General features: G+C 39.1%; 1 protein-coding gene across 1 annotated transcript; it reads left to right on the forward strand.

Moving 5' to 3' along the window:
• The first annotated feature begins 2,008 nt into the window (after positions 1 to 2,008).
• On the forward strand, positions 2,009 to 34,954 carry kitlga (kit ligand a). The gene is made up of 10 exons (XM_078256514.1): positions 2,009 to 2,317; positions 23,768 to 23,878; positions 24,384 to 24,440; positions 24,913 to 25,065; positions 25,670 to 25,850; positions 27,787 to 27,837; positions 28,669 to 28,766; positions 29,010 to 29,119; positions 31,211 to 31,275; positions 31,418 to 34,954. The coding sequence occupies exons 1-9, from the start codon at positions 2,303 to 2,305 to the stop codon at positions 31,239 to 31,241; spliced, it is 807 nt and encodes a 268-aa protein (XP_078112640.1). The 5' UTR covers positions 2,009 to 2,302; the 3' UTR covers positions 31,242 to 31,275; positions 31,418 to 34,954.
• The last annotated feature ends 37,135 nt before the right edge of the window (positions 34,955 to 72,089 follow it).

Consider the following 72,089-nt stretch of genomic DNA (forward strand, 5'->3'; position numbering starts at 1 on the left):
ATTTTGTTTGTTTGTATGTTGTATTTATATATGATTGCATTTGTAATCTGGGAGGAAGTAGGATACAGGAATATAGACTCACTTTACACCTTTTTACCTGCGGAACAGACATCTGTCAATAAGGACATGGTCTCTAAATCGTGTAGAAGCCAAAATGTATCCACTTTTCCAGGCTGGCACCAATCATTAGATAAGATGATACTCTGTTATAATGTGTGGTCAGGGTGTCATTCTATGCTTTTCTGAATATATCTCTGTTTGTATTTGTTTTTGTACACTTGGCTAAGATTTTTGAAACATTAGGTACATTTTCATCTACCTGTTATGGACAATTTCTGTTAAAATAAATAAAAAACAAGTGAAGTTGGCAGATTAACACGTTTTTCTTAAATCCTGCCTATGAATTGAAATGAAAAGTTCAACAAATACAACATTCATTGTTCTTGTAAAAATGTAATTTGTAGGAGACAGTATAGATAAAACAAAAACATGTATAATAAGGACGGATTTTCTTTTTTAAAAGAAGAATCTGAGGGTAAACATGTAGACATTGGACATTGGACCTTTGACAACCATCAAATGGCCCCAGGAAGGGAGATGCTTTTGATGACAAATCATTCAGGTCTCATGGAACTTAAAGTTCCCTTTGTCCTTTTAATTGTCCCAAGGCGCAATATAAAAAAAGAAGATAGCATGCTCATTGTAACACTGCTAAAATGTTATAAATTCTCAATGGTTTGACTCCGAAAGAGGCCAATGTCACATGCTACACAAGAATGTTACCTCGGGTTAAAATGTTTGAACAAATAACAACTTGAGACACCCAACAGGAAATACCATTAGATACAATGAGGTCACTGTACAATCAGCATTAAGGAATCATAAATAACAAAAACCTATACAAATCCCACCATTATATCATTATAGTGAGCACCACAGACACAGTGGTTTCTTTTCTCTTTTTTTTTTTTTAAATATGCAACAAGATAAACTATCCTGAAATTTCCACTTAGTAGCTTTCAGAGCTTTCAACTCTCATAGTCTCCATTCATGTGTTAAGAAAAAAAAGCATGATATTTTGGAGAATAATCCAAAAAAGGTTTTGACGTTTTCATTTTTCACTATTTTAGATTTACAGTTCAGTTACACACACACACACACACACACACACACACACACACACACGGGGGGGAGGGCACAATTTCACAGAGCAGAGGTTATTCATGTTAAACCATTTTGCAGTTTGCTATATTGCAACTTTGCAAGGAAAACTTCTTAAAATATTTGAGTTCCATTTTACACTTTGAAATCTAACAATCATAAATACAGAATATACTAAAAACGATGAAATTATGTTTCATAATTGTGTATAAATATTCTCCATGCATCTCTGTGTGTGTGTGTTCTTGTTTTACTATATTCGTGGGGTCCAAAAACCGGGGAATACAGTATACTTGTGCGTCCCGACAGCCTTGTGGGATCCAAAATGCTGGACCCCACAAGGTTAAAGGGCTGTTTGAGGGTTAAGACCTGGTTTTAGGATTAGGGTTAGAATTAGGTTATGATTAGGGTGAGGGTAAGGGTTAAGGTTAGGCATTTAGTTGTGATGGTTAAGATTAGGATAAAAGGCTAGGGAATGCATTATGTCAATGACGGGTCCCCACAAAGATAGTGAAACAAACGTGTGTGTGTGTGTGTGTGTGTGTGTGTGTGTGTGTTTCTGCGTGCCTGCGAGAGACAAAGAAGACTAAAAGAGATCATTTCAAGTTAAAAACAAAAACGGAAGTAAATGTCAAACTTTAAGGATTTTTTTCTGGATTAAATTAGTCGTAAAACCACTACTTAGCAACCACATTCACTACTGATCAGCCAGCACAGAGGAGTTACACTGCTTTCCATGTCTGATCTGAATCTGTTTATATTGGCAGTAGTCGTTTTGGAGTGAACCCTTTCACATTGCGGCTCGTCAGAGGGCGGCTCTTCATTATAAAGGCTTTAATTCCCTCCCTCTGCGCGCTGTCCCGCTCCGCCGCTGCGAGCCCTCAGTGCTGGATGTTGTAGGCTAGATGTCACACGTCTTTAGCCTACCGGTTGTAACAGCTGAAAGTTTGATTTCACATTTGTATCGCCGTGTTTCTTCTTTTTCTTCTTCTCCCTTTCTTCTTCTTCTTCTCCTCTGCTTGGATACTGCTGACTTAGGCATTGGATATGTGCACACAGGATGATGACAACCCCTTTCCTCCCCGTAGAAGTAAAATAAAATAGGCTTTCGCACACACTGGATTTACTCTTGTCGTTCCATATGAAGAAGCCAAAAGTAAGTGATTGTTTCTGTTTGCTTTTTTTTACTTGGGGAAATAAAACGCTTGGCGCTGCGGCGTGACGGGCAGACACGTTGCTGCTGTTTTCGAGTCGTCCAACTTAACCGAACGAACAATCACAATCAACCTTTTAGATTGATATTTTAAAATTATTATCAGGCGTTGAATGTAGGCTACTTTAATAAAGAGCCACTAACTGTGTTGTAATAATTAACAGGATATAAGTGCCGGCAGGATAAAAGATGAGCCACTTGTGGGGGCAAGGTGTAAAACCCGTTTTCCTCGTTTTCCTAAATGCTCCATCTGTCCACAGTTTACACAGCGTGTCCACGTCTTTCCTTATTTTGTTGGAGGAGTGGCGCTCCTAATCTCCCCGATCAATAAGTTTATATTAAAAGTATCCACTTCTGAGAACGATTTGCACCTTGCGTAACTGACACTTATTTCGTTTTCATTCTTAAAATAATTGCATTTGTAATCTGGGAGATATTGCAGGAAGATAGACTCACTAAACACACCTGCTCTCCAACTCGACTAGAAGCCGTTCACATTTCAAGGCAGGCTGGCAATCATTACTGGTTAAAGTAATATGATAATCGGGTGTACTGTGAGGTCAGGGTGTCAGTCTGTGCTTTTCTAATTATACATCTCTATTTGTATTGGGGAAACTGATAATCATCCATCCAGAGATTTGAACTACGTTTTCAACCACCGGTTCAGGCAGCTTACTATGCAGCAAGAGCAGCCGCTGTCTGTCTGTCTGTCTGTCTGTCTGCCTGTTTCAAGTAGTGTTGACGAACTGACCGAAAAGCCGGTTAATTACCCCCGAGTCGTATCACTGAACCGGGAGAATCGAGTGCCATACGTCAATGAATTGACTCACTCCTGTTTTTTTTACCTCATTTGTGCCGTTGTGTGTAGCTGGTATTCTTCTGCTACTGTGTGTGTAGTAATCTAGCTCATTAGCACCTCCACTGGAGTGGTGGTTGAATCAATCAGGAAATGGGCTTCTGAACGAGACCGAATGTAACCGTGCAACCGCTCGAGTCTAATGTAATCAAGCGGTGTCTTGGTTCTCGGCAAGTTTGAGTTATTAACCAAGCCTTGTTCATGGTACATCTTAGATGATTGTGTTCATGGCAATTCACACATTATTGATGGGGAAGTACATCACATACAAATACACGTCATGTTATCTTGGTAGTTATGTTAAGTTAAATGTTAGAGAAGTGAATGTTGCTACAGTAGGTAGGCTGTCACGAGGAGACCGCGCACCAGGCTACTGAACGAGACTGTAACCGTGCCTAATGCATGAGTCTATGTAATCAAACGGGTGTCTAGGTTCTCGGCAAGTTTGAGTTATAAAGGCTTCTGGGATCGGTTAATGTTTCGTGTAAGTAGTAAACGCACGATCACCAAGATTGCGCCTTAAGGCAACCAACTACTATTAAACAGAAACACCTTTTTGAATGTATGTCTTTTAAGTGAAAAAACCCCTGTGAACATGTCCATTTGGAGAGCTCTGCAAAATTGGGTTACGTGTGTGTGTGTGTGTGTCAGTTGGGTGCATTAGAAGGTGTGCAAACTAAATTCTGGCAGGTTTAACCTGCTTTACATCCTCCAGGCTGTTCGAGGTGTTTGACTAATCTCTGCCTCACTTTGAATGAAAATTTAAGCCAGCCACTTAATAAATAATATAACAACATAACATTAATACTGATTTAACAGGGTGTGTATATGTGTGCATGCATTTGGGAACAAAAGTCTTCGAAGTTTCCTAGAGGAAGGGTGGGCATTTCTGCATCCCTGCCGCTGTTAATCATATTCCGAGCAGAGTTTCCTTTATGCTTTTTTAATGAAGTTACGTAGTAAGTTGTGCCTGGCAGCATCAACTGACAACTTTTATCTTTTATTTATGGTCCTTGCAACTGCTCCTGGTGCTTTCCACTGTCATGCAATCACATTTGGAACATATGTAGAGAATCATCTCTCTATTCAGTTCTCTCTTATCTGTAGAGTGTAACATTTCTGATGACGGTACTATCTATCTGTGTGTGTGTGTGTGTGTGTGTGTGTGGGGAACTTTACACCTTAAGAGAACATTATCACATGTCTGCCCTAGATCTGTGAAAGTCATTAAGCTTTAGTTATTTACTGCTCATCTCTGTGATGATCTACAGCTCGTGGGTTGTTGACTGGCTGTGCTGTTTTCTTAGGAGAAGTGAAACATGGCAGGTGAAGACAAGCTGAAGGGTTTGAGTACCAGACTAATTTACACACATGCATGGTCAAGCCGCGGGAGCTTGCCTTTAAAACAGGCTGTAAATCCACAGGCAAACTGTTCACATAATGTAGTCTCAGTTTCCTTCTGCTTTATCATTGAGGCCTTATACCTGCTTTGTATCAGCGTGCAACATGAATCCCCTGAGTGAACTAGATCATTTTTTATTATAGGAAATCTTCACTCTTTCAGATTTTGAAAGGTGCAGGTATGTGCAGACCGGCAGGCAAAGCATGGAAGGAGCGCTCTGCATTAGAGCTGCAATGATTATTCTATTAGTTGTCAACTATCAAATTAATCGCCAAGTATTTTTTATGATGGATTAATCGGTTTGAGTCAGTTTTTTTATGAACTAAAAGTAAAAATTCTCTGATTCCAGCTTCTTAAATGTGAATATTTTCTGGTTTCTTCGCTTCTCTGTGACAGTAAACTGAATATCTTCGAGTTGTGGACAAAAGGAGACATTTGAGGACGTCATCTTGGGCTTTGGGAAACGCTGATTACAATTTTTTTATTACCATTTTCTGACATTTTATAGACCATACAACTAATCGATTAAACATGAAAATAATCCACAGTGAAAATAATGGTTAGTTGCAGCCCTGCTCTGCATCATTAGATTGATGATGCCACATAGAGAAGCATACAGGACGTAGGCGTTGTGGCAACGAGGGTGTTAATGTGTAAGAATTACACTCTCTAGTAATCACAGCCAAATGAATCGGTTAAGCCAAATTAGCTTATATAAAGCATGTAATAGACTTAAGGACTGTTGGTTATTTATTTAAGGGGCCACCGGAGGAGTTTTGGGACCTTTTAGCCAAAAAACACATGACCCTCCTCTTGCCAGTAAAACAATTTCTATGACCCTCCAAAATGATTTGGAAAAAAGGCATGACCCTCCCCCAACAAGTTATCAATACGTTCTGTATTGGTTTGCATTTGGCAAATATATACAGATTTCCATAGTTTTTTTTTGACAGCCATAACATATGTTACTAAACCTCTGCATTCTGATCTGACACATCCCACTCCTCTGTTATGGTGTGGTGGTCATTTCAGTAGATTTACTCACTAACATTGTTGTGGAAACAAAATAAGCATGGAAACTAAATGCAGAATTCCTGCATTACTGCATTACTTCAAATACTAAGTTACTCCTCTAGTAAACTAGTATTCACATGAAATAAAACAATAAAATATTGAGACCATTCAGCAAGGCACTCTGGGTAATATTCAACACACAAACTGGTTGCTATGGACTCGTCACTAGGCTTTCTCCACTTCGCCATTTAAACAAAGTGGAATAAACGTATAAAAGTCCAAATCTACACAAAACCCGCAATTAATTAATAAGCTGACATCAAATGTGGCATTTAGGAAACCTTTATTGCAACCTTGGCACGGTAAGATGTCCAGACATAGTACAACAGTCATTTTCGTTTTTTGCGTCCTGCTGCTCCCATCGTCAGCCAAGTAATATTTTTTTTTTTTTTAATAAAGCAGTATATGAAATCTGATGTATTACCTACCACCATTTAGTTGTTTTGTGTTATTTAAGATATTTATAAAATATCTGATCACGCCAGAATTATTCCACTCATTTTTTAAACAATGCAATTATCCGTTTCAGCCACCAGGGGGGCAGCTCCTCCTGCCATATATGTCTATGCCCCGCCCCACAGCAAACTCATGGGTCAGACCCATCTGGTAGCAAAGGAGGGCAGAGACTGAGAGAGCTACATGGAGCTACATGGAAAAATATGCACCAAACAAGCCACTTTGAAATTTTGCTGTTTCATGAATACAAAAGTTGGGTAACCCCCCCCCCCCACTCTGGACTGAAAAATGTTGGATGACCCTCCCCTCAGCAAAGAATAAAAAGACACGACCCTCCCCTATTTTCCTCCGGTGGTCCATCCCATAAATACCGAACGGTCCCTTAAAACTGATAATCAAGTCTCAGGTTAATGATTTGTTTTAATAGATTAATAAAGACATCCCGTCAACAGCAGGAAATGAAAGACAAAATGTTAACCACGCTATGTGGAATGTGGTAATGTAAGCTCAGCGGCAGGGCGAGCGTGCTTTCCCTGCATCTGAATGAAATACTGACTTACTCTAGTTTCTCTTCTCATTTAAAAGCCACATTATACATTGTTTGCTACATTTTGCATTCCATGGTTAACCATTTCTGTCGCATCTGTGAACCTTAGCTGTCAGAGTTGAACTGCGACACCTTATTGGAGCCAGTAAATTTCCCTGTGATGCCGACAGTTACTAACGCTCTGTCTTTGTCAACATCAGATGCTCACATAAGTGATTCATGCTCAATAGTCAATGCTGCATATCAAAGAGACTAGTTTTAATTACAGATCATGCGTGGCTGCATATCTGTATTGTTGTCTGCTTTGTTAAATGAGAGTTAGACCCATCACTGCCACATTATTGTGTATCAGCTTAACTGCTTGAATTGTAATGGATACATTGTAACTTTTGGTTCTCTGAGTGAAGAGACTTTCTCTCCGCCTCGATACGATAGAGAACTGATGTTTGGTCACAGAAGCAGGACTCTGGCATCATTTACACCATCCAGGTTCAAACAGGAGTAACTCAATACTTGGAATAAACAGAGCCATTTCTTTTGAACACCGCAAATTACCAGAGCGACATCTGTGCAGCAGTGTGTTTTATGCAATTAAAAAGAAAAAAGATTATATATAAGAATGCACTTTTCAAAGCCTCAGATACTGAAGAAAGAGAGCATTTGTCAGGGATGTTCACAGGGTTGCAAGTGTGGTTAAGCAGATGCAAAAAAACACTTTGGTAGGTGGTCTCTGGTGATGTAAACATTGTTTCTCAGAACCCACTTAATTTAATTTTTGAAATCATAGAAAATACATTCTAGGAAACTCATGTTTTCCCAATGTGTATTGTGTTAAGTGCCCTTATTTTTGCACTAAAGTTTTGTGCAGTCGCAGACATTGGCTTTTTTTCCTCAAGAAATGAGAAGCATGCTAAATCCATGAAAAGTTACCTAGTGAACATGGTTTGAGTTACAGGATTGTCTTCTGTCACGGAGCCCCCGCATTTGATGTCTTATTTATGCAGCAGCTAGATGCTCAATGTGCTGTCGCAGACCAGAGAAAGTCTGCTGCCATTCGACTACGTGCCCAGTCTAAACTTAACCCTCCTTAAAGGAGGTCTTTCAGTGAATGTATTTAGCATTACCATATAGCCAGCCAGGAGACAGAAAACACACTTGAGGAACTCTGAGAATTTTAAATAAATGTTTTTAGATCTCCGTTCCATCTGTCATTTTGAAATCCTTACATGGCTTTTCAACCTGACGTGCAAACTTCAAATGACCGGTTGGATCAGTTCAAGGATTTATTAGACCTTGGTTCGGGCTTGTCTCTGTACAAAAGGCGCAGTGAGTGGGTGTCATGTGAATGCAAACATTAGTCCAGTGTTTTCACATTACACCACTGATTTAAAGGCATGACCAACATTAATTTGTTCAAACAAAAACTTAGAGCCATTTGCCGGTTCCAGCTTCTTCAAATGCAATTTTCTGGTTTTTCTCTGTTTTGTTTCATTGTAAATGAAATAGCCTTGGGTTTTTAGAGCTTTGGTCTGATGGTCACTGTGAATTCTGGGAAATTTTAATGGCCATCTTCCACTATTTTCTGACATTTTATAGACACACTCATGAATCAATTAGTTGTAATAATATTAATAAAATAATTCTTGTTCGTTGCCGCCCCAGCCACAGTCTCTCTGTAATTCTGAGTTAAAATGATGAACCCTGTGAACAGCTGCAATGGCATACAGGTGGAATAAATACAGCAGCTACTTCAAAAACAACGCGTTCATGGAGCTTTTTTTTTTTTTTTTAACTCTTGCTTGATCTATGTATGTTGCATTTTTCTTTTATTTTAATAAACAGCAAGTGAATCCCTTAAAGGGAATGTAATTTACTCACAAAGAATACAGCCACTAATCTTAGAAACCTGGCAACCACTTCAGCGGGTGCATCAAGGGTTCATTTCAGTATTCTCCTCTGCAGTATTCTCGTGTGGCACGAAACAGAATATGAAAATGTTGTACTTTGTGGTTTCTGGTTTGGAAACGTGAGATAAGGACATAGTGCAAACCAGTTTTGGACCCACAGCTCTACCTTAAATAAACCTTTCTTTCACCTCTCTGTCATATAATCATTCTTGACAATATTTTCGAAACATCAAGCCACATTTCGAGCGGTTTTAAAAGTTGTTAAAGGGTTCATAGCTCTGCTATGGTTTGGGGAAATTCCTGTGAATCCACTGGATAAACTGAAAACATCATGGCAGTCAAGCAAAGTCAACCAAGTCTGTTTTTATTGGTTCATGAAAAGTTGACTTTTAGGGGTTTTAAAGGATTCACTTAGTAATAAGAGTATTTTCAGGGAGCTGTGGATTTAACCCTCAGACCCTTTCTGTTGTAAGTTACTAGAAATGGTGATTAAGTAGGAATGTAAACTGTAAGGTCATTTTGGCTACAGTGGATTGCAACGTCTGGATGTAATGTTGCATTACAACCTAAGACTGGACAAATCTGAATGTAATGTTTACTTACAATAGGATTTATCATGTTTATAATATAAATATATAATAGGGTGATTTTCAGTTGATTTGGTTTCACTTCTGAGCAGCAGCCTGCTGTCACAGAATAAATGAAGACGCATCGTCCGGTGGAGTTGATGACGTCTGAAGCAAATTGTGAATGGTTGATTACTCTAGCCTTTCTGAAAAGAAACATCAGATTTAATAAGCACATTCATCATGTTGTTGCTTTCCGTGTGTTCTAGCTCTTTTGAATGCCAGGTCTGTGTGATTGGCATGCTGTCTTGAACTCACATAATTAACGGAAGCTCAACGTCCAGTGCATTCGAGATCTCTGGATATTTATACAAGCACAAAGTCCTCTTCAGCACTGAGCTGTCCCAGTGTACATCTGACTCAGAGCAGTTGCTGCTGGAGGGCATTTAGATGGGTTTGATTTGTGTTATGTTCATACAAATCTTCATCTGTTTGCTAAGAAATTACAGTTTCCACATGATTAGTTCTTCCTCGAGCTAGGATGAAAGGCCATCAAGGACAATTGATACAGAAGTTAGAAACTGTGTTAGTCATCTCTGCTGTTCACATGGTTGCACGTGGCTTTTGTCATAACCACATTTTTGACAGTTTTAGCAGGACTGATCCTGTGAATTTGACATGTTATTTCCTTAACAATGGCAATCTTCAGCTCATCTTGTTTTCTTATAAGACTGGACTTAAACCTTGATGCTAACATTAAGAGGAACTTGGGATTTCAATCAGAAACTGTCAGATGAAAGTAAAAAAAGAGTTTAAAGTTGAGGGAAAATTTAATGCCAGCTCTCTGAACTTAAGTTTTCAATCCTCTACTTTGCTATGGACACTATCTTGTCTGTACAAAATGGTATTTTGTAAGTGCATCTTACAGTCTGAAGGAAGATATGTTTTGTTATTTTTTATGTGGGTGCAGGGTTCTCAGCCTTTTGCCGAAGCTCCGACTGCTGTCTGTCTGCGCGGCGGGCTGCGCTGCCCTCTATCAGTATTAAATTGAGACAGTTTCATAACCTCTGTAACCCATCTTAGTCACGTTAAATAGTAGTCCAATTTGGTGTTTTGGTACAGATGGTTCTAACACCTGATGTGAGCCATACAGTAGGATGCATGAAAACCACATGCAGCAGCTATATCGGCATTGCCCTGACTCCCTGAAGAAGCTGTAGAGGCGGCGGCGTCCCGCTCTGTCGCTCTGCTGATCCCCGTTCACGTAACAGTGGCAGTTAAACTGTATTTCACGCTATCATAGCTATGATGGTTAAATTTGCAATTAATCCACGGTTCACATGCATTCCGTTACACTACTACTGTATATTCAACATCAATAGAATGTATTTCAAAATAGAAACCACTACAATTCATAACATTTTGTATTCATAAAACTATTGCGTATTATTGTTGTACAAATTAGCTACAACAATTATAGCAGATACCTTATGTACGTGGTGGCAGTGGTGGACTAAAGGTTCAATCCCCAGACCGACAGGATAAAATCTGGGTGGGGAATGTGAAAGAGCAGTGCTTGTCCCTCCCTCATTACCACTACTGAGATGCCCTTGAGCAAGGCCCCTAACCCAACCGCTCCAGTGGAGCTGCTCAGTGGCCAGCAGATCAGACTGTGGTTGTACTGGGCAGCTTCCAGGTATGAATGTGTAACTGTGTGAATGTGACAGGTCGTCGTTGCAAGTGAGAATTTGTTAAGGTGAAATAAAAAAAAAAGAAATAAAAAAATTGTAAGTCACTCCTAAATTTAGGAGCAAAATGTGCTCCTTGGGAAAAAAGTGACTGTTATGTCCTGTTCATACTGATGAATGATGAAATGAATGAACTGAACTTTGTGGTCAAGTGTAGTCGGATGCGAAAGCCCCCTTACTGCATTATATTCCATTATATTTTTAATCACCACCGGACTCCCAAATTTTGTGTTTTCCTTGACATAAATAAAAGATGTTTTCACAATAAATGTGTGCCCAAAAATGTATCAGAATGTTGGAAATGAAGTCTTTGACCCCCAGACCCCCCACTTAATGTGTCCCCCCAAAGACCCATTCTGACCCAGGAAAAACCCTGGGCTGGTACATTCTTTTCCTTCTTCCTTAACCCCCATCACAGTCATAGTTGCATTAATTAACAATCCTCGATACCTGTACTTCCTGACAGCTAACAGTGTCAAGCACCGTTGCAGCACCAATGTTTTTCGCCCTGTGTGATAAAAGCAGACAGCATAATACACTTTTCTTTTTGAATAACTGGTCCACAATGAGCTGGTTAACATCGGCCATTACTTACCACAGTCATAAATATCTGGGGATGAATCACAAGACATTGATTCATAAGTAAAACAAATTAGGGATTTAGCTGAGCTGTGGGTGAGAAGATGAAGGTAAAAAGTTGGCAGGAAATCAGTGTTTTTTGTTTTTAAACCACCGTTGCACAACTTTCTTCCTTGTTGTCCAAGCCAAATTCCCCTCCTGTAGTTACTGCATATCAACAAGTTCCATCCTCGCGGTTATTTGTTGACATAGTAAGTGATGTGGCTATATAAATGGAACTGTAAGGGGATCGGAAAATACTGCATTTCCTTTCCAAAGAAAACAACAGAGAGCATACAGTCATCAAATGCATTTTATCTTCATCCTCCCCCTTTCAAATTTGCTCTCAGCAGCGAAATCCGATTTTGGGAACACTAAACTGCAATCAAAGCATCATTAGTTCAGGTCAACACGTCCTCTAAAACGATAATTTATTTGGGTAATTTGTAGCTGGGATCACTCATGAGTTTCATACTAATGAAAGACAGCGAATTTCACAGTGAAAGAGAGATTGCCCGACCAGTAAGTTGACAATATACCAATGGCCATAATTCTTCAATCACACATTGGGTCTCTCGGGAAAAATGTCTCAGACACAGCAATCTGATTAAGCCACTGCGCCATCTCAAAAACAAATGTCAGAAGAAATTCCTTTCAGTTAATGTGAAGGAACAAGATCCTACCAAGCCAAAGGACACTTACTGGTTCCAAGTTTGAAATAGGAATCTCGTGTATGTCCCTGCAAATAGATTGTTCTCATTGTTCCCACAGCCACCTTTTTATTTGTGTTTTCCTCTAACCATGTAAAGCTCACTGACATTTGTCACATGTTATTTGGTTACACACTAATCTCAGAAACCCATTGTTTAACACAACGGGTGTCCTCTCTAACTTCCACGAAAGCCATGGTAGTGAAAAGGTTTGTTTGTTCCTTGTTTTTCTCTGCAACATATGCTGAGCCACAAAAGCAGCAAAACAAACTGTTTTTCATCTTGTGAGCGCCACCATTAAAATTAGCAATAGCTATGTGTAGCAGTTTGCTGGTTATCTTAAGCCCCAGTCCCATTATGTGGCTTAATTGATCTCAGCCCACAGGGTCTCTACCTCCGTCCGTCCAGCGGTAAGTAACACGTCTCCAGACCTGCATAGCTTTACTCATAGGTCAGAGACACCACTGGAGGCCATCTTTCGGTGTGACGTTGTTTTATGTTTTCATAAGTTGCCAATAAACAGGCCCGTCTCATCGCTTCGGAAATTAATATCTTTGTTTTAATATTGTCATTCAGGGTGGCATTCATTAATGTCTTACTCTCTGTTTTATTATATTTGTGGTTTGTCATATTTGTTCACGTTTTGCTCATCTGTCCTTCAAGCATTTAAAGCCCAGTTCAGACCAAAGACAAAACGAGTTGAAACTCGCAACTACTTGCAATGCGCCTGTCTGCAACGTTCTAAAACCAGCCAGTCTACACCAATTCCATGAGACGGTGTATCATTTCCAAAGACCCTCTGTTCTAACTTCTGACTTTTTAGATGGATAAATCATTAGTTGAGTCTAAATATGAATGTAGACATTGAAATATGCTACAGTTGCATTTCTAGTAGTGATGAAACCGCGAAAACAATTTCTCCGATTGACTGCTTTTTTTCTAACGCCGCTTTCTCTCTTCAGTCACTCTCCAGCTCGCTTGACCACATGCTAGCCGGCTGTCGTTGAGCATCCGTCTAAAACTGTGCCATTTCGAACAGTTGACAGTTTGCAACATAGGAATAAAATAGATTATGGATCATTGTATTACTATAGTTTGTAGTTGACTTTACAAGCTGATTTCGCTATTGGCTGTTGAAACAAATAACATCCCTTACGTTCTAAAACCAGCCTCTGAGTCGCAGGCCACGCCATCAGCTGGCTTGAGTCGAGCTGAGACGGGTCGGTTCAGACCGCTGCAACTTTACCATGCAACATTCTAAAACGGTTTTGTCTTGTCGCAAATCTTTGGTCTGAACTGGGCTTTAACTCTTTAACTCTGCAAGTTAAATGTGATGCTGATGCACCAATCAGGTTTAGCAACATACTAACCTTATTAAGTGGATCAGGTATTAACCAGAGCCACATTAAATGTGACTGAGGACCTCCCTGATGGCCTGTGACAGTGTGGTGTGGAAGATGAACAGGTTTTTTCTCATGTCAGAAAATAGCATGAACCAATAGAAAATGTTGGCACTGTGTACAAAGATATAAACAATGTCATAAACATTGTAAACATTTCAATGATCAAGGGGGAAGCGTGTGGCTGGGAATAAAGTGGGAATGTGAAACACTGAATGTTCATCTTCCCATTGGCTGCACAATGTAAAGTAATATTGTAAACTATACTGAATTAAAATTATTTTGTCTAGGCGCCTGGGTAGCTCACCTGGTAGAGCACACGGCCATATGCAGAGGCTTAGTCCTCGGCGCAGTGGCCGCGGGTTTGGTTGCGACCTTTGCTGCATGTCATTCTCCTACTCTCTACCCTTTTAAATCTAAGCTGTCCTATCAACAATAAAGGCCTAAAAATGGCACACAAAAACATGAATTTTGAAAAAAAAAAAAATGATGTTGTCCCCACAAAAACAATAAAACCTGAAAACAAACCTTTTAAATGGAGCATGATTTTAAGAAAAAACAAGGTTGAACTGAACATGGATCAACTCTGGAACATCTGGACAACAGCAACAGCTGCTTGGTATTTTCTTTGCACAGCCTTCATCATCTGCCATGTTTTAATCGTCATTATGAAACATGGGAACTAAAATTGCATGTCAAAATTCTAAACAATGATCAAGACAAAAGATTGGGATAAAATAACCATCTCTGACAAAACAGGCTGCATGTTGCTATGGTGGACTAATGTCATGCAAGGCCCTGTGTTCCGCTTTTATGAGATTATGTGGTTAAGAGGGCCACAAGGCCGGCGGTCTGGAGAGCCTGTTCAGCTAATGACACCTCAGGTTCAAAGTGGTGGTGGAAAATGAGGGGAGGTAATCATCCTCCGCATCAAGGGTGAGCAGGCTTCGAAAACCATAATGCATCTGACAATAACGGACAAGAGGGCTTTAGTTTCAAGGGTTGCCCTTGACTATTCAACTCTTTTAGTTTGATATCAGCTGGTTCTGCTGTTGGCTAAAAAATAAATGGTAGATTTGCTTCACCAAAGACGCAGCAACAGCATTGTTTTCTGTGTTCCAGATAGCATGGGAAATCATTTATTTCCCTGTCAGAGACTTCAGTCTTGTAAAGGTTACTCAGAGAGTGTCAGGTAAACAGTGTGTTGATGTTATCTTGCTTTTCTCACTGAAGCGGTGGTGGTGTTTATTGATATGTTTGGCCCAAGCTCTGTTGGGAGGCCATGAGCATATTTGGAACTTGTAGAAACCAGATCTGTTTGTTTTTGCACTGGTATTATTTTACTGAGATTTTCTCCATCTATTTCCTTGTTAAAAATAAGGCAGCTCAAAATAAGACCAGAATTTTGTCTCCATTTTGTGTCTTGGTTTTTATCAAATTACTGCATCACAAGACATTGTAAGCATGTTGTAAGCATCATGTAAATATGGTTAAACCGGAAGAAATGCATTTATTGCAATAATAACTTTTAGTTACAGGCTACATTTGTATGTGTGACAAACAACGTAAATATTTTTGTAAGAATATCTCCACTTTTATATACTGCAAGAATTAAGAGATCAGATAAATCCAAATAAAGAAGTTGAAGTAGAAGAATACATTTCAGACTAAAAAGATTTCTCTGAGTACATATTTTAGTAAAACCAACCGGAAGTGGCTGCACCTCCAATTAAATATCTTAGTCTACAGTAGTCTTATCTAAGTAATGTGCAGCCAATAATCTATACATGCAGTTTTAGGAATGTCCACATCATGGTTGTCAACATTTTCTTGAATGTCAAGATTGAACACCCAAATGCATACACCATCATTTTTAAATGAAAATTATCAAGGCCGGAAAAAAATTCATTTTATTTATTGTTTTTGATTGTGTTTGGTTTTTATTCCAGTGCATTTTTTGTTAACAGAGACTGAGAGTCCATTTTATTTATTGTTTTTGGTTGTTTTGTTCATTTATTGTGGATATTTAAAATGTCTTCCAGTTCCAGTGTTAAATATTCTTTAGAAATAAAAGTTTATTGATCTTTTAAAAGGTGTACCTGCATTATTATGCCATTATCATTATATTAGATGAAAATGGTCTCAGAACGACAATATTATCGTTTATCGCAATAATTTCTGGGACAATTTATCGTCCAGCAAAATTTGTTATTATGACAGGCCTACCTGCAGGTCTTCATAACTCTAATCATAAAAGCTCACTGTGCTTCTGTTGTTTACTCCCTCTATAGCTTGATTTTTGTCTGTTTTTCAATTGCACACTGATTTAGCACAGGCGCTAGCCTCTGCGAATACGCCTGCACCATGGACTGTACATTTAGAAAATGTGGAAAGGCCTTAAACCTGCATTCTATCTCATTTCCACCAGGGGGCGACTCCCCCGGTTGCAAAAAATAAGCCTGTGAAGTCTATGGAAAAATAACCCTACTTCTCGCTTGATTTTCTACCTCAGTAAACATTTTCATAAGGACTTTATTGTCTCAATCGCTAGTTTAAAGTCTTCTTGCTCAAGTGTTAAGGTGTGTTCAGACTGAATCTGAAGTACAATTTTGCCCCTTGTCATTTAACAAAGTTTTTTTTGTAGTCCCTGTTTAGTGGCAACAAACAGCCAGTGCACCAATAGTACATACTTTGTGGCTAGCTGAACCACTGACAATACAATGTGTGCATGGAGTCTATGTGCATGCTTGTGACAGCTTTAAGACAGATTTCAAAACCTACCAGCAAGTCCACCTTTGTCGGCTTTTCCTCCAGTCTTCTCTCATTTTCACTCATTCACAAGGCTTTGGAATGCATGCACATTTTTCACAAGCATGTTGTTACAGTTTCTGGGGCAGTTACATCTTTGTCTTAGTTCTATTTGCCATGAGTGTACTTCACGTTCCCTTGTGCATTTCCATTGACCAATGAATCACACTGCCTCTAGAATTTGCTTCACTTACGGTCTGACCACACCTTTAACAGCAGCAAAGTTCTAACCAATCAATGACAGCATGATGGTATCGGAGCATCAGAACATGGTGTTTTTCATGGAAGTTATACAAAGTCCAACAGGAGCTGTCTAGACAGATCAATACTGAGATAAGCAAAGGTTTGCAAGGAAGTGCTGAGACGCTAGAAGGGTTTTGTGTGAAATCCTTAGTGGTAGATCTTCTCTTAAGTGAGTATAATGAATGAAAATGCATACTGTTAAATCCACTTAACAGGTTATATAGTTTTATGGATTTCCATGAATTTTTATGGATCAGAATTTCTGATTAGATTGCCGTGTTTGAAATCCAGATCTGTAAGTAAAAGAAAATGTTGGCTGGTTTTGATATTTGAAATAAACAATATAATAAAACATAAAATTATACCCGCAAAAGTACTGTTCATAATATTTCCTTTCATCATTTATTTTTTTATTTTTATGTCAGACTTTTTGATAATATTATATGATTGAAAACTAGAGAGCCCTTGCCAAGTGCAAAACTTGTGCAAGTAGAGACTGGTCAAAAGGCAGAAATGTCAGATCTCGACCAGCATCAAAATCTAATCAGTTGCATCGTTCCCCAAGGTACATTTGCACACCAAAGTTTATGAAAATCTGTTCCTGTTTCATTTCAGAAAGCCACTTCACAACTTGTCAGCACCAAAAGCTCTGGTGAAATCTGAACTTCCGACTTTCCGTCAGAACTTACAGTTCATTAGTAGCTTTCAGCTGTCTTGTTTCATGGGCTGTGAATGTGTCTCATAAAGACCTAGAGAATGTCAGCCGATATCGCTGTCATCACTCACGTATCACATCCTGCTGTGTATACTGCTGTGCTTACTTGTGCTTACTTGGCCCTACTTGCTCTCACAAAAAAAATGCCACAGGGATGACCATAAGTTTTGAAAGAATAATAACAGCAAATGACAAGGAATACCAACTTTGAGCTCTGCTGCCATTCACAGCTGTTCTGCTCTCAGCATGACTTACACATGTTGCGCAAAAGATGTTATCCATTTACTAGTTTTACTCTTCATATTCTCAACACATTTTGAGAGAAACATATTTGTTTTTCTGTAAGTGTCTGAGTGTGGTTTTGTTTAACATTTTTTTTGAAACTGAAAGAAAACAACGATGTGGGACCAACATGTGTGATGTTATAGCAAGCACACACTGTAAGTGAATCTAGTTTGGGAGTGGCAGTGCTCATAACATACACCAGGCTTTCTGAGCGAAAGCTCTTCCCTTTTTATTTTTGGCTGTGTTTCAAGAATTCAGCCTTTCTGCACTGGATTATTATATTTATTTATTTATTTATTTATTTTGACACTGATTTAATTGATCGATATAGTTTTTTCAGCCCATCTGCAAAGAATATCATTTAATTTGCTGTGTGATGTTCGTTTGACATGAAAGCATTAGTTTGCCACCGCCTACCTACTGAATTATTCTTTAAACAAACTTTGCAGGAGTAAAACAGGGTAGTGCCGGAGAAAGTGTTGAGTGTAATTCCCATTCATTGAAACCTGTTAGTCTACGGTGAAAGTGTCATAAAGAGCTCTAGCGCTTTGGTGCAACTTGAAGTGAAATTTTAAAAGACTATCTGGGGCTCTTTACTAAAATATAAACCTGCACCTTCCCCTGAAAACTGTGTATTTCTTTTTTCTTGCTGAACTGAGAAAAAAAATTCTAGGGCTGACTTCGATAGAGATATCTTGCCCGGTATCAAATTTAGCTCGCCCTGCATTTCTTGGGTATGTATGAATAATTAATTTGTATTTAACTATTTTACCATCTTATTAACCTGTGCTATATTAACGCATCCCTCACGAGTGATGTAGCCTATTTCATCTTTTCATTATTGCTTGTTACTGCTTTGCATGGTTGAACGGGGCTAGAAGATGGCTTAGGTCTATGTTGCTTGGCTGTGTTCTGATGCTTGCATGGCTTTTTATACTGAATGTGGATACTGTTTGATGTGTAGCTATGCTAATGTCTTGCTGCTTCCTGTAGCTCTGCATGGCTAACTGAGAAAGCTTATCTGTTGTTTAAGCGGTCTGTATGGTGTCTTGTTGACTTCAATCTGTATAGTTTAACCTGTACTAATGTCTTGCTGCTTCCTGCTGCTTAGGTCTAAAATCATCTGGCCAATGGACTACAGTTGAAAATTTGCCGGCTGGCTAACACTGGCACATTTACAGAAATGTTGATTAATGTGTGTTGTCCTAGAATAGGACAACACACATAACAAACATTAAGGGACATAACAAACTTTAATTATACTGTAAAGTTGGGGCTTTTAGTGACAGGTGGGCTGCCATCACAGGAGGCGAGCATAGACTGTATATATTCAGCCTGCCTCAGTTCCATCCATAACGTGGATTAGTGGACGTCAGGCACTGCCAAGATGGCGACGACCGGGGCTACCAGTACATGCCCACTTCAAGCTTAACTTGGCTCTTCAGAAACCTATGGGTGACATCATAGAGGCTATGTATTAGTTTAATACAGTCTATGGTAAACACACTTGTTTTTTCATATAGTCAGTGAAACACTTTAAGGTATGTGTTTACCAGGAAATTACCCAGGAAATGTCAGTAAGGTGGGATATCACTTGAGATTTCTTGTGACTGGTCATCTTCAAATTCAAAATTCCTCTCATGTGTTTCAGAGAAGACAAATATCCTGTTGTTGATTTTTGTCTGATTTTAAGAAAGTAGTGGAATCTATTAAGATTTGTTTAACAATTTGGAGGTTAAGTTTTGCTTTGCTGAGCAACTTGAAACATGACTACTTGCAAAATCCTTGACCTTATGTACTGAAGTTGTATCTCGGGCATCTCTGATTTCATTCACTGTATCCTGTACAAATGTGGTTCATGACATGCAGAGGTTAAGGCATAACTGATGAATTAGAAGATGTCCCACATATGTCTTTTGCTTATCTGTCCTAAAGCATTTCTTCCTTATCGTCCCTGTCTGCCATTGAAAGATGATTAGTTTTGGTGAGCAGTAGAAGCTTGGTGAAATAGAATTACATCCCATCTGTGCTTTACATGCTGCTTTTCCTTCTTCGGCCTTTCCTGCTGTTGATGGATCATTGTTCCATTCTCTTCCTGTTGTGGCTCCATTTGACAAATATATACTAACAGGAGGAACGTGGGTGGTGGACTCTGCCTTGAAGATTTCAAAATGACCAATCTGAATGGCCAAACTGGCAGGGAACATGTAGACGGCAAAAGAATGAATGTAACTGTGAATGAGAAACAACGAGCTGCTGCAAAAAAGCAAGTATTGTTATCAAACCCTTGCTTAAATAAACAACAGAACAACATCCTTTTGTACAAGTTGAAGTGCCTGAAGATTAGACATGGCTCAGTCACTATTATATTTTTATCCCTCTCACTGAGTCCCATTTGTGCAACACTCTAAAGCTTTTCACCAAAGGGGAGGTTTGCTTTCAAGGTTGCTGAATTGCTTTTGGGTTAGGCTGTGGCTGGCCCTAATCTCTATTTAAGAGACATGCCATTGCATAATATGATTGGCACAGAGAAGAGGTCAGCCAAAGGAATGGCAAGTGTTAATGTAAGCCGATGCACCTCCATTAGGCAGTAAAATACCTCATCTTAAAGTTGCAATATACTTGTTTACGTTTAGTGTAAGGTATGCTAATGTAGATATTTTATCTTTTTCTGACCGATAGCAAACCCTTGTTAAATGATCATTAAACAGTAACCGACAAGCAGGCAATTTCCGTCCCAGTTCCCCTGTCCGGGATGCTCGGACGTACCCTCTGCACTCAGTGTTTGTGGACAGCTGCGGACTTGTACCGATCAAGCAGCCATGTTTGCGCATTGACGTTGACTTGTGCAGCTACTTTCCTCGAACTGCTTTTGCGAACGGCACAAGTCTGCATCTGTACGAGCCCAACCTTACCGCATCCACCTGGGAGATTGTCAGCTGTGTCTGCCTGGCATACTTTGTGTAGGACAGCAGATTTAACCTGCCAGTCCTCAGCGATAAAGCGGCATGTGTCACATAGCTCTCCACTGTGAGGACCGTCCAGCAGAGAGCAACAAACTCAGCAGAAAAAAGAATGGAAAAGAATAATTCTTATTGTCAGTTAGTGGTTAAACCGTTAATCATCAACATTTATTTTCAGTGTTCCTTACTAAAATACATTGTTTGTATCCTTTCCATCTACCAAAAGTTTCTTTTCTTTCCCATACAACATTTGCAAAGCTGATTTTTAAAACTATTTTTTTTTTTTTTTTACATCTATATTTGTCGCTAGCAATTCTTTCACTCTTTTTTGTTGGCGCATTACTACGTTTGCATTATCATCACCAATTGTCAATCAGCCACCCACGAGCTTGTGCAATTTTGTCTTACTCGTAAAAACATTGTCCGCTAGTGCTAGGGGGCAAAAATTCTACAGGATAACATTAAGACTCCATTCATAACTGCAAAACCCATCTTGCACATCTTTTTACATTTCAAAAAAGGATTGTTACCAAAAATACCCTAAGGAACTATCATAGATTATATGATATTACCTACCTGGCTGTTAGTTCTGATTAAAAATTTGGTAGTTCAAACTTTAATAGTCACTTATGACTGCATAGACTTTAATTTATGTGTAAATACGCCAACTGAAATCCACTGTTCCTATCAATACCCATTTGCTTATTGACCACTTTAAGACCTGGCAACTAGCAATATGACAAAAAAGGTATACTGCTTTTTTCAGACACCGATACCTATACCGCCTTTACTCAAGACATCAATTTGAGTTGGAGACAAATCACTTCATCTTCTGTCCCTGGGCAATGCTTGTGAGGGAACAAAATGTATCAGATTACTAAACCCTGCACATCCAGACCATGATTTTATCTGAAATCTGCCTATCTGGAACGGCTGCATCTGAACTTCACTCAATGTAAATATGTATGATGAGGAAATGGATGCGGAAATGCGGAAATGTCTGCGGACAGGCTCCGCTGCAGAACGGCTGCGTGCTCCGCCGTCCGTCAATACCCACTACGTCCGGATTTGTTGCGGCACGGCTGCGGCCATGACTGACAGCTGTAGTCACGAGGACCCACAATATCTCGCGAATTCACGTAGAATATAACCACAAAACTAACAACAGTTTCCATCCAGAGGAGTAGAGGGGAAACAACTATGTGCTGTGTTTTCAAGGTGTAGTGCAGGGAAATATGATCCGCCGTGAGCACGGTGTATTTTATTTTGAAAATTAACCGGATTTTTATTTTGTTTCTGTGCTTGACTTCCTGTCAATCTGCCCAGAGTGATAGAGAAAGACATGGCTCTGTATCTGCCGTGTGCTGAATTGCTGCGGAGCTCTCTGGCGTCTGGCAAAAATAGAAGGTCTGCGTATCTGCTCCGGAGGGCTGCGGACCGCTGGAGCTGGGACGCAGTCGGAACGCAGCCGTTCCGCAGTCAGTGGAAATGCACACATTGACTTTAATGGAAACCTAATGACTCCGCCGACGTTCCGGAGCGGATCCGCAGCCGTTATTCATCCAGTGGAAAGGTTGACTGAGTTGGCTGAGAGCCAGCTGCACTGCAGCAACTGAAGACCAGCTCACTGGTGGTCTGAAAAGCGCTGGTCAGACCAATTAAAACAGAATGAATGTTTGTAAGTTTAAAACTATTTCTGTCATGTGTATAAAAGGAGCCTCTATTTACATTGAGAGAATGTTGCCTGGTGGAAGACTATCACATTACTTAACATAAATTAAAAGTTACCCAGCTCAGACTTATTGTTTGAATTATGGATGTTAATGCTTAACCAACAACTGTTTACCGTGAAGTATTATGCAGTTTAAGAGACCATAAGCATGTATTTAAAAACCAGAAGAATTTTCATGGCCATCTTGGGTAAAATCAGTATTGGTTTTGCATTGTGTTCGAGCAAGTAATGATTGTGCATATGTGGCTGATGCTATCAGACCCAGGTCTAATCAGACTACACACAGGAGGGTTGGTCCAAAACAAAGACAATACTGATAATTCACTCACCTTCGTTTGCAATACTGGTGTAATATGGCACTGTGTGTCCTTGGTAAATACTGTGATGTGTCGTTATCGGAACATTTTGTATTGCCAGCTGCACAAGTTGCTCTAAAATCACTGTAAATCACAGTGTATCATTGATTATTGCTGACTTGCGGAACAGAAAAGGCTGTTTGTGCATATAATATCAGCCTGTAAATGTGGTTATTGGTTCTGGGAAGGGGAAGGGTTGTAGCTGTTAGGTGTGGCCTGTTGGTGAGTTGCACTGTCACCTGCAAAATCTGAAAATGTTTGGAAGCGCTTAGTAATATTTTGCTCTTATTCCAAAAAATATGATATTCTGATTAAGCTGTTTACATGGCTAATGAAAATGAATATTCCACTAATTTTCCCGTTTACAAGCAGCTGTGCAAAGTAGGTTTTGTTTTTTCCACCGATGGTGGACTTCTTCGACAAACACAGCCATCCCTTCAAACACCTTCTTGAAAAGGTTGGCGTTGTGATGTTTACATACTTCCAAAAACATATTGATATCCAAGTATTTCATGATGTTTAAACGTGTTTCTCTTTCCAACCAGATGTGGGATTTTCTTTTGGGCACGCATCTCTACCCCAGCCTTGCAAACTGTTGGCTAGTTGATTTGTGTACAACAACCATAGCAACGAACAGAGCTGACCATAAGCCGTAAAAAGCAAAACTGCGGTAAAAACCCTGATTGAGACACATATTCCGAATGCGTTGTATACATGTCCAAAACATGCTTCTAAAACCCGAATAACACCGACATATGCCACATGTCTTAATCCAAAAATGCCTCTTTTCGGAATATCCAAATGGAATATGCTGTTTACATGACCCGTATGAAATTTGGAATATTGTCATATTCAGAAAATATGGAATATTAGTGTGCATGTAAACATACTCATTGATGTGTGCAGAGAAACCAGTGTATCATAGGTTGTTTTTGTTATAATGTATTACATGTAGAAGATGTGACTAATTGTTAAAACATCTTGTGTTTGTCTATTTTGATCTGCAGATTTGGATACTGGTCTGTGTCCATTTACTGCTGTTCATCACGTTTGGGGTACATTCAAGTAAATTTGACGTCAACCCAGTGACAGATGACATCTCTAGACTGTCCATTCTGGTAAGAACAAACTGTCATTCAAACATTTCAAGCTTTAGCGCCACTCTAATTATGGATATCACATTCATTTATAATGAGTAACTATCATATCTTAAAATCAGGTCAGAATCATGGCTGCCACTACTGAAACAATTCTGTATCTGGAAGGATATATAATGTTATAACTCATAATTGTTCTACTAGCATGGTGCCACCTGCTTTATGAGCAAAGGTTATATGAACAAAGGTTTAAAAAAGTGAGGAAGCAAAAAACCCCATCTTAAAACAAAACAAAATCATCTTAATGACAGGACAAAAAAACATGATACACCAAGAGAGTGGGAAGCAAACTTCCTAAGCGTTTATCCCACCAAATGAAAGTGTTTGTCCTGTATTGGTGAAGAATTAAGTGACTTTTTGTCAACATGCTACACAATCAACTTGCAGGTATATGATCTAACTTTATTAACTAGTGCTGTATTGATCAAATTTGAATGTCTTTGTACTTTTTCTTTTCTTTTCACAGAGACAAAATATTCCTAAAGATTACAAAATTCCTGTACACTACATTCCAAAAGAAGAGGTAAGATATTGTGTTATCCGCCCACAGTACCTCTTGGGGAATAATAAATTGGGAAGATAATTACCAAAATGTAATTACTAGATTTATGTAAAATTCTGCATATTTACACCAAAGTAAAAACCTTTGCTTTGAAAGAATTTGCAAATGAGCAGATGTCCTGACCATTACTCTGACAAACTTTACATGTGTATACACTCGTGCTCCCAAGAGCAAGAAATCTTTTTTTAGCTATACACCTTCACGCTAAACTTTGGCTGACCTTAGAACCATTGTACAGTGTAAATATTGTGTCATCTCCCAAATGCAACTGTGAAAGTAACATCTGACTAGGGAAGATTATTATACTTTGGTGGATATGCAGTCTATTGAGAGCTTTCTTGTTGGCGTTTCAGTAAATCTGATTAGCACACTATGTATTAAGTGATCATACAGTACTTGCTATTGCACCTTATATGCCTTCTTTTTCTTCTAGGGAGGGATGTGTTGGGTAAAATTAAACGCCTTCTACTTGGAGGAGAGTTTGAAAGATTTAGCGCATAAGTTTGGAAACATTTCATCCAACAGAAAAGATATTAGCATATTCAACCAAATGCTCGAAGAACTGCGGCTCAACATGGGGTCTGTGGTAAGTTCATATTGTGGTCGTACCATAGACCTACTGTACTAAATGTGTCCATTAACAGATGGAAAACAGAAATAACATGTCCATTGTTGCTGCTTAGTATAGGTTTGAAATCTTTGAAACTACAGTTTTGCAATGATTTAAATATTTAAAGCTGAAATCCATAAATTGTTGTCCTTTTTAAAGTAGCAAGAGGTAATTTAAATTATGTTCAAACTACAAAAAAGATGGCTATCCAGATTTGTACTTGTAACTTCTTCATGTATGATAATGTTACAGTTTAGGGGACACATGCTGCCATGTGGCTAACAAACCATGTACAAAGAATCACCTACAGACTATGGTGTTATGAGGCTAAGCATGGCTGACCAACACTGACATCCAAACCTTTATTAGCAAGTTTCTTTTGCAAGACGAGGTTCATTTATCCAACTAGCTGCCCATTACTTCCATTATTTACTTAATTAAAGAAATGCCATTGCTTTTCTTTTTTATGGATTTAAGTTTTAAAGGCAAGGTAATCCTCTCAACTAGACCCTTGAAATGAACCGCTTAAAGACATACAAACTTAAATCTCTCTGAACTGTGTGTCCTTTTGTCTTTGCAGGAGCCGATCATGTATGATTTTGAGTGCCACTACAGGAAAGACAGGTGGCAGACAGCGCGGTATTTTGACTTTGTCAAAGACTTCCTTATAGCTGCACAGAATAAAGAAGATTCAGATGAATGTGATCCTCCTCCCTGTCCTACAACACCACACACAGTAACTACAGAAGAGTATTTAACAGGTGAGTGTTTATAGTTATGTGTATTCTGCTTGTTAACAGAGATAGTACTTTTGCAACTTAAGATGTCGCTGGTACTTACATGACAACGATGAAAACCTACATTTTGAGGTGTGACATCAATGAAATACAGCAGCTTTGTGTTTCTTTTGGTATGCATCTGGTTATGAAGTCAATGATGAGAATAATTAATTTCATTAGAAAAACCACTTTCATGTCTTTCAACCATTTGGCCATTTGATGCATCATAACAAATATTTAGGCACAAACCAATCCAGTTACATTGTTTAATGACAAGATCCTTTTGGGAATCTTCATTGTTGAAAGTAATACATAATGGAAATAGTGTTAAGTTGCAGCCCTACTGTGCCTTGCTGCTATGTTTATGGATTGATGGATTTTGGTGCAGAGTTGTTGGTGACTGCAGCCCGGGAGAGCAAGTTTACTGCTGCCCCCATTATTAACTCCAGGGTTCAAAGTAAGAAAGTGGGGGATTGATTGATTCCTACTGCCTAAAGATTTTCACTGAGGGCATTACTTTGCATATTGCAGTACAAGTTTTCCAACTTTAATATAAAACCTGCCAGTTGCCATTCAATGATGTTGGGTCCTCTGTACATTTGGTCACTATTGGTTAACATTCTCATCAAATCAGGTCAGGTAAGTTGATTATATGACTCATATTTGACCGTGGGTTTCAGTAAAAATGTCTTAGTTTCAGTTTCACAGTTCAAATGGTTTTGGAATGAAGCTGGCCCATGAATCTGTCGGGAGAAAGTCAAAATCACCTGAATGGCTGACAACAAGACATTCTACGTGTGATTTGTGATGTTTTTAAAAAATTTTTAAACCTTAGATAATCTGTCCTAATTTGCTCAACATTTTGTCACATCAATACCAGCAGAAGCTCAAGATTTACTGTGGAGCTGCAAGAGCTTTGAGTCAAGCTTTTAAAGGGTCACAAAGTCACACATTGTCACATTCTTGTAGTTGTGTCTACCCATGCAGACCGTAATGTATCAGTTACCTCACTGTCAACAGGTTTCTCCAGAAAACAAAAGTAGTTCGAATGAAATGTGTTTACATCAATGTCTGGGGATTATCCAGATTAACCAGAGCATTGTTCCTGGTGAGATACATGACAGATGTGGATATCTGAAAAACCTCAACACATGAATCCAAACAATCCCATACCGCCAGTGATAAGTGAGAAAATGTGTTTTTTTATGATTTGGGTTAACCAACTCTTTTATGTATGTTTAAGTGTTTTATTGTTGAAAACATTAGTGGCAGTTTACGATGTAGGTCACACTTCCCACAGGCATTTTCTGAGCCTGTCGACAGATTCGAACCAGCAACATTCCATTTACAAGTTCTGCTTGTAAAACCACCGCCACCCTCTTTGGACTATTGTGAACATCCTCTTTTTTTTTTTTTTAGGACAGATCTCCTGTGGCCATTTCGAGAAGCTTTTAATCCACAAACCTTTATTTCTTCACAGGAACTTTGCGAGATAAAAACTCAACAGTCTCAGTGCTTAGACGGCCTATTGAGACATGTCTGAGTCACAGGACTGAGGGAAGGTGTCCCCAGGTAGTGCATGTGAAAAGGAAGAAAAGGGCCGAAACCTGATTGTGTACGTGTTGATTACAGAGCAATCTTCCAATCTTTCCAAGCGCTTGGCTTTTCTATGCCAGAGTGGTTGGATTAGATCTTTTATGTGTGTATGAGGAGGAGGGAGGGGGGGTACAAAAAAAAAAAACGGCATCAAGTTGAATTTTTAGCACCTGACAATGAAATGTTTTATTCATGCGGCACTAACTCTCCACATTTTTTTCTTTTTCCATCCATCCTCTCATTTTTTGCTTGTCTCCTTCTGTAACCCCAAACTCACCAACTCATCTCTTCTCCTTTTTTGTCTTTTTCTTTTTTCACCCAGATTCGCCACTGTCCAGCAGTAAAGGCCCAGAGTGTACAGGCTGCAATACACGTAAGTTTGCAATTCTCAGTAGTTCTGTGAAATCAAGTGCCAGGTCTGTGATCGGCTTTGCAAAACCAGACCAGCTGGTGTGTCAAAGCACCAGCTTTTGCCGGCTATAGTATTTTTGCAAAAAAACACTTTTCTGGCAATAACTTCGTATTGACCATATTTCACATTTGGTCGGATACTGATTTGGTTACATTTATTTTGAAGATGTGTGTGTGATCTATCCACGTTTCTTTGCAGCAACATCCATATTTGAAGTGGCTACAACTTTGTGTTCTATCAGAATCAGCTTACACAATTATACTGCGTGCTCAATGAAATGTTAATTAATGTACTTAACTTCTACCATACTGTAAACTGCTTGTAATAACACAAAAGGTACATTGAAGTGAGTTTCCTCTTGGCTCAAACAGTGGCTCAGCCTAGCACTTTGTCTCAGGAAATGGAAAATACCTGTTTTTTTCTCTTTTGATGTTTGAACCATGTATATGCAGAGTTTGACGCAAGAATGTTGTCTTCACATTGTTTTGCTGAAGTTTTTCTCTGCTTAAGGTAAATCTTCACAACTATTTTGGAAGCCACACTAAACAAAAAGGTTATAATTATTGAAATAAAGACATTAAAAGTTAGATGAGCAATGAAAGGAACACTAGAATGAGGGTAAAACGATCCCTGAATCACCACCCTAACTTTTTTGGGTTGAATCAATTCTCGTCAAGGAGTAACAAATAATAATTCAAAATAATTTCAATTTTTCTCGCTAATTTCAATTTTGTTACTAAAAATATTAAGAGTCAGAGAGGATAAAGTGATGTTCTGTCTTTTGTGTCCAAGGTCCTGAAACGAGCGCCCTGACTGAGGTGGTGGAGCGAAGCCTTCTCTCTTTACTTTTCATTCCACTCCTAGCTCTCGTATTCCTGCTGGTGTGGAAGGTGAGCTGACCCCTTAAGCATTTCCTGAGGCGCTCTGGAGCTATGACTTGTTTCTTAGTGCCCTATTTTATGGTCATGAGATACGCTTTGTTCCATGAATTTTTATGACGGCCAGGCGAAGATCTTTCAACTTTGTGCAGATGCTGTGTAGACGTTGTAGTCCTGAGTTGTGTTTATTTCGGCTGGAATTAAGTTCCAAACTGAGAAATATTGGGTTAAAAATAATTTCCTACCCCAAAACAGGTCCGATCATGGAGGAATGAAGAGGATCTTCAGCAGAATCCTGGTGAAGGTGGACGCTTCACAGGAACAGAAGCGACTGCAGCTCCACTAGATGCTGAAATATCAGAAAAGTGTGTTTTTTTTCTCATTGACATTCATTTTCCATCAATGCAAAATGTGAACAGGAAACTATTCCCCTTTATGTAACTCACTGCCTGTTCACACTGCAAATGAATTAGTTACTTCGTACCAAATGGCTGCAGACAGTGGGAGAGGCTCTGCTTTTATTAAGGCGTCCTGTACATTAAAGTTTGGATTTTTATGTGTGATTTTTCACACATTTCAGTAATTTCTCTCACGGGTTTAGAGAAATAGATGCTTTAGAAGAAGAAGTATATGCTCAGAATATAGAAAACGGTCATAATGTATACATGCATCACTATTGCATCACTGTTTTTTTATCGGTCCACTCAGCGAACAAAGGGAGTGGCTGAGAACGATGACGTTGAGGTTGCGCGCTAGTTTTGAGTTGTAGTTCCGTAATGGCGGCAGAGAAGATGCGGTCTGTTGTGGCAACGCTACCGAATATCCAGAAGTTAAAGCCCGAGCAAGAACAATCTTTGCTGAGTTGTGTTGGTGGCCATGATGTTGTGGCCCTCCTCCCCACGAGGTTCGGGAAAAGTTTGATTTTTCCAGCTCGCTCCGTTAGTGGTGAAGGAGTTGGCTAAGGCTAACGCTAGTAATGCTAAACCGATAGTTGTTGTCGGTCTCCCCTCTTGTTACACATGCGCATGACATATGTCACGACCAAACGTTAGCGATTGGTCATGGCAGATTCAGAGTGGCTCTGGGCAGATCCAATAGCTTTAAACTTCAACACAGTACCCGCCTTCAAGGAAGTTAACACTTGTCAGTGGAGAGTGGCCAGACTCTCTGTACAAATGAAATGTACCAGAGTCTGGTAGGACCAGGCTAAGTTTAAAGTGCTTTACATAAGCATAAACATACAAGGCTAATACAACATAAAATTCAACAATCATAAAAACAAAACAAAGCAAAAACAAAGAGTAAATGTCAAATACTTAAAAAAGCATAGAGGTGTAGGAATGATTATCTCTAAATTACCTCAGGAAAAGACATTTAAAACAGAAAAGTCTTGATTTAAAATAACACAGGGTTGGGGCAGATCATAGAGGGTTTTCACCGACGTCACATTCTGGGTGGTAACCTGGATGCATGGCCATATTGGAGGCACTCGGTGTAAACAACTGAATGGAGTAATGGAATATTGTGCACTTTGGATACTTTAATACTTTATGTCTAAACAACAGAAAAGCTCATCAAAACGCGTCCAAGATGCAAAGGCATGGAAGGACTTGGACCACAAAAAAAGGCACGATATTTTGAGAAATTGCAGTTTACTGGCGGTGCAGATCCCTACAAGTTGGCTCCCTCTTCTTGGATCCATGGCGACCCGGTGATTCTATCTTCAGTTGCATATCCCGATATAGTCAACTACATGGTTTTCTCGCCGAGCCCATATACAGGGGAAGACCTTAAATCCTACAAAAGTTTGGAGGCTTATAACCAGATGGTGTGTGGATGGGTGAGGGAGACGCAGTACCAAGTCATTAACGACTGTTGTGTTGTGAAGGCCAAAGTAAGTAATGCAATAACATCTATAATCAACCTAACCTTAACTGTATGATATAATTATGATACTCAAGGTGTAGCCAAGTGACTCTCAATAGTTTTCAATTCAAAGACCGAACAAGACAGTTTTCCCTCGTAGATCCTGGTTGAGCTTTGCCAACCACAAGCGCCTCCTTTCCTCTGATAACTTCTGGCATTTCTCTCCCTGGTTTTTAATAACTTTTGGAAGTCGATAATATTCCCAATGTTTTTCTCGGTCTGACCTATTGGTACAACCTAAAACGTGGCAATAATTAACCATTTTCCTTAACGCCGTTCGGGATCTACTTCAGTACCTGTGCTTTGTTGTGATGCGGAGTACCTCCAACATGGCGACTTCGGGTCTGATGACGCGTCTGATGATGCGCCGTGAAAACCCTCTAAGTGTTCTGGGTAATGCGATTGGCTCGCCTTACCATGAGAGATTAAACCACGCAACACGGTCCACATATCAGCCAGTCTTGGCTGATAAATCAGCCATGTAGGAAGCAAAGTTTACTGTCTAATATTTTCTTCTTGTCCAATTACAGAAACATGTTGAACGTCATTGAAATAGTGTAACGCTTCTACCCTTCCATGTTCTTCGGTGTAATTGGTGAGTTTTTTTTTTTTTTTCACATTAAATTAGAGCGACAAAAACATCTGTTTTTTAACGTATTGTAAATTAAGAACGTCTTGTTTGAATCCTTTCCTGACACTTGAACTCTGAAACCTCTCCCCACACGTTTCTCTCACAGGGTTCTTCTCTTTCCTCCTGCTGGTGTCCAAAGGTGATGAAAAACAAATATGAAGCTGAAAGGTAAAAGGCACTTGTTGACTGCTCGCGTGATTAACGAGAGGGCAGATTCACAATTACCACGGCCGAGATTCTTCCAGATAAACCACGCCTGCCACCGTACGAATGAGCTTGTGTTGCTGCATAGCCCCCATTCTTTTGAAAAAGACAGTGAGATTTTAGCAGAGATAAACCACCCTTACCACACCCCACTGGATTCTCTGGCGCCTGCTAATCATCCATCAACACATTTTGAACTTTTGGAGTAAAACATCCCCTTTTGCAAGTTGCTACAGTCCGCCTGTGTTTTTGGGCCCACCAGTTCATCATCAGACAGCGAAGCAGCTGTTACTGACACTGGTTATCTCTTGTATGAACTGAGGCACAAATTACTACCTCTGGTGACCCTCATGTTAACCACATCTTCAACAGCTCTACAGTTTCCTCGTAGTCCAGGCTTTTCTAAAGAATATATATAATATAATGTTAAGTAGTAACTCCAAGGTGTAGTCCCATTGTTTGGTTATGGCATGAACTTATGCACCTCTACTAAAGGGTCACATTTAAAGAGCAATCTATATTGTAACACATCGTAAGCCCAACAAACACAGAACAGGTTACATTTCCTCATATGTTTTTGCTGTTGTTGTTGTCAGTATATATGACTCGGGTGATATAGGTTGTACGAATGGATTACATGGAGAACAAAACACATATATACAAAATATGCTGCTTACTTTTAGACCATTAAGACCTGCAATGCCATTCTGCTAACAAGTATCAGGGATGACTTCTGTGGATCCAGGATGTTTTTGAAACAAGGTGAATTCAAAAAGTAGTTAGACGCATGTAAGACAATAATGGGCCTCCCATAGTAAATGTTAGCTCTACAATGCCTTTATTATTCATTTTTTTTACTCATGTCACCTTTTATGCTTGCAAAGCAAAAACTGTTACGGGGGAGATTTTTGACGTCCATTCCTCTATAAAAGGAAAAGAAACTACATTTCTAACACGTTTGTAAAAAGAGAACGAATTAATAAGATTGAATATACAAATGCTATATAATATAACATTTTAAATAAAGCTATCAATTAATAAGATTGAATATACAAATGCTATATAATATAACATTTTAAATGAAGCTATCAATTAATAAGATTGAATATACAAATGCTATATAATATAACATTTTTAATCAAGCTATCAATTCTTTACTGTTCACTCAACGACCAAATATATTTATAGTACTGACTTTGCCTTTGGTATCAGTGTTGTGCTTGTATAATAAAAAAAACAATTTGGCAAAGCTAGTTATTGCATTAATCAAGATTCAAATGCTAATGAAATGCTTATGAGTGATACCACTGTTTATGAAATTTACAGACATGCACCTTAGTTATTCTCACAATCCTCAAAGCTCGCCACATAGGAATGCCATGCAGACCTAAATATCAATTTTGCCTTAAAGTTGCACCATAATACACTGTCAAAGGAAAAGCACTGTCATCTCCTTCACATACTGAACTGTAGCACTGTCAAAAGGTCCTCCTTTGTTTCTCTCCTGTGTACAAAGATCCATGTAAAGGGAAATTTTTCCCTGGAAGTCAAATCCAAACAGTTTGCGTGAGATTGTTCAATCCACATGTATGTAGCTATTGCAATTGCAGAAGCCCTGAGGCTCATTTCTCCTTTCTTTGATGCACTCTTAGATCTGACAGATTAGGAGCTGGAGGGGCTTCCTGTCTCAGAGATAACACATCATATCACAGCTGTCAGGAGAAAGGCAACAGGTTTAAAATATTTAAACGAGTTGACTCCCACAAAGCCTTGCCTAACGCAAAGTAAAGTAAGTTTATGATGGATACTAGGTATTGAGATTATGTAGACTATTGATGACAATCAGTAACGAGGTAGGAGTGTGAACAGAGCACCTTGGCTGTGGCCTTTCCCATCAGGCCGCCCTTCTGCAAATAGCTGACAATGACAGTGGGGCAGGACACAAACATCTGTTTCTATATCTATTTTGAGTATTTCTATCATGTTTGTGGTCTTACGTTGTACCATGTCCATTCTTGGTTTTGTGCCTTGTTTAATTAGTGTGATTGACTGTGTGTGTAAATGTCACAAGCCTGTCTATGTTTCTGTGTGGTAGCAGAAAGTGGAAAGATAAGTACAGGGCAGATTAGAATAAATAACCCAACAGATATGATCCCCAATATCTCTCTCTTGTTTCTTCTTTTTATTTAAATGAACTCATGACAGTTTAGATGGCTTGACCTGTGCCCAGTTGATTCGGAAATCAGTGCTTCAGTATGTAAAAACTCTTATCGGCAGAAAAGCCCGCAGTGGCTGTGACATTTCTGTCCATTCATTACAGTTTAGCCTTTGTAACTTTTAGGAAACGGTTCAACTGGTAACTATGCTTGTTTCATGTGTATTTGGGACTATATGCTGGGAATTTTCTTATAGGAGGAGTATATTGTGCAAAATATGTGTTTGAAAAAAAAGTATGCCACATTGGTGTTCATATAGTTCAGACCTTTCAGCATCAATAGGTGGAATTCATTGGTGTGGTACAGTATTGTTTATGTTTAACTGCAAGATAATTTTATTTATTCAAAAATGCATTTTTGAACAATACTTTATTAGCGACATTTAAAATATGTGCCATATTCTCTATGGCAGTTTAGAACTAATTCTGTGTTATCAAAAAAATACCACATGGGTGTTCATATAATCCACATCAACAGTACTTTTTACTTTTACCGGGAATATCTGAAATTAGTGGTGTGGGGAAAGTAAGTACTGTTATTTAATAGTGTTTAGCCGATTGTTTTTATTCAAAAAAATGCATTTTTGAACAATATTGGAGCATATTATCTATGGCAGTCTAGACCTGAGACTCACTCTAACTTTAATCATCTTTAGGTTTCTCTCCTCAACATGAAGACTATTACCTGCAGTCCCCAGTATTCTGACAGAGACACAGGCTAGTCTAGCTACAACCAAACTAACAAACACGGTATACTCTGTCAAAAGTTGCTTTTTATACATAGTCTATGAATATCATGAGCTGCAACAGGTCTAAGCTGTGAACGGAAAATAAATAACATGGTCTCCCATTTTCCTGTCTATGCGAGAGCCACAAAGTCTGCATGTCTAATGCATGGAAGCCAGAAACCAAGCAATTTCATGCATTAATCGAGAGAATGACTGCCCTTAAGTGCTGTTCCTATGTGGGTTTTTTTGTGTGGTCTGAAAGTGAACAAAGTTTCATCCTGAACAGTGCTTTCGGGCTAAAGGGATCCAATCCATCTCACTCACTTCAGTGGGTGATTCAAATGGCTCTAGGCAGGAAATAAGACTGGGTGCCAAAAAGCAAATATAATTATTGCCCGGTTGGTATTCTGGGTAAAAACTCTACTGTTTTCTGTATTTTTGTATAAATGTAAAGAAACATATATGAGATATGAATAAAGTACACATATTCATTCAATTGTTATTTTTTGGTTTGTTTGTTGTTCAGGATTTATATTCAAGCTTCTGTGCTGTGTGATCCTATCAGTACAGAATGAACCTCAGGAGGGAGGGGTAGGACATTCATTTTCCAAACATTTGCCTTAGGTAAAATACCTAAGCTGAAAACTTGTGACTGTAATTACCCACCCACCTCTGGGAAAGAAGTTGACACATTTAGTAATGCGTAGTATGTTTTATTGATGTAAAATTAATTAAAAAAAAAAAAATCTGTTTTTGTAATTTGGTTTCTTTTCTAAAATCCTATAATGGCAGTTCTCAGATTCCGGAAAAATGTGTCCAAGAAAAGCTTGTGCTCTTCAACAATGTGCTTTTGTGCTTGAAAAAGCTGCCTAGAATAATGTGTTTTGTGACATGTTCATAAGATAATAAAGAAAACAAATGTCCTCTCCTACACACTGGTAAATCACATGGCTTGCCCTGAAGGTCAATCTATCCCAAAAGAGTAGAACCATAAAATGTGTGTTTGAAGCTCCTTCATGACTATGTCTTAATAAAGCCAAAGGGAGTGCTTGGCCTTCAGTCTTCTTTCTACGCCCAGTTCACAATACCAAAATCTTACTATACTACCTTGCGCTATCTTGAGTATGTTATTGCTTTTATGTAACATTTAACACATACAGCATGAGAAGGCTTAGTTATGATGAATTGATGTTTAATTTTCTGTGAGGAAAAAATGAATTGCACTTCCTTAATGGTCAAAGCACTGTAATGTTTTGCTTTCCGATTGGTAGTTATTTTCTAACTATTCTATTTAACTTTTTTAACTATTTGGCCATTAATTTAGCTAATCATTCAAACTGTTTAGTCATTACTTTCAACTAGTTATTTGTACCATGTATTCATTTCTTTTATTTAAACTTCTGTGCTCGCTTGCTAACTAGTTGTCAGACACTTCTACGTGGAAAGTAATGAAATACAGTTGTTCACATTACTGTATTGAGTAGTTTTCTTGTGTATTTTGTATTTTTCAAGTACATTTTAAAATCGGTATTTTAAAATACTGATTTTTACAGACGTTAGCATGAACGTGAATGAGCTGTTATCCCTCAGAAAATGTCAGCTCATGGGAAAGAAGAGAGGTTGATACAGAGTGCCGAGTTTTTAACCAAACATGGACTTCTAAGTATTTATTTACTAAAGTCAAAAGGTAAAGCCGTGTGCTTAGTTTGCGGTGAACAGATCGCTGTGTTAAAGGATTATAATTTGAATTGCCACTATAATACTAAACGCAGAGAAATACAACAACTTGACTGATGCAGAGCGGGCACAGAGATCTGAAGGCATCCAGGGATGTAGCAGTCAAGACCAGCTTTGTGATATCCCACAAAATTGCCAAAAACAGTAAGCCATTTTCTGAAGGGAGTTAGTAAAGAGTGTTTGGTGGACTCTGCTGCACTAATATGCCCAGAGGAAAAAAGACGTTTGAGAGCGTCTTTTTGTGATTTGGCCTTGATTTCCATTATAACTGTTGTTTGTTTGTGAAGAAAAGAAGTATGGCCCTCAGAACTAACAATGTATGGTACTTTCACTAACAATTGATTGTTTGAAAACGTTTTATGGGATGGTCTGAACTAAAATTGCACATTATACCTTTCTAAGGGTCTTAAATGTCATGTGTGACATGTGTTATGTTATTACATGTGTATACATTTGTATAGCTGTTTATACATTTGTATAGATTTTTCTTTAATTAAAAACAAAATAGTTTGGGATTTATGTCCTATTTTCACTACATGGGAGAGATCCCCCCCTGCCCCGTTTTACGTTTTTTTTTAATGTAACTAAGTAACTTTTACTTAAAGTACATTTTAAATGAACTACTTATTACTTAGGTAGGTCATTTTACTTGTACTTGAGTAATATTTCATCAAAGTATTGGTACTTTTACTTGAGTACAATATGTTAGTACTTTTTCCACCTCTGAATATGTGGATATATTCTTCCAATCAAATAATCATCATTATCACAATCATAATGTCTGTTTTTTCAAATTAGTTGAGCTACTCCACAATCTTTCCACGTACCCACTGGCAAAAGCAGTAGTACCCTCTCGGGTACATGTACCCCTGGTTGGGAATCACTGGTCTAAACTACGTAAATATTGCTGTAATCGAATTCGCCTGCTGGTTTTTCGAAATCGTGGTAGAACAAATATTTACAATAGACATTTTTATTTCGTTTTGGCGATATATATGTTAATATCGCCCAGCACTATTTTCAATATTCTATTAGAGATAGAGAATATGTTGCCGCAATGAAATAGTTATTACAAATTTGGAGCTATAAAGATATTTCCCAGAACATTTCCCATTCCCAGAAATTTCAACCAAAGTTAACCTCACAAAGCAGTTAGGAAAAACATAGCTTATGCTTTATTAAAACTTTCTAAATCCCTTTGAACTATTCACCAATTAATTAATTAATTAATTGTCCTTGAGGTCGTTAGTTTGTGAGGCTACCCTGCTGGTGTTGCGAAACATGAAATGTTGTTAGAAAGTAGACAACATTAGAAACAGTAAATTACAACAGTAGAAAAGCTAAAAGGGAAGAACAACCCTGCTTACTTTAATGATAGGTCAGTTTACACCCGCCAAGCGGAAAAACAGTACACTGAATTCTGCAGATTTTCATTCTGCATCACCACTGAAAACTGTGAAAACAAATATGCAGATTCTGTTTGTGCCTGTTCAGAAGTGTGTATTTCTTCATGTGCGGCATTGTGGAATTTTTTTAATGGGTTGGTATTTCAAGGACGGTTCTAGATGGGTTCTTGGGTTATTTGACAGAAAGAAAAGTGTCAATTTCTCTTGTACATCATTGACCAAGTGTGGTGTATCACAAGGCTCAATTCTTGAGCCTATGTATTTCATGGAATTAAGCCTTAGTTTTGAATATCACAAATCCTGTTTAGTTCTGTTTCCTTCCTGAATTTAAGGGTACAAAGAGAATTGCATCTGTTCTAACTTGCCCCAATGTATTCCTCTGCATACCTGCTAATACAGTACAATCAATGGATTTTCAATAGGGTTGTTATGGAGCAATTAATGGGAGAACAGAGAATGGTATTATCACTGGTATTGTCACTGGTCCAAAAAGTAGTTTTCTTGTTTAAATATGTTCCTTTCGCTCAATATTCACAAAATAATATATGCACACCTATAAGACAAATGTCTAGGAGAATGTATTGCCACTGTGTATAGACTTTAATGCCATTATACTTTTTCAAACTATTTTGACATATAGTGCTGCAAGTTTTTGTTTGGAGAAAATGTATTTTTTTTATACTACTTTGAGGCACAAATGGCAGAATTTTCGAATTTGACATATTGGCTATAATACATTTTGACATTGTACAGAGACCATTCCTTTTTATCATCTTTAAGACTCATGTGTTCGTTTTACTTGGACAGTGGTTTGGGATTTCTATAGAACTGGTTTATCAACTGCTTTGTGGACGCTAAGGATATACATCACTGACCAATGTCATGATTTCATCTTTGCTATCAGGAAACAACAGGAAGGCTGTGAAAAGTCCATTGTTCATAGACATTTTACAATGAATGTGTAATTGTGTCATTGTAAATAGGCATACTAAACCATGACTGAAGCGTGACATAAACAAGTCGACTGACCTCAGCCAGTGGCGTGTATATGGACGACATGTGGTTCAGCTGTTTCCCAGGGTCACACAGGTCTCCTGAATCATGTCGTGCTAGTTTAATAAATCTTACAGAGCAAATGATTGGTTCAAAGGGCGCTCCTATGACCATGAGTGATTCAATTGCCCTTTAATAATTACATCCTGGCAGCGACCGCAGCTCCATGACTTTGGTTTTTCCCCTAGTGCTATAAGGGGAAGCTGAGTACAAATTCTAGGGTCAGGAGGTCAGGATTGCAATGAAACAGAATGAGGAAGTATGGCAAAAAAATGAAAACAACTTCAGCCTTGAGTTGTAACATAACTTAACAAACGGCTGCATTTTCAAGCTGTTTGGTCTAAATATCATACCCAAATTAAAAGTGGTACAGCTCCCATATACTTTGACACTCAGGGATGTGTGTATATATATATATATCCTATATGCTTATAGGAGGCCCTGTTTTTGCTTTGACACAGCTCCAGCCATTATTGGGTTAAAATTTCAGGGGCACATTTGGTATCTATCGACTTGTCTGCTCATTGGCTAAAAATGTAGACGGGTCTTATAGCATTTAAATCTAACTGGTCCGAGCAAATGTCGCTTGAGTACACGTGGGCTCAGATCGTGTCAGAGGACTCTTCAACTTTCCATTGGTGTATCACAGGCAAACCTGCACCGATTGGCTTATGCCAGGTCTCTATGAAAACCTAAGAAGTCAGTGCATACAGTGACGCCCACATCAAGTTGCTAGGAGCCTCAGGAGAGACGCGAGGAAGCAATACAAATACGGAAATGAAAAACAGTTTCGCGATTTTCTGTTGTGATTCGGCCAGAAACGTCAAGATTGTGAGGCGAACAGCTCGTTTTGGATATAATGTCTTGGATATTCCATTTCCTTGGACTCTTGGGGATTTAAGAAAAAAATGTTTTGGGCAAAAAATCCCCACAGTGGCTAAAGGGACAAGGAAAAAGGTATGGATGCACTAGACACGGGCTGCGCTGTTTACGCTGTATTGTTTTATTTTCTATAACTTTGTAGCAGTTGAGTAACTGGTATAAATCATCTTATGCTTTGTTTGTGGGCTTAATGGAATCCTGAGAGTCTAAGCGTTCAATTGGTGTGTCGCATGGCTGTATATTTTGAAGATTTAATGCTTTAAAGTTATAAAAACATTTATGAGTGGAGGTTACAGCGACGCCACAGCCACAAGGTGTACCGTAGACGGTACAATGACCGTTAAGAGGTTAAAATACAGCAGATTTTATCACCAGAATATGTGAGAGAAACGTAAGAGTTGGTATCTATGGCAACAGGTGTGACAGAGCAGTTGTAGAAACACGAATCCAGGCAGTGTTGAAAAAATTAAACATGCATGTTCAGCAAGATCCTTCCCTTGATATAAATAAACACATCTCTGAGTTGATGGGTACAAAGGTTTATGGGCTTCTTGCACAGCATGGGATCTGGGAATTTAGTTTCTACCTCACAGCCAGGAGCTTCCGCTTTCCCATCATTCCCCTCAGATGGCTCCCAGCTGCACAAACTGATGAAGAAAAATCATTTAGCAACCAGACCTTTTTTGTTTTTGTGACTGTAAGCCAGCTGAACTTGGACCACAGTGTGTTAGCTCTTTGTGTGAGCGCACTTGATGGATTTGTCCCTTATGTACCCATGAATGTGACTTGGATATGTGTTCAAAAAAGGGGTTTGTTTTTTTATTTTTTTGAAAAATTTGTTTGTGCTTTGTCTCAGCTGAAGACAAATGTGCCTCAAGGTTCTCCACCAGTTCTGGTTTAGATAACAATTCTGAAAAATAATTAAGAAGAAACGACTGTATCTGAACAGCAGTTCAAGTGGAGACACTTTGGAAAGGGATTTAACTGTGGGTCGTATCCAGAAATAACAATGCGTGCAACTGTAGAGTGGTAGCTAACAGCTTCCCTCCTTCACCGCCAACATTACGAGCAAATGCCGGATAGTAACACATATAGCGCCTGAAGTATTTGTTTTTCCAGAATATTCATGTATAACGCAGACATGTCTACTGAAGAAAAGAGATAGTATTTTTATTTAAGAACTGCACCAAATTTGGGGGAATGTGGCCAAATATAGCTGTCAATATCTGTGACATTGATTGTCATCAAAATCATGTGTGTGTCCTGTAGAAAGCTTGGTTTGATGTGAAGGTAGCTTACAGAGATACAGCATTTCAAGAAAATCCTAATTTCTTAATCAGCCTCTTACTGTGACTAACGAGATCCCACACACGTCTGCCAAAGTTAGAGCAGTTTGGGTTATTTCACATGAGAAAAATGTATTTGTGTTTTTCTTCAAGATTTTCTCACTGGTTTGAGGTAGGCGGGGCTCAGCTGGAAAAATATAATGTAATTTACTTCCATGCAATTATCAGGATTTAGCAGCATTTGAATCAAAATCAGATAATAGTTGGTGGGTTGTTTGGTCACTGTCAATCAAATTCGATCAAACCACACCGAAAAAGTATTGATGAAGCAGATTAGCAGAGCATGAATTCTTGTCATAGAGAAGATACTGCAGATTTCATTAGGCTTTTATATTTGTCATTTCCACTCAACAGACCAAACGTTATCTGGCTTAGCATTAGTTTAGCTCTAAATACTTTAAATTTAAAAAGCAAGTATTTCAGGGTTAATGCTTCTTAAATGGTTTAAGAGAATATGAGAAAGAATGATTATTTGGACGGACTTGTATAACTGCTGTCATGTATTACAGTTTTTCTTGAATGCTTTGACACAGCAGTCAACTCAAACTCCACATTTTTCAATACAGTTAACACACAGGCCGAAACAGTGGCACTCATGGTCAAAATGACACATTTTGTTTGCAAAAGGCTCTAACCGTGCCAAAACATATAAAATATGCAAAAAAAGAAAATTTTGCCTTCAAACAACACAACTTGCAAACAAGTGTATGAGCTCTTCCAATCAACCATTACACAGTGGACAACAAAATACAAAATACAGCACTCAGTGTGAATCAGTGCACCATTGCTTGTCATTGTAGCCTATTACTGTACGTAGCTTTCATGCCAGTGACAATTGTTGACAAATTTGCCTTCTTGCAAAGAATTGGATCCAGTATCAGAATTGCTTTGATGCACATTTTATTGATTCCACTGATCCTTATTTTGAAACTGTGGCTGAAAACTGAAATACTGTAAATATTACACAAAATACATGTAAACCAAAATAAAATCGATTAGAGTATAAGAAATTAAGAAAATAAAATAAAATCTATTACAGTAAAGTATAAACATCTATTACTGTAGAGTATAATAAATAGCCACTATTGATACTCAGTCTCTTCAGTCTTAGACCTCATCCATCCATGTTGGCAAAGAACAACACAGACACTGCACCTTTAAGGCCTGCAGACTGATTGCTAATTGAAGATTTGTGTGAAGGAGCGTCAAACAGGTGCTTCAGTGATTTCATACTTATGTAGGTAGTTTCTAATAGTTAGGAACAGATGGTTTCCGTTTGGTTACCATAGCTAAAACAATGGAGTTTGGACTGCTTGAATGACATCCGTGTTAACTGTTCTGCAAAAGGGTGGGGAAAATGTGTCAATCCAATGAGAAAGGGTAAACACATTTGCAAGAGGTGTCTTCTGCTCTGCGGAGACAGTGATGATGAAAACCGAGTGGATCCCAGTTTCTTTAAGCAGGTCAAAGCAATCAAGAAAAACTGTAATTGTAACACGTTGTAACTCCCAGCCCCTTCATAAACCTGTGCCAGCATGTGTCATAGCTACTTTGAATATTGGGCCTCTGTTGAGCATATTTTTATATTTTGTTCAGATGTTTGTCCTCGTGAATCACGCTAGTGAAAATTGGATTGCGTCCAGCCAATCGAGAGCACCGGTCGCCTGGCCAGCTGATTGACCTGAATTGGGGGTTACAGTAAATGTGAGCTGTTGTGAAAGTGTGGGTATTGATGTGGACTGCTGTTAGATTCCCGGACTGAATTATCATTCCAGTCAAGCCTGTGTGTGTGTGTGTGTGTGTGTGTGTGTGTGTGTGTGTGTGTGTGTGTGTGTGTGTGTGTGTGTGTGTGTGTGTGTTGTGTTGTGTTGTGTGTGCTTGTGTGTTGGAGGCAGGGCAGGAAACAACAGTCAATAAAGGCAAAGGCAGTGAAATAGGTTCATCAAGGCAAAGTTGTGAATGCTCTGCTCCCTGCTCTACTGTGTTGGCACATACATTAACAACAACAACAACAACAACAACAACATATTATCTACTCACTTGAGTGCATGACAAAGCTCTTTATCGTCATAAACTGTCTATTTGTAAGTGTCCCCTCCCACTCTGTCTGTGAGTGCATTTGTGGGAATCAGAACAGGACCCTAGTCACAGGTCAGGGGCTCTAAGGTTACTAATAGCCCACACCAATAGACTTGTGATCCACGTCTTGCCCTTTATGGCGCTCATCCCTGCGGCCGGAGGAGAATGCCTTTCCCCCCAGGTGGGGAGCGCGGGCCTGGCCAGCCCCGTCCCGAGAGGACGTAACAGGAGGCTTATCGGAGCGCCGGGCTGTGCTGTAATACTCCTGTGAAAGGTCTTTCAGGCCGCCTCCCAATATTGATTTTTCTGGGCAGGAGGGAAATCGAGAAGGCCCCCCTCAGAAGCACTGGAGCTGGGGAGGAGGAGAAGGAGACAGAGACAGGTAGAGATAGAAGTTTATTTGGGGGCGGGGGGAGATGGCAAGAGGGACAGACGGTGAGAGACACAGAGACGAGCGACTTGCACACACAGCCATTGGCCATAAAGGGTTAAGGTTTTATTCCTGTCTGTTTACATAAACAAAGCACTTGCATAACCGGGTCACCACAGACTATTTTCAGCTAACAGGCAACAATCAGGTCGAAGACAACACAAGTGCAATTAGTTTTATGACTTACAGCAGGCTATTAATAAAAACAAGTTAATCTTGTTTCTGCTGGTGTGGTCTGAATTCTTCACTTTGATTTTTCCTCCACATCGTCCACATGGAACACAGCCTCCCTATCTCCCCTTCTCTGCAGCTCTTAGTTATGCGGTTATAGTTCTAGACTACCGGGGTACCTCCTTGGACACACTGAGCTTCTCTCTCCTCTCTCTTTCCATCTGTGAGTATTCGTGTCACAGAAATGCTTGTTACTAACATAGCTGCGGGGAGCTTATTCCCCGGAGTCCTTATGTTGTTTTTCCGCCCAGCATCATCATCTTGGATCATGATGGCACCTACATCATGGTGGCAGCTGTCGCCGTGGTCCTGCCCTACGCCCTGCTGTGCCCTATTACACCCTGCTACGCACTGCAATGCCCGGCTTTGACTTGCTATGTCCGGCCAACGCCCTGTTACACCCTGCTGTGCTCTATGACACCATGAACTATTATAACTATTACAATATCTTTATTGTGACTATTATTGCCATTGTTCATCATACCCCCAACCGGCACCGTCAGACACCGCCTACCAAGAGTCTGGGTCTGTCCGAGGTTTCTTCCTAAAAGGGAGTTTTTCCTTGCCACTGTCGCACTTACGCATTCATGCATGCTCTTGGGGGAATCACTGGAATTGTTGGGTCCTTGTAAATTATAGAGTGTGGTCTAGACCTACTCTATCTGTAAAGTGTCGTGAGATAATTCCTGATATGATTTTACACTATAAATAAAATTTAATTGAATTGAAATCGTACTTTCAAATTTTGAGCTGTTTATACCAGTGATACTCAACTTACTGGTGGTGATAGGGTGTCAGGTGGCCCGCCGGCCATTTTGTAATTTAAAATGAAAATAAATTGACTCACATTGGGATTTTTTGTACTTTGAATGTTAATAGGGTGCCAGAGTGCATACAAAATATCAAAATATGAAACCAAGTGCCAGCGGAGGATTCCCCAGAACGCCCGAATGTCCTCAAATCCTGGCATGTCCCTGCATACACCTGGCCTGTGTGGGGCTGCTGCAACTGGATTTGCCAGATTATGCCAAAGATGAGTAAGGACAGCAAACGTCGAAAGGCAGTTCAGTGAAAAATGGATGGATGAGTTTGCCTTTATTTTGCCACCTCATGCCAATCCTAAACCACTGTGTTTAATTTCCCAAACAACTGTCTGCAAAGTTGTTAATATCAGGCGCCATCATGAGTCAAAACATGCTACCTTCAGTGCAGCGTTCTTGCCTTATTGCACCTGCAGTACTTTCTGCAACCACTCTTGCAGCCACAAGGGATCTGCTCATCATCTGGGATCTCCTGTGGTCTATCCACCAGCATCAGTAGTGCATCTGTCAATTTAGCCAGCAACTTCCATGTTGACCATGCTGCCTTTTTTTCCTGCAGCTGCCGTTTGTGGGTGCGGTTAACATTTCCATGACATTGTGAATAAAACATGTTTTTCTTAAAACAAGGTTGATATCAAAGTAACATCTAGCTTCTACAGGGGCATAAACCTTTTTTCCCAATCTCGTAGCTCATGGTAAGTCTAACATGTATGGTTAAGACATCATGGCTAATAATGAAAAGTCTTATGTTTTATTAAGTCATCTTTGTCCGTATCCAAAAGAGGTCCAAGCGTGACATACTGTTTGTTGACTGATATTTTTTTTGAGAATTTGAGAAGTAGAGTCATGTTTTGTTGACCTTTTTTTAACGACCCTATAACTCTTTATCTATTTGCTTTGTTGAATCTTTGTTTTGGGGAAGATAAACCCAACTTTTCAAACTTCAAAGGGTAAATACCGTTTTTTTCTACCTGGACCCTATTTTCTAATGTTTTTGTTTCTAAGTGACTGATGGAAACAACAATCTTTGACAATGGTCCAGTATTAAGCGAGAGGGGTCTAGATGACAACCAAATAAAACTCATTCACATTTCTGTGGACTTTCTTTGGGGTGCAAGTTTGTGAGCGCCCAATATCCACTTTTGTTCCCAATTTGCCGAATTTTGAGCTTTCATCACAAAAGGAACATTTGTTAATTGTAAAACTAGTAAGTGGATTTGGAGATTATTTATTCACACTTAGTGATCCCAATGTTAATAATGAACTTCAAAGCTCAAGGCAACTTACCATCCATAAGTAGAATTGTATTGTCATATTATGATCGTATATCCATAACCTTTTCAGTCCTACATGACTAAAATAAAAAATCGGATGTATTGCCTAACAATGGAAAACAGTTCACAACACTGTACATCCATTACATCATTTCATGTGTTTTAATTACATTTGTCATCTTGTAATATACATTGATATTGGAAAAACCTTCTTAATAATATTATATTGATTTGAAACATATAGCCCAGCACTAACACATAGTCCCTTACAAATACATCAATCAAAAAGTTAAAAACAATACTGTGTTAACATCATAGTAGTCACTGAATACAAAAATTAACCCAAAACAGCATTGGGATTAGAAATGTAACCAGAGTGAATGAAATGGTTATAGGCAGAGAGAGTGGAAGACTGAATAAAATACTGAGACAGACAGTGATAGAGGGAGATGCATCACCTGTGTGGGAGGAGGCGACCGAGGGGAGGAGGGGGGAGGAGTGTGGATGAATCGCCCAGACAAGGGGGCCTTGAGAGCTCTTGTTCAGTGTCACCTCGGTGCAGAGTGAGAGTGCGCGACTATTCCAGCCCCCGTCATCTGATCTAAGGTCACCCCTCCACAGTGTGACTCAGTGGCTCCTGAATGCTGCTTTCAGGCCTGTTCAGCTTGAGGATGAATCACTTAACTCCAGCCTTTTATTTCTGGAGAGGATCCCATTTCTATGCAACCGTGTTTCCGCACCGAAGGGAACATTGGTCAGCGTCTCGCCCCCACACAAGGGCTGCCGCAGGTTTAATCAGACCATCTGGTGAGCTGTTATTTTAATCAGAGTGGGATCAATGAACCACACAGAAGCTTCCGTAACGTTGCACAATATGCTTTGCACCAGCTATATTCTTGTGTTTTCCCCCCTGTATATGGAATTACAGAAACATACAGTATATGTATGCGCTCACACTTACATGAAAACGAGCATCTTTAGGCACGTTTAGCTGTAAGTTACCCAGAAGTTATGGCCTATTCTGTGTCCTTAAAAAGTATTGGACAACAATGAACACTTTATTTGCAAATGCATCGACAAAAGGAGTTGGATGGGTGTTGCCATATTATCTCTCATTCTCCCTTTTGACTGATTTCAAAGCGGTAACATGATAATACTGAAAGCTAGCTGACAAAAAAAATGCAAACAAAAGCTACCTCCCTCTTTTACTATTATGACATGAAAGACACCTGTTCTTTCTCAGATGTGGCACAAAAAAATATGTAATGAATACCATAGATAAGCACATCATCTGGCAGATTGACTCGGAGATGCTAACGTCTAGGACATAATGTACAGTAGATCCAGGCTCTATGAACGCACAAGACTAGCTTTCTGCTAGGTTCACTTAAACATAAATACGTTAGTTGACTTCATTTAATTTTACAAGCCTGAGTACATTAAAACTTTGAGGTAGAAGTTGACTAAAACTCACAAGTTGATTTCAGCAAGAAACATCACCAAGCCTAAACTTCTGTTACATGCATGCAATGTGGTAGCTGAAGAATTACCGTGTTTAGAAAACAATCTGTTTTGATTAATTTGCCAACTATGGGGCTGTGTTTTGTTCACAAATTCATCAACAAAGCATTTTGAATTTGAGACCTCTCTGATTTTCATATCTGACTTGCTCTTCTGTAGTAGGCTATTTACAACAGTCTGCCACACCTAAATGACTTTCTCAAAAACTAAGTTAAAGTTATAAAAGTTTGTAGAAGAAACATGTTGAAACCTGTCACACAGAGCTGATTACTTCCACTTAAGTCAGATGTAGTTGGTTAGTTTAACAAAAAGCATCCTTTCAGTAAAGGATTGTTGGTGGAGCAACAACCAGCCTTTAACTTTAACCTTCTACTTACCCTGACCATAACTATCTACAATACATGCCTAACCCCAACCTCAACGAAAAACAGAGTGTTTGGGACATCCTTTTGGCCTAGTGATCTAAGGCACTTGCTCTCTTAACTTTAACATTTAGTGGTTTACCCACAACAACCTGCAAACAAACAAGAATACTGATAGGCTATTGGATGATTCTGTACAAATTCTGGAGTATGTTCGGTGATGTTTTTTTAAAACTGGCAACAACAGTATGGTCAAGGTTAGTGAAAGCTTGTGGTTATGGCAAATACACTATGGTTCAGGCATAGTTAGGGTTAGGCAACTACAGTAAACCCTTGCTTAAGGCCAATGCTTGAAACATTGTGGTTAAGCATACAAATGTTTCAGACAGACATCTCAACTTTGAAATGATTATTATAACAGCAGAATATAGTGTTCTGGCATCTGACCTCATCACTCCCTGCAGATATGTTTAGATGAGATATTAAGGAGTGTGATGATAAAATAGCTTCCCCCGGTGCAGGGCAGCAGTGGACTGGACAAGACAGAGGGAGAGATTGGCGAAATTTTGCTACTTGAACTAGCTCGCATGCATCCAGAGATGGGGACTCGAGGTTGAGACTCGAACTTAAGTCGCACACACAGTGACTTGACTCGGACTTGAGATGTAGGACTCGTGAACGATCTTTATTTTTAGGAAACGTCTGATGAGTTGAATGTTATTCCCCTCCCTGGGTGACCTATATCCTACCTACGTGACATGTAATACCTAATGTATCAGCTGCGCGGGGCTACACGTGAGAGAGGACAACAAACAACTCGACCGCACCGGCAGCTGCTGTGCCATTCATCAGAAGCTTTGGCTTTAAAAACTCCATACAACAAGGCCCAAACAAAAGAAGTGCTGAATGCAAATATGTGGTATCAAGAAAAAGGATTCTGAGGCCACGTCCACACGTACCAACACGATTTTTTTTTTTACCTGTCTTCCCTGGATTCGTTTCAAGAATAGTTGCGTCCAAACGGATCCATTTGTAACGCGCTACTTCATATTCCAGGCCTATAGGCGGCGCTGTTTCTGCTACAGAAATTCACCAATAAACGGAGAAGAAGAGCATTGTCACTTCCAATACCAATCGACAAAACGATGCTAAACATACAGGTTTGCACCAAAAAGCGTCTCCATGTGGATGGCCCCTGACTCAACCACATCTCACTTTATCAGGCACCTGAAAAAGCACCCTGATGGGTTTGAATTTTTTGCCCATCACGTAATCATTTGTGTCCAGCTGGCTGCCACCAGGTTAATTATTAACGTCTGCTGCAAACAGGTTACAGGTTTGTTGTTGATCATGTAATGTTCAACGCACATAGCCTGCACAATAGGAGGCAAGGTCTGTCATTATGATTCAGCAACAGACATGCAAGTCCTTTCTTCTTTAGCACCTCAATATTTGGTGTGTACTGTATGTTCATGTTACGAGGCAAAATACAGTAAAGCATTCTTGGTGTTTTCTGTTGTATTGCAATAGCCTGTTTAACGTGACTTTATACCAAACAACTAATCCAAGCTGGTACTGTACTGCTAAGCGATAAAGAAGTCAAAAAATATATTACATGCTTTGAATTCCTTATATATAGCTCTGCCATGTTCTAATCAGCCAGAATACAACACATATTATAACCACAAGAGACTTGAGACTTGGACTCTAGCTCAGAGACTTGACTTAAAACAAACACACTTCATTCCTTAATCGTTACATACACACAGTACAATGTAGTGAAATTCTATTACTGCATTTAACCCATACTAAGTATTAGGAGCAGTGGACAGTTATACATACAGCGTCTGGGGAGCAACTTGGGGTTCAGTGTCTTGCTCAGGGACACTTTGACATGTGGAGCCTGGGATTGATCCGCCAACCTTGTGGATGTGGTGCAACCCTTTTACCTCCGGGTCACAAGCCACAAGACTTAGCTAGCTCAGAGACCTGAGACTTGACTTGGACTCTAGCTCAGAGACTCAATACTTGATTTGGACCCTATCTCAGAGACTTGAGACTTGACTTGGACAATAGCTTAGGGACTTGAGACTTGACTTGGACTCTAGCTCAGAGACTTGAGACTTGACTTGGACAATAGCTCAGAGACTCAAGACTTGACTTGGACTCTAGCTCAGAGACTTGAGACTTGACTTGGACCCTAGCTCAGAGACTCGAGACTTGAGTTTGACTCTAGCTCAGAGAATTAAGACTTGACTTGGACTCTAGCTCAGAGACTCGAGACTTGACTTGGACCACAGCTTAGAGACTTGAGACTTGACTTGGACCCTAGCTCAGAGACTCAAGACTTGACTTGGACTCTAGCTCAGAATCTTAAGACTTGATTTGGACTCTAGCTCAGAGATGTAAGAGCATCTCTGCATGCATCGCACCATTTAGACGGGACAAAAACTCCAGTCTTCTGCATGAAAATCAAACATACTATATGCCCACCCACCACCTGACCCACACACTCTCACCTTCTAACTCGTTACGTATAGGGCACAAATGGTGACGTGAATCGTGAGATGCGCAGTTGTCCAATATGAATGTAATTCCTTGTATTCTCCAAACGCTCCCAATGGGAGGTGAGTCCCCATCATGTAGTTTGTGTGAACATATGTTTGTCCCCACTTATACTTGTTTGACCAATCATGATACATAACTGTACGCAAACCCATCCCCTACAGACCCCATTTTCCCTGGAATATACATATGTATATTTTGATTTGTAAAATAAAAAAGAAAGAAAATATAAAACACAACATGGGGACAGGGACTGATTTAAAAAGGAGCTTTGGGAAAATTGGTATTTATGTCAGAGTAGCAAGGCGGGAATCTTTGCGTCCTAATAAAAATACATGCATGCTTGTCTAATGTTTGCCAAAAAGCACATGATAATCCTCTGGAGCTTTGAAACAATGTTCTAAGAAAAGATTAAAAGTGGCTACCGAGGAAAATCCATCACTGCACTCTACAGAAACTTGTACAATGGGTCAAACAGCAAAACAAGGTGGTAGGCGGTCGGGTCACGGTCAATATTTTGCTGCATTGCAGCCTGAACAGGTTACCATTATGTGACGAATCACGAATTCTGTGTCTGTATCACCGGGTCAGTGCCGAGCCACTGAACTGAGGCTTAAATGTCTTTGGGTTGTAAGAAAACAATGTCTCTTTTTATTGTTTTCGGTTTGCCCATTGTATGTTTTGGCATTGGCAGTTGCAACTTATTAATGATGTTTTTGCAGCAATGTTTACCGTCTTAACAAACTTAACATGCTGTGGAATAAATGTCATGATGTGGAGGGGGGATGATATTTTTGTTTAGACAAGCTTTTTAAACTCACACAGGTGAATATTGATTTCAAAGATTAGTTTTGAATTTTAAATGTTGCTTCATGTACCAGCTAAAGGAATTTCTATTGCACTCAGACTTCACTGGTTGTTGGCAATGCCAGAATGGATTTAGTCTTAAGCTTACGTCTAAAGGTCAGCTGCTGCCCGTGTTCAATCTGGAACAAAAACACCATCACGTAAAGGGAACACTGTGTGACAAACTGTGACAAACAGGGAAAGACAGAAAACAAGAGGAAAGAGATGAGAGTTTGATGGCTTTAGCTGGATTTAAATAAGCGTGTCTTTTACAGTCTGGCAATCAATAATAACATTTCCTTTACCAGCCTTTTAACCTATTAATAATGAAATATTGATAACATTCAGTGTCAAAAGTTTAACTTTTTGATACTGGAATGAGATCAGTGATTAATAGTATTTTTTTACAGATTCACCCTCCTGACATGTTCCCTCCCAACAAATTCCTCAAAAACATTTATTTTAAGATATGCAGGTCCAGACTCTCTGTGTTAGCATGGGAAGCTCACTTGCATCTTTTCATGCCTGGCAGACAAATTGGAGAAATGAGGATTTTTCATAAATCACAAAGTAGAAACACCCTAATCAGGGCAGATAACAAGGATCCAAAATAATCAGAAAACATTCCAATTGCCCTGGTGTCAGCTAAATGACAAATTGAAGCACAGTAAAGGAACTTCTAAGGAAAATAGTGTACAGAAAAGTAAAAGGAGAAGACTTGAAGCATTTCAACAACCTGCGGACACCAGAGACAGGCAGGTTCAATTTTCTAAAAGAACCTTGATGATTACTTACGAATGTGCTTCGGTCAGACCCTCCTCACCCAGAAAACGACCGTATAGGTCCATAGTTCAAGCATCACATAACGACTCATAATTATGTTTTTTTGTAAGGCGGCGACCTCTTGTATCTGTAGTAAAGAGTGGTGACAAAGTAAGAGTGCGCCAAGTTCTGCTTAAGGAGACAGGTTGGGGTGGTGGATGGTTTAAACACACACAGGGCTTTCACTCAGGAGATCAGGGTTTGTTTCCCTTGTGAAATCATATCAGTTTTACGGACCTTAGTCTGTGACACAATGACATCCGTGATGTTACGTTACGTCCTCATTTTAGTAGTTTTACGTGACTCATTTGAAGCCAATCCCTGATGTTGACCTAACCCTAAGTAAGTATGTTGTCTTCTCTTGCCTAAACTTAACTAGTTCCGTTTTACAACGTTAACTACGTGTTTAAAAACTGTGCCCATTACTTTAAATAGACTTTAAATTTATGGTTGTAAATACAATGGTCATATATGTCATTTTGGGAGTCATTGACAATCGACCTATTCTGTCATTTGGGTATTAGGATGTGTTGGCATCTCTACTGCGTAGAACCCATTCCTATAGGAAACCTCACCTCACAGTGTGCAGTTCCATATACTTTACTGTCAAACCATAGCGATGCACAGAATTACACTGAATAATTATCAAATAAAAGATCCAGTTTAACATTCGCTCACATCCGTGCTTTCTCTCTCTCTCTCCTGTTCACGGAGTTGGTTGAATTATGTTTAAAAATCAATGTCATTACATTTATTTCCATCTGGAATAGGGATGGCTGGTGACCAAAACAAGTTTGACCAGCGTCACGGTGTTCCACTGAATGGAGCATACATGTTAAAGATTATGATAAATGAGCCCCATCCTGTTTTTTATGGACTATGAACTCATTACCGTAACATTAGCAAATATATAATATAATATATGACATGAATTGTTGTGGATCTGTAGGAATGGTAGGCGGACCAGACATAGCTGCCAGAACAAATAAAAAATTAGCTCGCAGATTTGTCTGGTTCCCAGGCTAGAAGGTATGGACATTTGCACAAATCTAAGAGAGGTGATATTAAAAATAGAATTTGGTCTACTGGGCATATAGGAAGAAGAACAGAACTGCATGGAGCAGTCCCCAGTTGCACACTGAAATCTATAAGACTGTGCTGTAGAAAGATTTACCTAACCTATTAAAAGATATTAAAAGAAATATCACATTTAAACCAAATGTAGACATCCAGGTTTTAAAGGGGCTGGACCTGACACTCAGAAAATTAATATAGCAGCAAACAAATATTTGCTATGTAAAGATATAGTGGAGTAATGGCGTCCTGAGCTGAGAATAAAGTCACACTCCCTGTGTTGTAATCTGAGATTTGGATAGCTGGTCCAGCTGTGCATGCATGTGGCTGTGAAAAAACTGAGGTATTTCACATACTGGGGAATGGTCTGTGAGAGGTGTGTGAGAGTAATGCCCGGTCCGCTGTTATTTTTCAGTATTTCGAATACAGCTTCTTTAACATAGACCTCAAATGAGCTGTTGAACGAGGGAGCCACAGTTCACTTTTTGCACCTGAGGCTAAACAAGTCAGGTGTTTGTGTGAGTCAGTGGGTGAGTCAGAATAAACTGTCAATTGCAATCTTTCACACCCAAACACCCACACATATTACGTGAGGACTAACCGCAAAGTCACAAAACTAAATCCATCATCTAGAGATCAGAATACTTTAATCTGCAGAGCATTACATTGCAGTAGATTAAATAAACAACGGTTTTACAAGAACGCCTTGAAAAACTCATAGTGATGATGAACTCAAGTGGTAAAAGCCACAAACATACACTTCACCTACAATGACATGAATTGTTAACCTAAGAATGTTGGTAACCTTCAATCACATAAACAGTATGGAAGCTATTTTTCCCACGAATGTGGGCATCAGGAGCAAAATGTGATCAGTCCGTCATTTAAGCATTGGGGTTTTATGGTACTCAAAATAATTTTTTTCTTTAAAGTGCCCATATTATGAAAAAAACACTTTTTCTGGGATTTGGGGTGTTCTTTTGTGTCTCTGGTGCTTCCACACGCATACAAACTTTGAAAAAAATCCACCCATGCTGTTTTGAGTGAGATACGGTTTCTGAATGTGTCCTGCCTTCAGTCTCCGGGTGAGCTGTTCAAAATCAGCACGGCTTGTGACGTCACAAGCCGAAACGAGCTGGCTAACCGCAACCGTTAGCTCCTAGCATGCTACCTCGTTCTTAATAGCAAATACAACACACACAAGTTCACCATAATCTACAAAAGAACTACTTACATGTCCGCCCTCATTTAGAAGTCTCTCAGCTAATCCTAATAAAGTTGGAGAAACAGCCTCTCTTTTACTGTCTATGGAGCTAGCTAGCTGACATGATCTACATCTGAGCTACTGCGCATGTGCGAGTGCAATCAAAGATAGTACAGAACAAGAAGAAGAAGAAGAAGAAGAAGAAGAAGAAGAAAAGAGGTCTCACTCTGTAGCTAAAACAGAGACCAGGTGAAAAGAGGATCTGCAGCAGAGAGAGAGCTGTGCAGTACAACAAAAATATGGTGTTTTTTGAAAATTAAACCATGTAAACCTATTCTGGTACAATCTTAAAATACAATTATGAACCTGAAAATGAGCATAATATGGGCGCTTTAATTCCTTACACAAGATACAACTAACATGATTATAGATTTCTACACAATCTTTACGATTTCAGCCCTACACAGGTGACGATCATCAATGTTTTACTAGTTGGTAATAATAGAAATCTGCCAATCATACAGTAAGATTCTAACAGTTGTTAAGTTCTGTTCCAAGTTACGCCACTCCTTCACTTCTTGCACCTGCAACTGATCATGTGGTGTGTGTGCATGTATTGGGTTGGAGAGGAGGGGAGGGGGGAGGGGGGAGGGAGTCAGTAGTTATCTGTCCATGATCTGGATCTGAAATCTGAATTTGTTTGGCAGTTGAGTTTGAATATCTACAATCTTTGCACAGCATCGCTTACTGCACCTTGAGCACATCCGTGGCTCCGCCTTTACAGTATATTGGCAAACTGTTCCTAGTATTGCTTAATTCTCAGGCAAATACCACAAGTGTTATGTATTAGAGCCAAAAGCAACTATACTAATTACATCTCCCTGACAGTTAGCTAAGCTGTGAGGTGACATGGTATCCAGTACTCTTAACACATCAATGAGTTTTGAAAATAGGCCTCCTTGTTGTCAAAAGATGCTGTCAAACCCTCAGACGATAGAGCCTTTTCCTAAAATGCACCCTTTCTTTGGAAGAGACCCCCTATTTCATTACATTCAAAACAGGAGTGTAAAGGCTTTTTTGTCTTCATCTGTGGGTTGTGCAAAGCTTGTACCAAACTGGAAAGCTTTAAATAGCTTCCCTCTCCTCTGCACTTATCTATTGAAGCTATAGCCGATGACAAGAGTAAGTATTGTAAAGAGGCATGCAAACATGCACACATTTAAATTGGATTGGCTGTTAAATTTGGCATCTTGATTGTTCGTGGTCCTCCAGCTCTCGAAGAAAAACACTAATTATTTTACTGACCTGTCACGTTGTGCATGCATTCTAAATGCTTAGTGAAACATACCATATTCAATCACAGCTTTTTTGCGATGTGGTGTGTTGAGTTCCAAAATGTATTCATAGGAGGAAAGCCACTGTAATTTTTAAAGACAACAGCTGATGTAGAATGAATGTCTATAATCTACAGTTGTTTGATGAATTATACACAGGGATCATGTAACATTAAAAAGAGCTTTCCTGTGGAGCAAATCAATCTTTTTGATTGCCTGTCAGTAATCACTAATTGCCTGAGGCATCGAGGTATCAAGGAGATAAATGAGGTGCTTCTTTCAGACTCTTAACAATGCCTCTTCGCTGTTCTTGATCAGAGTGATAACAGTGATACCCTGCCAGTGCCCTGGGCATGAATTACTTAAAGCTCTATAAACACATTTTGCCTACAGTGAACACGAAGAGGAACAAAACATGTGAACCAACTGTTTAGCTCAAAACAAACAAGTTTTTTTGGTTGTTAACCAATCAGAGACACTTAAACAGTGAAATGGTGGAACAGTGGTTGGCACTGCTGCCTCACAGCAAGTTGGTCTATCTTCATGCTTACTTTATGAATCAAGATTTGTTTTCCTTTCATGCTACCAACTCAACTGATTGAGGGCAGTCACACTTTTCACTTCAACCAATCAGATTTTGCCCTGACCTCTGTGAGTCAATCATCTTGTTACTCAAACAAAAACTGCTGTCCGTTCTCCCAAAGGTCAATATTATCAACACAGTTTGCCAGTGGTCAGTGGTATAAATTGAATTTAACAAAAATTGAATTTATAGAATCTGGTGTTTGGTGGCACTTAGCTGATCAGAAGTGGCTAACGGACTCACAGTCAAGAGAACTGCCTTATACATGCACTGGATTAAACAGCGTACTGTGCAAGACAAAAAAGGCAAACAAAAGAAAGACTTTAAAAGACTAGGGACAAAAATGAAACAGAAAATGAATTAAGATTGGTTTAGTATAGAGTTGATATGAAGTATACTGAATTCACCACATTTCCAGACTGATACAGAACTGGCTGGTAAGTTCTGGGACATTTCCAATTCTCCAAATAACAGGCCAAATAAGATACATCTATAAATGCAGTGGTTGTGGTGTTATGAGTGGTTTGGATTTCATGCAACATGCATAAATGACAATAGTGAATTATTTTAGAACAGATTTATGGCAGTACTTATTATTAGTCTATTGGTATTACTGTGCAGCCGTGTTTGGAGGTAATACATATATTTTATTTAGATTCGTTTTGGTGGTGGTGATGGTGCAGTGGAAATGACACATGCCTTTGGTGTGGGAGATCTGGGTTCAATTCCCACTGCGAATCAACCAATATGTTCCTGAGCAAGACACTTAACCCCTAGTTTCTCCAGAGGTGTGTAACCTCTGATCTATAGCAATTGTAAGTTGCTTTGGATAAAAGCGTCAGCTAAATGACATGTAACAATGTTTACTTTTTTGTGAAGCAACTAAATTGGCTTGTCTGTCAATGTCATTATGAACTGAAAAGATCAATGTTTCTATTCAGCACATTCGGTAAATTTTTTACAAGTAAACTCAATGTGCTTTACATTAAAATGCATGCCGTAAACCATGGTATATTTAAATAAATTCAGTTACGTAACTTCAAACTCACTTTACAACTTTTTCTAAACTGCCTGAGAAAACTCTGTTAGGGCGCTGACACACAGAGCCAATTATTGGCCGTCGGACCGTCTGGCGAGGTCGTTGACTCGAGTCTGTTCGGTGTGTTCCGTGCCGTCGTCCATCAGAGGAGCCGTCGGCCTTCATTTTGGCCGACCCGTCATGTTCAGTTGGAGACAGGGCAGTCGGGACTAACCCTGGAAATGACGAGCGGATGAGCCTTTCAAAATCTGACGAAAAATCTTTTAAACTGACCTTTGTCGATCTGAAATGAAGACAGATTCATCAACTGCACGGCCTATTTCTCGCTTAAAATTTTTTCAGAAACACGTTTCGGTGAACTATTTTAGTACAATATGAGATTGTATTCTGAACAAGCCGCCATGACAGTCTAGCTGTGAATTTCCGGAGACAAAAGAACCACGTGACGCATTCATCCAATCAGCTGCCGGTTTTCATTTTCTGTGAAACAATCAGACTGTTAATGGAAACAATACAGAGCAGCGCCGCCTGCTGCTATGGAGACGTATTACGTTTTGCGCACTCGCAGAGCGTATGCTCAAGTCGGCGTCTCTTCGGTGTGTTCTGAGGCACTTTTTGGACCTCAGGGACCCGACTGATCAGTCCGACTGGCTGTAACTACCTTTAGAGAATATAATGTCTCCCCAGAATCACAAAAAAAATTTCATCAATCTATAATCTTCTTCTTTCTTCACAATTGTCTTCTTATTTCTGGTAAAAGTATATATGGGAAAAGCAGCTGGGGCTAAAGCTAGACGAAAACTGGTAGAGGGACGTATTGCTCAGGATCAACTCCACTGGTAACACTTCATAATAACCATCATTAATAGATGGTAAATTGACAGTTGATTAATCTTTAGTTAATTGTCATTTTACTGTTAACAAACAATTAAATTATAATTAATAATGTTTACTAATTATTAGTAGTGCTGTAAATTAACAGTTTATTGTTACACACATTATATCCCTCATATACTATATTAGGTATCGGGTAATGATTAAAAAATGTTTGTAAACCTTTAAGAAACCATTTTTAAAACATCTATAAACATTACATCGATAGATGGACCAGATATTCCTAACACTTTGTTGAGGGTTATTAGTTGTTTTGTAAACCGTCTATAAACAGTGTCTGGATGGTTATTATAAAGTTGCAACATATTAAATAATTATATTTATATATATATATATATATATATATATATATATATATATATATATATATATATATATATATATATATAAACTTAGCACAAAAGTAAGGAAATTTGTGTTTGGTAGATTATTTGAACAATGCTTTTTGGCAATAAATCTTATACCGTTGGAAAGCCTGTTTAGTTGCTTACAAATGGTGCCCCCACAGGGCGGGGTTTATCAGAGACTACCTCCAGAATGTGGGAGTGGAGAGGATGGAATGGCCTGTCAGCAGTCCTGATCTCAACCCCATCCAACTTGTGGGATCAGCTTGGGCGTGCTGTTCGTGCCAGAGTGACCAACACAACCACGTTGGCTGACTTGCGACAAATGCTGGTTGAAGAATGGGATGCCATCCCACAGCAGTGTGTGACCAGGCTGGTGACCAGCATGAGGAGGAGGTGCCAGGCTGTTGTGGCTGTATATGGGTCTTCCACACGGTACTGAGGTTCCTGTTTGTGAAATGAATCAATTGCCAATATGTCTTGTTTCTTCAAACTTCAATCATCCAATCCACCAAACACCAAACGAGTCAATGGCAGAATAAGCTGTTTGGCATTGGCAGAGAAGATTTGGCAAATTGTTCATGGGCGCAACCCACATACTCAGCACTGCTGCTCATCCCACAAATGCATTTTCCTTACAAATGGGGCACCATTTGTAAGGGAACTAAACAGGCTTTCCAACGGTATAAGATTCATTGCCAAAAAGCATTGTTACCACAGAGAAACAATCTACCAAACACAAATTGCCTTACTTTTTGTGCTAAGTATATATATATATACATACACACTATATAATTATTTTATATGTTGCAACTTTATAATAACCATCCAGCCACTGTTTACAGACAGTTTACAAACCAACTAGTAACCACTGACAAAGTATTAACTATCTAAATAATTTTTACAGATGGTTTACAAAGTATTTATTAACTATTTAACAAGGTATTATAGTCATCTGTTGCAACTTTATAATCATCCAGAAACTATTTATAGACGGTTTACAAACCAACTAGTAACCCTCAACAAAGTGTTAGGAATATCTGGTCCATCTATCGATGTAATGTTTATAGATGATTTTAAAATGGTTTCTTAAAGGTTTACAAAAATTTTTTAATCATTAACCGATACCTAATATAGTAAATGAGGGATATAATGTGTGGTACAATAAACTGTTAATTTACAGCACTACTAATAATTAGTAAACATTATTAATTATAATTTAATTGTTTGTTAACAGTAAAATTACTGTTTGGTAACAGTTAAATGACAATTAACTAAAGATTAATTAACTATCAATGTACCATCTATTAATAAATATAATTAATAAATAAAGTGTTATAAAAATTATAAAGTGCCGGTATGAGCCTTATTATGGATAATTATTGACACCCTTCCTGAAGTTCTAAATTGCCTTGGTGCCCATCCTTGGTGTGCCTCCTGTTGAAGGCAGGTTTACCAAATACTGAGCTGGCCTTTTCGCATTTGCTACCCTTTAGCCAAATGCCGTATGTTGTTAAATGGGGAGAGTCCTAACGCCACTGGCATATCTTCTTGGTTAAAAGATTTAATGCCTTTTCTCCACACAAAAAAAAAGCACACAGTCAGGGGATCTGTAAAAAATTTCCCAGAACTTGGGACCCTTATCTCTCCTAATGTACAGGTGCTGGACATATAATTAGAATATCATGAAAAAGTTGATTTATTTCAGTAATTCCATTCAAAAAGTGAAATTTGTATATTATATCATCACACACAGAGTGATATATTTCAATGTTCATTTTCTTTTAATTGTGATGATTATACCTGACAACTAATGAAAATCCCAAATTCAGTATCTCCGAAAATTAGAATATTACTTAAGACCAATACAAAAAGGATTTTTTGAAATGTTGGCCAACTGAAAAGTATGAACATGAAAAGTATGAGCATGTACAGCACTCAATACTTAGTTGGGGCTCCTTTTGCCTGAATTACTGCAGCAATGAGGCGTTGCATGGAGTCGATCAGTCTGTGGCACTGCTCAGGTGTTATGAGAGCCCAGGTTGCTCTGATAGTGGCCTTCAGCTCTTCTGCATTGTTGGGTCTGGCGCATCGCATCTTCCTCTTCACAATACCCCATAGATTTTCTATAGGGTTAAGGTCAGGCGAGTTTGCAGGCCAATTAAGAACAGGGATACCATGGTCCTTAAACCAGGTACTGGTCGCTTTAGCACAAGTCCTGTTGGAAAATGAAATCTGCATCTCCATAAAGTTGGTCAGCAGCAGGAAGCATGAAGTGCTCTAAACCTTCCTGGTAGACGGCTGCGTTGACCCAGGACCTCAGAAAACACAGTGGACCAACACCAGCAGATGACATGGCACCCCAAACCATCACTGACTGTGGAAACTTTACACTGGACTTCAAGCAACGTGGATTCTGTGCCTCTCCTCTCTTCCTCCAGACTCTAGGACCTTGATTTCCAAAGGAATTGCAAAATTTCCTTTCATCAGAGAACATAACTTTGGACCACTCAACAGCAGTCCAGTCCTTTAGCCCAGGCGAGACGCTTCTGATGCTGTGTCTTGTTCAAGAGTGGCTTGACACAAGGAATGCGACAGCTGAAACCCATGTCTTGCATACGTCTGTGCGTGGTGGTTCTTGAAGTACTGACTCCAGCTGCAGTCCACTCTTTGTGAATCTCCCCCACATTTTTGAATGGGTTTTGTTTCACAATCCTCTCCAGGGTGCAGTTATCCCTATTGCTTGTACACTTTTTTCTACCACATATTATTATACATATATCTTATACATATACATTTTTTCCTTCCCTTCGCCTCTCTATTAATGTGCTTGGATACAGAGCTCTGTGAACAGCCAGCCTCTTTAGCAATGACCTTTTGTGTTTTGCCCTCCTTGTGCAAGGTGTCAATGGTCGTCTTTTGGACAGTTGTCAAGTCAGCAGTCTTCCCCATGATTGTGTAGCCTACATAACTAGACTGAGAGACCATTTAAAGGCCTTTGCAGGTGTTTTGAGTTAATTAGGTGATTAGAGTGTGGCACCAGGTGTCTTCAATATTGAACCATGTCACAATATTCAAATTTTCTGAGATACTGAATTTGGGGTTTTCATTAGTTGTCAGTTATAATCATCAAAATTAAAGGAAATAAACACTTGAAACATATCAGTCTGTGTGGAATGAATGTATACATTATACAAGTTTCACTTTTTGAATGGAATTACTGAAATGAATCAACTTTTTCATGAATTCTAATTATATGACCAGCACCTGTATATTAGACTGTGGGTATGAGCCTGCCCAACCCGTTCTCACTCCGAACTCGTAAAAAACAGACGTTTGGACAGTGGCTGTCAGTGTCTGAAGTGAAGAAAAAAGCACCCTTCAGCATGCTTTTATAACGTATGAACGTTTGAAGATGATGTAACACTAAGAGTGACTATGGTAGCGAGTAGTATGTAAGGCCGAAATTCCATGTAGGGAGGTTGGGGTGGTGGATGGGTCAAACACAGGACTTTCACCCAGGAGACCGGGTGTCACGTTTGCTAAAGTCGCTTTCTTCTTTTCCTAAACCCAACCGCCCCATTCTTCCTGCATGTCACGGAAACATAAGCCCACCCACAACCTTTTCCTTAACATAACTGCGTGAAAAGGGATGCCAATAGTCCCGACAAAGCGCATTTAGATAAAGCGTGTTATATGACGCTAAAGGAGACTTTTAGCGCCGTTAACAACAACAAAGGCACCTGACCAAGCGTCCATATTTTACAAGATGTGAGTGAGAATCTGTTGGCCTGCCATTGGTCGCATATTATACACGGCATTCTATTTTCCTATTTTTCCTGTATCTCCGCTATCTATTTTGCAAGAGCACTGTCGCTGCATCCAGGGCTTAGCTCCACCCAAGACGATTGTGATTGGTTTAAAGAAATACAAACAAGCCAGAGAGATTTTTCCCCTATGGCAGAGTGATAATGGTTGCAGCCAGACCATTCTCCAGTCTTACATCTGTAGGCAGTGATTTTAATGCCTGCTCCAAGGTCAACTCCAAAGGAGTTGAAACATATGTTCCTAATCTGGTGCCTCCATGTCTGAGAAACACTAGTTTTGGTGGTAAGATCTCAAAAATAGCTTTCTGTCAATTTCAATGTTCCTTCGTATATGTCACTGACATGACTGGGCTATTTTCTTGCTATAAAACTTAGAGAAGTGTCACATAAATAATAGCATGTTTGTTGTGTTTGGAGATTTTTCTTTTCTTTTGAATTGCTCTTTGGTATGAATAAGAAAACGTATTAACATTTGATTTTTTTTTTTTTACTGTGCACAGCATGCATTCGCCTCAAAGTTATGCATGAATAGCTGTGAATGACATTTAGGGAGTTCCTGAACTCATCCAGAACTGGACTCTGGTAAGACTCCTAGTTGACATATGACTCTTTTGCCTTGCTCTCTGAGGACTGTTAATTCCCTTTTACATTCCAGAAGCTAAACTGCATCAGTGGACGACTGAAGTTTCTCCTCTAGATCAAAATAGACTTAAAAAGTTGACTGAAGGATATGAAAGTAAAAGGTACGATGCGTCTCACACACTTTAAAGGATGTGCTGTGAGAAAGTCGGGGGTGACTCAAACATCTTGCCCCCTGACCAGGTCCTGCTGTGACCCCTTTTTAAGGAAATGGGAGAGTTGACTTAGCACCCAAGCCTGTGATCTAATCGAAGTGTCAATCTGTTTTTCTCTGCTTTAATCCTTCTTGCACTTGCACGTCCACATGATACAAGCCTTCCGTGACCGCGCACATTACATACAGATAGTCATTCTCAGCCCAAAACAAAATCAAACCATTGAATCCTATGTTTTTGTATTGTATGTAAAAAGAACATTCGCTGTTACCGTTTGATGTTATGGTTAGTTAAATTCCTGCAGAGAAAAAAGGCTATATGTGGCCAACATTGGATGGTGAAGATGGTTAAGGATGTGCAAGTGATAAACAAGTGTCAAACAGTCCAGTCTTTGATAAAATAAAACTTAATGACTAATATTTCTACTGAGAAAATCGGCTCATTTTAACACAGTTCAGATGTTACATCCCATTAGTCATTGGCCGAATAAACACGATGATTAATTTTTACTAGATTTTATTTGTAACAAATATCAAACATGCGCTCCAATTTCAAATAGTCTTGCTTTTGGTGTTTTTTGAGCAACTAAGAAACAAAAAAACTAAACGTTTGGGATGGAGAGAGAGGCATACTATCTTGTCCATCTTGTAAATCTCATCTGGGATTAAGGATTTATATCCATCCAGCAGATTACATGCAACCTTGTCTTTTTATGTACTGTTTTAGACCATCCCAGATTGTATCTGCTTCTGTAAAATAGAGGCATACACACTTACCATCTGTATGGCTGAAGGTTTATCTGGCTATAATAAAAGTCTGGCCTAATATGTTGTTCCAAGATGTGGGTAAAATCAAGTATTTGGCTTAAAATAATGGGTTGATTCATAAAGCTGTCAGACTTGTGATCATAAAATCATGGGAATCTTATTTGAAAAGGTTGGTTGAATCTCCGTCTTCCTCGATGCCAAGGGCATTATAGTCACAGCTCAAAAATGTGTGAATAGCTTTGATTTCACAACTTCCAAGACAATGTTGTACTTATATACTGTATATCAAGCACTGTAGACAGCAGTCTATGATCTACGTTCAAATTTCTAATTGTAGGCCTGCACAGTTTGTGCAGTATGAATTAATTAAAGCTACTGGAGTCTAAAGGTTCCCATTGTACTTACTTGTAAACCATTACAAGCTCCATTCAAAATGCAATCACAATCACTTATAAACATGTAATGATTATTATAACAGTCTGATAAATGAGGAACACATTAATGTCTGTTGCAGCAGTGGATAGGAGGACAGGACTCTGAACTGTGCTTGATTGAAGCCTATACACCCAGAGGCGGATGCAGAAGTAGTAAACATTCGGGGATCAGCCCAAACCTAGGGGGGGTCCGGAGGCATGATCCCCCTGGGAGATTTTTTTTCTGCCTTTAATAGTAGCTATATGCACTATTTTTTTTAAAAGAGGCAAAACTTGTCTGATGTTACTTTTTTAAGTTACATGACAATCAGGGTAGGAATTAGGCGTAAACAGCATTACTAACCTTGAACCTATTTTTTTATACTCTACTGGAGTAACATTCACAGAATGAATCTTTAGCTGACAAATCAGCTATATTTGAATCCATCCCATAATAATCTGGACTGCTCTAATTTTAAATCACTGAAAATAACTAACACACAATAGCCTAAGTCACGGGCTGACTGTGACAACACCTTCTGTTAGCAATTTACTAACGAGCCAGTATAGTAAACCAAACTACATACAGATGTTAACATGCTAATTATGCTGCTGACTCATCTGTTGTTAAGTCTGCTAAAAGGGGCAGGGACAATGATTTAATATGAATATCTTGCTAAACGTTTCCCTGCACTGATTAAATGGTGATTAAATTTAGGCTAACACTAGTCTGTAGCTACCTAGCTTATTTCGCTATGGACATTAAGACTATAGGCTACCCACCTTTCTTGGTGAGAAACTGGGTTACAGTTTGACACCGTTTCCTTTGTCTTTCCTCTCACTCTTTTCTCTCTTTACTTTTTTGAATACCAGATTTTGATTTAACGTTACTTGGTAACATTGTGGTCACTGTAGTTCTGCCGCATCTACTGACTGCAACTAAACACCGTTTACCGAGTGCGCTAAGGCAGGACCAAACCATTTTGTGCAGATACAGGGGAGTGGTCAGTCAATATGGATGTTTACTTTTTGGTCAATGGGGATATTTAACTTTTACTGCCAAAAACAAGTAAAAACAAAGAGATCATTAATTTTATTATTATATTTGAAATATATATACTAAATGATGATGGTTTAATAATTTTATATCAGTTTTTACCTATTTTTTGGGGCCCCTGTCAGTCATGGGCCCTTGGAATTGTCCTAACTTTTCCCCCGTATACGACACCCCTGCACACACTTATCAAGGTCGTAAAAATGGTGTTATGTAGGCCCATGGTCATTATAAATTGGATTTTTTTATTACAGTCTATGATGCCTCAATCAGAATTACTGTGCACATGTGGTAAGTACGGTTCGGTTTGGTATATAATGATCAAACAGGACATAATGACACCACCAACAATGATTTATTATACCAGAAGATGAAGGCCTACTGTAATTAGTAAGTTAGTAAGTACAGCTGACAGAGCAACCTTAATGATTATTATCTAAATGTTACAATCATGATGATTACTTAGTTCATGAGTTTTAAAATGCAGAAATAGGTTTGGTTACCTTGCACGACAGCTGGATTCTCGCAATATTACGAGATCATGCGGGCATCTTGCTTAAGTAATGGATTTGTGTCGGAACTACCAGCTAACTGAACCAATCAGTGTCCTGTGAGTAGCTACTGGCAGCCATGGGCGTTGTGGTATGTGTGACGGCCGCGACGGGTTGTTCAAAACAACAACGGCGGACTAGACAGATGGTTCATTCAATCACCTGTCAGGCATTTTTGAAAGTGCCTGCCCTTTTCCAAACAGTTTCCAATGAGGGGTTCTCAGATGGTTCTGTGTAACAAACCACCATTTTTTTTTAAAGTAATTGTTCATTTCTTACACTGCACTGTAACTTTTATTGTTATGTTTCATTCTATTTCAGCTGTTTTTATATTCTCATTAAGGAATGTTTTGAACTGCTCTTTAATGTGTTATTGAACATGTTGAATTGCCTTGTTGCTGAAATGTGCTATACAAATAAAGCCGCCTTGCCTTGTCTCTGGCTTGTTTTAATAGGCCCCTCTGTTCCAAAACAATCATAATGTAAAAGCAAACCATGATCATTTAGACAACAGTGTGCTTCCAACTGTGTGTTAACAGTTTGGTGAAGGCCCTTTCCTCTAATAAAATTGCAATGCTCCTTGTGCACAAAGCCAGGTCCATAAAGAAAAACATAGAATTATTTTTTTATGTGAATGAACCAGCCCAGTATTCCCTGAAATTACACTAATATTGTACAATTCAGCACCTCAAGATCTACGCCCAGTGCAGTAATGAGAGTGCCTCTGTAGTTTGCATCCTGTTAGAGACCTGCAATTAACGTTTGTAAATAGTTTAACCATAGTTTACTTCACATTATCATAATCCTTAACCCTAACCTTAACTATACCCAGGGTGCGATTTGCCGGGGAGGATGCTATTTCATCTTGAGTATTAAAGTTCATAAAAGTGTTTTGGCATGCCTGGCCGAGTGGCACTATATCCATGGTATTGAAAGGGGGATTTAATTCTTGCAACATGTGAAGCATGTCACATGTGTATACAGCGGTGCACCTCGAGTTACCTGCCTGAACTAGCTTGCAGGCGTCGCCCCCATTTGTGCTAGATGTTTCAAAGTGAGAATTTTCAAACGTTGTATTGGACGGAAGATTTTCATTAAATGTAATCCAGGGTTTTCCAGGATTGTCCAATATCAACATTCTTGCCTGGCAATAGGATTGGAAAAGACTTGGCTGGCTCAGCAAGTAACCAGGCTACACTGTAACAAAATGATATCACTGGCAAGTGACAACAGCTAGGGAAAAGTGAGCATAATAGTTGTGGATGGTGTGTCGCTTGGCAACTATTCTGCTAAATGTCGCTGACTACATTGCTTGGCAGAAGAATGATTATTTTTCTCAATAAATTATTGCATTTTTTTGTTGCTGTCTGTTTATTTTATTAACATTGCCAGGTACTGTATATGTAGTAAACGGTTTTATAAAAGCAATAAGAGACTTGAGACCCTGATTTACAGTGATTTTACAACAGCTTTGCGTTGTGCTAACAATGCCCCTTAGCTGTTGTAAAATCCCTTTGAACCACGGCCTGGGCATAGTGCTTTAGTAAACAAATGAATATCCCACAACCTTAGCTGTTGTAAAACCGTTAAAGGCATTGGAACTGATTCTACTTGGTTATTCAAATAAAACTAAATTGATTTCTATTAATGTCAGTGTTTTTATGCTTTACTCATTCGACTGCTTGTTTTTGCTTTTTTTTTTTTTTTTTAAATGCCACATAAATCAAAAATATAATTATTACCTGTGTGTGTTGTAATGCTCTGGCATGGATACAATGTCGTTCCCTGAGAGTTACAACAGGAGTTCAACATGTTTAACTTTCTGCCATAAATAATGAATGTTAAACGTTGCTTTCATTTGCTCTAAATCAACCACACAACAATGACTGTTATTCAAAAACTTTGTCCTTCATGTAACACTTCCATGATGGAGATTCATCGCTGGCCCAGCATACCTCACTGAATGCACCACTTGATTCCTGTCATGTGAAATGGCTTCAATGGATATTTTATCAAAGCTTAATGCAGTTAAGTCATGTGTCTCTGGAAATGAACGGTCTTCATAATTATCAGATTAAATGTTCAGTCGATGGTTTATTAAACAACATACCTTCCTAATTAGAGAAATTAACAGATTGTCTGCAGTTGTCAGTCTTTAACTACTTCACATCCTGCAAGAAGATGTAAAAAAAGATGCACACATGCAGTAGGATAATTGAATTTGTTCCTGAGGTCTTTGCACTTTGACTGTGAACTGTACTAGAGGTCCTTGTCCTGCATTTGGCCATATGGACTGGACTGCATTACTATATTGTTTAAGGATGAGGCCCAAATGCCATTTGCACAAATGACTGCAAATTCATTATAGATGGTCAATCTATCATGGCCTTTTGTGCTACTTCATATTCCTACATCACTACATTTTAAAGGGAAAATAGTTGCATTTCAGATTAAGATTTTACGTACAAAACATGTTAACATCTCACTGAAAAGGATATTGGTAGAAATAACAGTTATGGCTTTATATTGTAGGTAGTTGTCTGTATTTTGGTCATCTCCCTTATGGCAACATTTGCAGCTGCAACACGGGATGCCGAAGACAGACACTTAGTGGCGACGTTCAGTTTTTTCTTTGTGTGATTGATTATTGCATCATATTATAGTATTGCCGTCACACAGCGTCACCCTTAAATCATGCATTGCTACATAACTGTAAAGCTGCAGAGGGTTGAATGCAAGAAAAAAGGGCAGAATTTGAAGTAGAGTGAGACCTCTCCTTCAGCTCTCCCGTCTTTATCAGGCAATGCATGCTCTGAACAGCCAATAGGAACGCTCTCCCCCTCTGAAATGACCTGGGATTGACCAAAGTGTCCCGTGATGGCTACATTTTATGAAGCCTGAAAACAGAGCCAAGAGAAGATGTAGAAGTGTACTTTTCTCTTAGACCACTTGAATTACATACTGAAAGATTGTTATGGAATTTTTGCCCGATGACGCCAAAAATAAAGTGCCTACCACAGCTTTAATAGTGGTCCTGACTGATGGTTCTTCTGGTGAATAGATGGAAGTCACGATGATAGTAACCTGTGGCTGTATGTGAGTTTTTAACTCCTGTTTCTGCAGTGGTTAATGATATGTTTATTGTGTATTAAGGAGCCCCATTAGTCATCACCGTAGTGAAGACTATTCTTCCTGGGGTCCAACGCAAGACAAACAAACAAATATTATAAAGCACCATACATATTGTAATATCAGAAAATGGAAACATAGTAGGATATGGAGGTCATATTATTTACTGAGCATGTTTATGATGTTATTTCATTTCAGTCTAAGCATTTGATATTTGTGGATATGTACATCATACTAAAGTGTTTTCTGGTTTCCACAAATGTATGTAAAGTATGTGAAATATTTCCAGTTTGTTAATAAATGCACAGCTGAGACAATGAAACATCAGCTAAGCTCAACCATATTTTGACATAATACTTATAGTTTGGGAAATGTTGTGTGGTTGTGCTTGCAGATTTGATTATCAAAGAAGAAAATGTATACTTGCTGGATATCTACCTTCTAGTTAACATTAAAATCCTACATTAAATGCATTTGTAAAATTGGCCTATATAATAATATGGCACTGGTGAGGAGCCATTTCTGCATGTTACTTATGTATTGTATTTGTAAGCTAGGCTTTTACTCTCCTTTTGACCTCCAGCAACTCCTGAGAAAAATATCTGGTTCTTCAGCAGCAGCTGCCCTATGTTCATCAGCTAGTTGCTCACTTTGTCTGTCTGCAGTTTGGTGCTGGGCAGGTAGTGTACAGTGAGTTTATTAGAGATGATAGGGATTTATTAGGGATAATAAATGAATACATTTCTTTTACTGAAAACAGCTTCTGCTGTTGCTGGAAACATGAGGTCAATGAGAACCGTGACTGGATCAAAACATTAAAAGTGTGAGTAATAAAACCTAAAACATTAAGCCGAAAGAAATAAAGAGAAAAGAAAAGCTCAGCAGAGCTGCACTGTAGGGTGATCATTCTCTTAGTGTTCATCAGGAGCGACCATTTTTACATCATATGTAATCATTTGAACTATATTGTTAAAATAAAAAAAAATATTGAAAAGAGCAGCTTTAAGTAAAACAAAATCAAAAAAGTATGTCCAATAATACGTTCTGACAAAAATCAATAGTCTTTTTTTATTGATTTAATAAATATATTCATTATAAATGTAAATCAATTTTGTAAATAACTACACTCTACTCAACTCTTGGGCCTTCCCACATTGGGAACCTACATTACAATACAATTCCTCTTACTGTGTGTTTCATTCCATGTCTGCTACATATACTGCATTTTGTAAGCTGTTGTACAAACATGCCAATATTAATTTAGTTCAGAGTATAATACCACCCAGCAAACAGCTGTGTATTGTTTTTATAGCGGATTCCGGTTAAAATGTTCTGTTTCCAGTTTGTAAACTTTTAAATTGAGAGTACACTTTAGTTCAGTTTTTGGGGCAGCAGTAGCTCAGGCTGTGGGGACTTGCCTTGGCCCCGTACGGATCAAGTACCGATTGGGGACTGGTAGCTGGAAAGATGCCAGTTTGCCTCCTATGCACTGCCGAGGTGCCCCTGAGCAAGACACCAAAGCCCCAACCGCTCTGACATCTCTCCATCAATGCATGTGTATAGGTCTTGTTTGCGCATGTGTGTGTATTTTGAGCCTGTGTGTGTAATGTATAAAAATAACAAAAGTGAAAAAATCTTCTTCTTCTTCTTCTTCTTCTTGAAGAAGTGTTCTAAATCATTGTTCTTAAAACACGAAATGTAATAATGAAGAATTGAGCCAAAAAGGTGGTCTTGTAAATCTCAGTTGTATACATAGGCATAAATCCCAGGGGGGTCCGGGGGGGTCAGGACCCTCCCCCCCCATCTTAGGGTTGTCCCCCCTTAGAAATATCATTAAAAACCATGCTGTGTATTGTAAATAACATAATGATGTATACTTAAAATATCTGTGTAAGTAGTAAAACAATACAAACCCCCAAAAATGCTTTTTAAGTTTAGAAACATTTTTAGTCCCCCTCCACTGCTTGCTTTACCCACACACAAGTCCACTCAAGGGGAGAGAATGAGAGAACATACTGGTAGTTACTGTACATTCACTACAGTACGTTAGTTGTGGAATGTAGTAAGTAGGTTGTTCAAGGCTAGTTTATTCACATTAACATCGGATGAAGTTGTTAAATGTTAAATGATGAAGACATAGAAATGACACTGAGTAATTAATAAATAAGTCATGACAAAAAAGTTTGATTTATTAGTGTAATATGGAGCTTAGATCGGGCCCAAAAAATCAAGGCCGGCCCAGCCTGACACATTAACTGTAATTATGAGCCCGAGCCCGATTTAAACCCAAATTTTTGTTTTTAATACGTGGCCCGTTATAACTGACGTTCACAACTACAATTCTGAGTTGTTTGAACTGCAGAAATCTGTTTAAAAGGGGTATGCTTGGAGAAGTAACAAAAGAGGACATTGAAGGATCTTTTCTGTCATGGCGAGCCTGCTTCATGTGTCTGTTCATCGTTTTGCTGTCATAGGCGAGCAGCGTGCTGCACTTAATGCACTTGACAAAGCCAACACATATGTTGTCACTGCCCACGACTTGTTTAAAATGGTTCCATACCTCTGACTTTCCTCCAAACTTGCTCAAAGCAAAGGTAGGCTAATTCCCCTGTTTTTCTTTTTTTCTTTACACCTTTAAGCTCCATGTTGCACTTATAAGCTCCACACTACAGCACAGCAGGGATGTGTGATGCGTGCGAGTGGAGGAGACGCTGCGCATGATTATGGCATAGCTTTCACCCCACCCAATAAGGCTAATAAAGTAATGTTTAAAAAAACACAAATGCTTGATCAAGGGCCCACCCCGAGGATAGTGGCGGGAATCTCGGGCAGAGAATCTAACCTCTAGTGTAATATAATGTAACGTTACCTAGCTTGTTTAATAGATTTGTTGGATAGAAATGCACCCACTACAACTAACGTTAACACGGCGATAAGCCTAACGGTATGTGTGTGAACTGATAGGGTTAATATTGAAGATCTACTGTTGTGTTTCGCTCAATATGATGTTAAGTGGCAGATCAGTAGGTTTGCTTCAGTTAAATATATGCTCAATGGTGTTTTAAGCCCCCAACGTCTCCTTCCAGACAGCGCTGCGACCGTTGACTTCAAGGCACCTAACCCTGACCTTAACCCTAACCCTAACCCTAACCATAACCATAACCATAACCATAACCATAACCATTGCCTAATCCTAGTACCTTCCAGGCAGCGCTGCCTGGAAGCAGACGTTGGGGGCTTAAAACACAG

Source organism: Sander vitreus, chromosome 8 (assembly GCF_031162955.1).
Source record: "Sander vitreus isolate 19-12246 chromosome 8, sanVit1, whole genome shotgun sequence".
NCBI classification, from domain to species: Eukaryota; Metazoa; Chordata; class Actinopteri; order Perciformes; family Percidae; genus Sander; species Sander vitreus.

What these genes read in the sequence shown, in the direction of transcription:
- kitlga (XM_078256514.1), top strand. An exon ending in TCTCTAGACTGTCCATTCTG is followed by an intron (nt 23,879 to 24,383) that starts GTAAGAACAAAC and finishes TTCTTTTCACAG; the next exon opens with AGACAAAATATTCCTAAAGA. An exon ending in TACAGAAGAGTATTTAACAG is followed by an intron (nt 25,851 to 27,786) that starts GTGAGTGTTTAT and finishes TTTTTCACCCAG; the next exon opens with ATTCGCCACTGTCCAGCAGT.